Genomic DNA, 57,501 nt, shown 5'->3' on the forward strand with positions numbered 1-57,501 from the left:
GGTCTTAGAGCCTGACTGAAATACACTTCAATAGTGATGCTGTCTTTCTAGAGTGGCCATCCTCAGACAAGAAGCCTGAGCATCAGAGGGAGCTTATTAGACGTGCAAATTCAAGGACCCCTGGCCAGAACTACAGAGTGGAAACTCTGGAAGTAGAGCCTGGCATGGGTGCTCCAACAAGCCCCAGGGCTGATTTTGACACGCGGTTAAGGTTGTAAAGCACAGATATCAGTCCTTTGGAATATTTTTGGTTTTTAGTAACTGTGTTATTTGAATGCCCGGATCTAAAAGTGTTAGTGTGTGTGTTTTCACACAGGGTCTCGCTTTGTAGGGAGGCTGGCCTAGAACCTGTGATCCTCCAGCCTCAGCCTCTTAAGTGCTGGGATTACATGCTTTGCACCACCACGCCCACATTACAGTAATGTTGACAAGGTCTAATTAACCTCTCTTTTCTGATGCACGCTACAGGCAAAAAGTATTTCCATTTTAATTAACCTTGTGGTTTCCAGCCAAGGTTGCATTTTAATGAAATTTTGGGGGGTGGAGGGCAGCTCTGGGGTTTGAACTCAGGGCTTCACGCTTGCTAGGCAGGCGCCAAGGTTGCATTTTTGTTTTTTTTTTTTAAAGGAAAATAAAGCAATCCCCTACTTTCCCTCCAGCCTCCCTGTGCAGTGTAGCTGACTGAAGTTGTTCATTTCACCCGCAAAGCCCTGACACACACTGGCGGGAAATTCAACGCCCAGAGGTCGAGGCACGTCCAGGCCAATCAGAAGCCAAGCTCGAACCGCTAGCCCATCCTGGCGATGTGATTGGTTGACTTCCCGTGGGGACGGTGCCTCAGCGCGGCTGCGCCCTGCGCGAGCCAATCACGGCTACGCGCTGGAAGGGACGCAGCGGGGCGAGCTAACATGGCGGAGGCCGCTGGTTCTGCGACTCCCAGCCCGCGGGGGTGTGCGGACGGGAAGGATGAGGCTTCTTTACTAGAGCCGGAGACTGTGGCGACGGCGAGGGACGACCCGGAGCACTTTGACTGCCAGGAACTGCTGGCGTGCCAGGTGCAGTTGGGGGTCGCAGAGGAAGAGGAGGAGGACGCGGACCTGGTGGCAGAAGCCGAGGCGGTGGCGGCGGGGTGGATGCTCGACTTCCTCTGCCTCTCTCTTTGCCGGGCTTTCCGCGACGGCCGCTCGGAGGACTTCCACCGGGCCCGGGACAGCGCGGAAGGTGAGCGGGGCCTGGCTCCCGCGGGGTCCCTGGCCGGGCCGGGGTGCGGAGAGGTGGGACACGGACGCGGGCGGCCGAGCGCGCCGTCGGCGGGAGCCGCGCCCGTCCAGGGGACGTTGGCCACGGGCTCCGCCATCTCTTCACTCTTCCCGGCTACTTTAGCCTCTCTTGGGACTCTGGGGGCAGGCGGGGGGCGAACATCTCTGTGCCAAGGGACTGACTCTTTGCCTCCCTAGCGTTGACTCTTGCCTCAACTAGCAAGCCTCCTAAAAATGACTACTGACACAGGTGTGCATGGTTAAACAGCCCCAGTCACAGCTGTGTTCTGGTTGGCATCTCAGTCCAAGCGTCCCCAGAGGGGTTCCAGAGAAGACGTTATCACTGGCATCACTTGAGGGGAGCAGCCTGGTTCCCAGGTGATGATTACTCCTGCTACAGGGTGCAGCCTCATCATTTTAGGTACTTATCCTCATTTGGAGGGGTGGTCTGTCCTGCATGTCACATTGTTCCTTATGGGAAAGTTTAGTCCCTTGTCACAGAGATGTTATCAGTTCTGTCCTTTCTGGAGTCCAAAGTGACTGTAAAGAGAATGGCTTAGAACAGAGACAGATACAAAATGGAGGCAGGGATGCTAAGCTTCTCCTGTTTTTAAGTTAATTCGTGGGCCCGAGGTGGAGTCAGTGCTTTTCAGCAAAAGCAGTTTGAGCACCTCTTACGCCACCTAGTCTATTGTGCAAGTGTGTTTGTAGTACCGATGTGATAATTAATTACGGGAGCCTTAGCAGGCCGTGATCATGCACTGCATCTTTTGTACCATCTCGACATAACCTCAGTTTATACAGAAGTAGGTTATGTTAACAAGGCAATGATCTGGCCTATGAATAGCACAAGTAACTCTGGAGCCAGAGGTGATTAACATTAAGTAGAAATGAAATCTTGAGATGAGGGTCCTTCATAGTTAGAATTATCAAAAAGCTGTCTTTGGCAAGTAGACCAAAATTAGCTTTATGGTAACAGATTAGAGTTGGAGGTATCAGTATGAACTGTTTAGCCGCTACAGATACAGGTAGTGTGTTAGCTTTGTGTCACTGACAAATATCTGACATAATAAAGAAAAGGTTTATTTGGCACAGTTTTGGAGGTTTTAGTTGTTCCCTTGTTTTGGGGGCTTGTGGCAAGGCAGCACATCAAGGTGCAGAGGTCCTGACACAGCAAAATTGCTTACCGCAAGATCAGGACTTGAAAAAGACAGGAATGAGAGAGGAGTCCTCTTCAAGGGCCTGCTCTCAATGACCTAAAACTTCCCACCAGACCACCCCCCCACAATAAAATTCTATAACCTTCCAATAGTACTAAGCTGAGGACAAAAAAAAAACCTTTAACATGTGGGCTTTTGGGGGACATTCCAGATCCAAGCTATAGCAGAGGGATACAGAAAGAGTTATGTGTGTGTGTATAAATATGGGTTAGTATACATACGTACATTTCCTTGCTCTGGCAGATGAAAGGACACTTCCTCAAGAAGGTGGGACATAACTCCCACTTTTTAAATGTGGGGTGCACATAGTGACTTTCTTACAGAGTACAGAAAGTGTGGTACAGGGAGGGTTAGGGACAGGGAGTAACTTTACAGTAGAGTAACAGAACAAACACTGCCTCACCTAGGTGATCAAGGTCCACATCAATAGTGATAGTTTATAGTATGTACACTTAATATATTATAATGAAAATGGAACTTTAACTTTAGTCTAGTTATAAGAAGAACATCAGACAAATCCTGTGCATTATAGGATGTTTAGTAGCATCTCTGGCCTTGACTAACTAGATGCTAGTAGCACCAAACTCTCCTGAAAATGTGAAGTGTTTCTAGTCATTGCCAAATGGCCAGTGAGGAAAAATCACTCCCAACTGAAAACCACTGGTATAAAGAGCAGAGTGGTGCCTGGCCTGTACTAAGCATTCCCATATAGTTGTGATTATTTCTAGCCATTAGAACCTCCCTAATTTTTATTTCTTTTTTTTTTTTTGTGGTTCTGGGGTTTGAACTCAGGGCCTCACGCTTGCTAGGAAGGTACTCCACCACGTGGGCTATTCCACCAGCCCTTTTTGTTTTGGGCATTTTTGAGGTAGGGTCTTGCTTTCATTTTGCCTGGGCTGGCCTTGAACTATGATTCTCCTGACCTCTGCCTCCTGAGTAGTTAGAATTATAGGTGAGAGTCACTAGCACCCATTGGCACTGGCAGTTTTTGTTTGTTTTGTTTTTGGTTTTAGCAGTATGGAAATAAGACAGCCAGATTGGCCCAGGGTAGGTAGGTTTTTTTTGTTTTTGTTTTGTAAACAGCCTACCTAGCAGGTACAATGAACAGAATGACAAAGGAGTGTAAGGTATTTGTAATTATTACATAGTATATTTAGGGAAGTAAAGGTAGAAGGGTGTTACTTTCTTTCCAAAAAATAGGCCTTTTGTTTTTCTCCTATACTATACAGTCTTCCATCCTTTATTAGTATCTGCGGGGGCTTGGTTTCAAGTTCTTAATCTGTTCCTCTGTGTAGACCAAAAACTGAGGCTCAGGTGCCTTACATGAAATGGCCCAGTGTTTGCACATAGCATATGCAGTCCTTTTGTATACCTTATATTTAAATCACTTCTAGTTTATTTACAACACCTCAAACCATGTGAGTACTGTGTAAATAATTGTTATACTGTGTCATTTAAGGTATAACAAGGAAAAAAAGTCTACAGTTTAAGTACAGACCCAGTTTTTTTCAAATATTTTCCATCTGCAGTGACTGAATCTTTGGATATCCAAACCTGTGTATGCAGAGGGTGAACTGTACCTATCCTTTGTGGTATTATTAAAATTTTAGTCACTTGCATAACTTTTTGCTTAATTTGTCAACAAATTTCTTCTCAGACTAAAATCTTCATGAGGGTCAGGAACTAGCTATCTTATGAGTCAGCAGATCCTAACACAGTTTCGGTAAATATTTAATGACTTGTGTTTAAATATTTTATAAATTGTGTTCTCTGTAAATCTTATTTAATTCCATTAGGACTGTATTTAGTATAGATAATGTCTGTTACAATATAAGGTTATACCACTGTAGAGTTGAGGAAATATGGGGTAAGTGTACTGTTTCACCTGTTTAGTGACTTTAGGACTGTGTTTCCATTTGCTGGTTGTTCAAGCTTTTTATGTACATGAAGCAAGCCTTGGGTGAGGTATAATGCTAACAGTGGCACTTTCAATTCTTAGCTTAGAAATTAATTCCTTAGAAGAGCCTTTCCTGACAATCCTTTTCCCCAAAAGATACCTGAACACACTCTTTTCTTTGTTATGTGCTTCTGTAGCATTCTGTGCTTGTCTTTTTCCGTTTTCACAGTCTGTGTTCTGCTTAGTATTAGCTCACTGAGATCCAGGAGTATGGTTTATTCACCACTGTACATATTCACTGCAAACACAATATTTGGGTGTGGGCATTCAGATATTTGGGAGATAAATATAAAAAAATACATTTTTAAATATATAGCCTTACGAACTGAATAGACTCTCTTAACTGAAATCTTAACAAATAATATAAAATCTTTTCTCTAATACAAAGAATTTCATGGCATAAAATAAGTTTCAAACTAGTGATTCAACATATTTTATGTTTTAGTTATAAATCTTTGTTAGCATAGAGTGGTACTTGTAAATAATTTTGACTGTTCTTTATGTGAGTCAGGTTTTTTTTTTTTTTTTTTTTGCAAGAAGAGTGTTTAGTGCAAAACTATTCTTACTCTTTTTTGGTTCTGATTTTTTTTAAAAATCGACTAAATAATTAGAATCCACAGCTCTAAATTTAATGAGTTGTTTAACCCAATACCAAATAACACAATGATACTACTAGATTGTTTAATTTTTATTTCATTTTAATAAAATTCACTGTTTTCTTTTCCAGCTATTATTCATGGACTATCCAGTCTTACAGCTTATCAGTTGAGAACTATATATATTTGTCAGTTTTTGACAAGAATTGCAGCAGGAAAATCCCTTGGTAAATATCTGTTTTTTTATCTTATATTGGAAATTTTAATTAATTTTTAGTTAATGTCCAAATTAAGACAATATGAAGAAACAGATGAGAGTTGTCTCTCCTTTTTTTTAGATTTTGCCTGCATGTGTCTGGCATATGAGTGTGCATAATATGTTTATACATGTGCATGCATAAACTTACAAGCATATGTAAGCATGTAAAAGACATATAGTCTGTCTATTTAGAGCATTAGTTTCTCAGACTGTGACCTATTTTAGAATTACTTAAAAGTGGTTCTTAAAAAAGCAGAGTACTAGCCAGGCATGGTGGCTCGGGCCTATAATCTCAGCAATGGGGAGGCTGAGGCAAGAGGATCCAGAGTTGGAGGCCAGGCCTGAGTTACATATCATGACCCTGCTTCAAAAAAGCAAAACTAAACAAAAAACAGAATACTGAGTCCTTCTGCCCCAGCAGTTTCAGATTCTGGAGGATGGGTGTGCAACCCTGAGATTTACATTACTTTTTTTTACCCACCCTGGTCATACTGGGGCTTCATGCTTGCTAGGCAGTTGCTCTGCCACTTGAGCCACGCACCCAGCCCCCTGGGATTTACGTTATGTTAAGTTCCCAGGTGATTCTGTTGCTGCAATGGAGAACTACAGTTCCTGGACTCTTGGAGATTTCCCTTTAAATTTTATTATGTGATAAATTTTTGATGATGCCTATCGTATACTCTGTGTTTACTGGCAGCTTATTTGAAACCTTTTATTTAAACTTGATGTAAGCTGGTGGAATGGCTCAAGTGGTAGAGTGTCTGTGTAGCAAGCATGAGGCCTTGAGTTCAAAACCCAGCATTGCAAAAAAAAAAAAAAACCAAAAGGTAGATTACCAAAGTTCAGAGACTAAATTCGACATGCATGCACATTAAACTTGATGTAAGCTCTTATTTAAGGACATGTGGTTTATAGCTATAATCTCTCCCACGTTTCCATAGTTCATTTTATCAGTAATGGCTGATATTTGCAACATGGTCATTTACAGAGCTGTTTGGTGCAAATAATTGCATATTTATGTTGATTTTTACAACTTTCAAAATGCTGGTGGTGGGCAGTATTTACATGAAACTGCTTACTTATAAACATGTATTGCATAAAATCCAGAATGTCAGTACCACTCTCAAGGTGCTCACTAACTCACCTCTGGATCATGTAGCCTGCTTTGTTTGTGGACTGAGGTTAGGTTTAGAGTTAGTGCCAGCATATAAGTGGAAAGAACTAGAGGCAGATTAGATGCAGAAGGGAGGACTGCTGGTAGATCAGGGACTGTTGATAAAGAAGAAAACAGGCTGATGTGGACACAGTTGGAAATTCCATCCAGATCATGCAGACCATCACTTAACATCATTAACTGGGTGGCTTTTGTAAATTAAATGTGACAAAGTACTCTAAAGTGCCCAGCAGTACTTTTTACTTGTAGCAATTGTCAGTAATTTTCTTTCTAAAACAAGGGAGCCAGGTGCTGATGTCTCATGCCTATAATCCTAACTAATAAAAAACAAGGGAGGAAAAAAATCCAGATTTTGTGTGTGACCCCATAATAATAATTTTTTGGGGGGGTGAGTGGGACTTGGGTTTGAATTCAGGACTTCGTGTTTGCAAAGTAGGTGCTCTGCTGCTTGAGCCACACCTCCAGTCCATTTCACTTTGGTTATTTTGGTGATGGGGTCTTGTGAACTGTTTGCCAGGGCTGGCCTGGAACTGTCATCCTCCTAATCTCAGCCTCCCAAGTAGCTAAAATTATAGGCATGAGCATCAGACCTCTGGCTAATGTTTTGCTTCTTATCCCATCCTTTTTACTTGATTATCTTCTGTTTGTTCACTCTCACTCTGTTTCACTCACTGCTTTTTATGGTGTGGGTCTCATGTATCTGGGCATGTGTTCTGTCACTGAGCAACATCCCCAGGCCTGTTTTAGAAATATACTAGACTCTATTAGAGTGTTTAAACAGTCTCTGGGTGATAAACCTAGGCATCTCCCCCATGTACCCTCCCAAATGCTAATGGGTTTTTGAAGAAAATACACTACAAGTCATAAAGAGATAGGAAATTTCTTCATCTTTCAGCTGGAGTAAGGAAGGCATTCAAGGAGGTACCATGCATGAAATGGTTTCTATAATTTGTCAAGAAGAATATAAACGTGGTATTCCAGGCAAAACAAAAACATTAGCATTATTTGGAAAATATATTATAGTTTACTTAAGTAATAGATCTCATTTCCATTCTCAGCTTCCTAAACTTACTCCTCACACAGGCTTGTTATGTTAGTATTTACCACCACCATTTATCTATCTGTTAGCTAGGACCTGAGAGTACCCTATTCTTTTCATATTCCATATCTAGTCCGTTAGCATGTCTTCATTCAAAACAAATTTCAAGTTGGACAGTTACTTCTTCATGTTATCTTTCTGATGCCTTGCATCCAGTTTGCCCACTCTTCTAGCAAATTGACCTTCCTACTCTTGCTCAGGGTATTTGCATTTGCCATACTTTCTGGAATGTTTTTCTATTTCCTCTTTCTCAGGGTTTTACTAAGTGTTCCATGCTGGCCTGGAGCCTTCTGTGTAGCCCAGGCTGCCTTTAACTCCCTGTTTTCCTGCCTCAGCCTTGAGATTATGGGCATTCACCACATACCCAGCTTCTGGAATGTTTTTCATTGGGATCTTGTGTGACTTTTGTGGTTGTCTCAGCTTCATTGTCACTTCCTCAGAGAGGCCTTCCCTAAGTATCCTGCCTAAAAGCTTTCCTTTCATCTACCATTCTTAATTGCTGGTGCCATTTTTCTTGTATATAGTTCTTATTATTTTGTAATTTAATTATTTGCTGATGTATTACTTGTCTCTACCATCAGATTTGTAAGCCATCATAAGAATAGGTACTTTGTCTTATTCCTTGAGATTCTCACTTTTTAGGTGAGTGCCTATACATGGTGGTCAGTAAGTATTTATTAACTAAATTGTGGATTATAGATATAAGATGGAAGACATACATAGTGAAGTTTGTTTGGGTTTTTTGCGGGGGGAGAAAAGAAGGGGCAGGACTGGGGTTTGAACTCAGGGCTTCATGCTTGCAAAAGCAAGTACTATACTGCTTGAGCCACACCTCCAGTACATTTTGCTCTGATTATTTTGGAGATGGGGGTTTCGTGAACTATTTGCCCTGGCTGACCTTGAACCACAATCCTCCCTATCTCAGCCTCCCAAGTAGCTAGCTAGGATTATACAGATGTAAGCCACCTGTAGTGAAGATTTTTTTTTTTTTTTGGTGGTGGTGGTACTAGGGTTTGAACTCTGGACCTTGCACTTGATAGGCAGGCACTCTGCCACTTGAGCCACTCCACTAGCCCTATCATGAAGATTCTTGACTGTCAGATTTTGTGTAATTTGCTAATTAGTTATAAGCTATTATGAGTCTTTGCCATGGATAATCTGATCAAAACTCAGGAAAATTCAGTAGTGCAAGTACTATTAAATATTTATATTTAATAATGAGAAAGTATTGTCACAAGTTTTTAGGTGAGGCTTTATCTTGCGTTTATTATAATGTACTTAAATTTACATGAACCATTTGAGAATTTGTCACTGTCATACCTTATATAAAATATAGTTTATTTTAGCCCTTAAAAAAAAAATCAGTATTTCAGGCTAGGGATATAGTTCAGTGGTGGACTCCTTGTCTAGCATGTGAAGCCTTGGATTTGATCCCTAGCACAACCAAACAACAAAACCAATCAGTATTTTAGTTTAAAAAAAAAAAAAAAGCTCAAGCCAGTCATGGTGACAGCTGTAATCTTATAATTTGAGAGGCTGAGACAGGAGGACTGTGAGTTCAAGACTAGTTTGGACTATACAAAGAGACACTGTCTCAAACTCTCCGCCACCCCCAGATCCCCCAAAAAGAGAAACTCAGTTTCAAATGTTTTGTAATCTCATCAGATTGTTTTCCTTTTTAAAAATTGATCTTACTGAGTAAATTAACTTAGAAAATTAGTTTCCTAAGCTGGTATATATGAGAACAGTGCCTGGCACATGGTATACTCAGTAAATATGTGAAGGAGTGCATTTAAAAAAAACTGACAAAGAGAGGTTCTGTTTTCTAAGTTATTTTTTGTTCTGTTTTTAAAAGATGCTCAGTTTGAAAGTGATGAACGTATTACACCCTTGGAATCAGCCCTGACAATTTGGGCTTCAATTGAAAAGGAACATGACAAACTTCATGAAGAAATACAAAACTTAATTAAAATTCAGGTATGATTATTATTTTGTGCTTATAGTTATTTTACTAGAAAATGTAAACGTCTAACATCCAAAAGAAATTAAGAGGAACCTAACGGAAATTAGTAAGCCCACGTAAAAATTGCTAAAATCTTTTTGTTTCGAAATTTGACTTTTGGTTTATAATCTTTTTCTTGTTTTTTGTGGGATTGGGGTTGAACTCAGGGTTTCATACTTGCAAAGTGCTCTACTACTTGAGCCACACCTCCAGTCCATTTTGCTCTGGTTTCTTTGAAGATGGGGGTCTCACCAACTGTTTGCCCAGGCTGACCTTGAACCTCGATCCTCCCAATCTCAGCCTTCCAAGCAGCCAGGATTATAGGCATCTCACTTGGTTTGTAGTCTTAATATGAGTACCAGGGCTTAGAACTTAATGTTCCCTCCTTAGATATATGTTACCCTCATGTTGGAGAAAATACACTGCCTGTATTTAAAGATTACCAACCAGTCCAACATCTAGGAATCTGTGCTCTCTCAATTTCTATTTAAGGACTATGAATCTGAAAAAAAAAAAAATTTTTTTTAATTTTCTTTGCTTGTTTTTTGTGTGGTTTTGGTGCTGGGGATTGAACCCATGGCCTCATGCATTCCAAGCAGTGCTCTACACTGAACTATACTCCTAGTCCAATTTTTAATTAATAATAAGTTTTGGACTGGGTGCCAATGGCTCATGCCTGTAGTCCTAGCTACTCAGAAGGCAGAGATAGGAGGAACATGGTTTGAAGCCAGTCCAGGCAAATAGTTCATGAGACCCCATTTTGAAAATACCCAACGCAAAACAGGGCTGGCTGGTAGAGTGGCTCAAGGTGCAGATGCTGAGTTCAAACCCCAGTACCACAAAATAATAATAATAAATTATGGGTTCTGTGAGTAAGAGTATATAAAGTTTTAACCATGTTGAGAGAATTTTAGTATTTAGTAGGATGTTTGAGAGAAGCCAAAATCATTCAGAGATCTAATATCAGAGAGAATACATTTTGCTATGAGTCAGACACATATTAGGGACTTTCAATTGAATAAAATTTTTCTTAGTTTTTTAGAATTCTAAAAAGTTGTTTATGAGTTAGACAGAAGAGAAAAACCACCTTCCCAAGAATTAATGTGGCGACTCTCAAGTAGATTTAAGACATGAAGAGTCAAGAATGGGCAGAAAGATAACTGCTTCTTTTAAGAATTAGTCTCAGGACAAAGAGATTTTTTCATGTTACGCCAGTCTTTTGGGGGCCTAATGGAATCTGACCTTTGTTACCATCGTTCTATAAAGTGGAGTATGGCAGAGTGTAGCAAAATATAATATATCATTTACTATTTGTTGATCACTTTAACATACAACTTTAATCCTCTGAACAGTTCTGTAAAGTTGGTGTACTATTATTTCTATCATTTTACATGGAAGGGAAACAGAAGATTAAGTGGCCTGCCAAGTTAACATATCTACCCAGATGATAATAGTGGTCCCATATCTTACTCCTTGTGTTATCAGGAAGGCCATTGTGTATAATGCCATTCACAGTTATTAGACTTGGCTATGTTTCTAATAACGATTTTCCAAGGATACATACTAGCAAATTTTATGTATCCTAATCATTACAAACATTGTCTACCTACTCTCATTTCCCTTTTCTTCAAAATAATATCTAGGTAGGTCCTAAATGTGCATCATTTAGCTTCTAATTTATTAATGACTACTTTTAATTCGACCCAAATTAGAGATAGAATGCTGAACATGTATTAGTAAATGTGCACAGGATCAGTGAAAAATTTTCATAGTCTTTGTCGTTCTTTTAATTTGGCTTTTCAAGCCAGTTATTTCATTTTTGAAAAACTAGTTTTATCATTTATTAAATTTATTAAGTGGCATAAAAATGTTTGAAGTATTTCAGACTTAACCTGAGTTGTGCCAATAGTTAAACAATTAGTGGATACTTTAAAAAGCAGCCTAAGGTATGTATTTGTCCTCTTTTCTAGGCTGTAGCTGTTTGTATGGAAAATGGCAGTTTTAAGGAAGCAGAAGAAGTATTTGAAAGAGTATTTGGTGATCCAGATGCTCACACGGTAATTGTTTAAATTAAAATCATAGTAGTTTAGAACCGTTTGTGTGGAATGAGGAAAACTGAAAGAAACTCAGGAGAACTAAATGCTTTATCTAACCCACTTTGTCAAAAAACATCATTGTAACATTTAATCAATACAAAAATCACGCTTTTTTTTTTCTTGTATCACGTCTTAGAAATTTGGTGTGTATTTTATACTTACAATGTGTCTTAACTTCAGACTAGCCAAGAGCTCAGCTGACATGTATGTAATGCTATTATATTAGGCAGCATAGGTATAGAGAAGGTACTATAATTTCTTAAAGGTTTTACCATGTAACCCAGGGCTGGCCTGCAATTCATAATCCTCCTTCCCCCCTGCCTCCTGAGTGCTGGGATTATAGGTATGTCCCTTGATACCTGGCCACTTTCTAGACTTTGTGATGTGATAGTAGAGTGTGTGTGTGTGTGTGTAACATTAAGGTCAATAGGCCTTTTTATTTAAACATTAAAAACTTGTAGTGAATTAAGCATATTCAAAGAAAGAGAAGATGATTTTATATGGTTTTTAGGGAATGTTTGTTGAACATGGCAAACTTCTAAAAGAGAACCTGTGTCATAAGTGTGTGAGTAGGTGTGTTTTCACAAGAGGAACACCTTTGTGTGTGGAGCCGCCACACTAGTACACTACAGTCATTTCCCAAAGATTAGTTTTACTTGTTTCTGACATTTTTTTTTCTCTCTCTTTTTTTTGGGGTGGGACTTGCATTTGAACCCAGGGCTTTAAACTTGCAAAGCAGGCACTCTACCACTTGAGCCACACCTCCAGTCCATTTTTGATCTGGTTATTTTAGAGTTGGAGGTCTCACAAACTGTTTGCCTGGGCTGACCTCAAACCTCAATCCTCCCGATCTCAGCCTCTCAAGTAGTTAAGATTACAAGCATGAGCCACCCCAACTGACACACCTTCAGTTTTAGTAGGTATTGCCCAACAGTTTTCCAAGTAGTTGCTGCAGTTTCTCCAGTAGTGTAGGAGAGTTCAGTTGCTCTGTAGACCTGACCTATGGTGTCATTTTAGTTATCCTAGCAGATATATAGTACTATTACAATTGGTTTTAATTTTTTTGGTCTGGTGAATAGTAATTAAGGTAGAAGCTTTTTTTTGGTAGTACTGGTGTTTAACTTGGAGCTTTGTGTTTCCTATTCAGGCACTCTACTACTTGAGCCATTCTGTCAGCCCTTTTTCTGTGGGTTTTGTTTTGTTTTGTTTTTTTAATTTTATTTTTTTGGTGGAACTGAGGTTTGAACTCAGGGTTTCACATTTGCAAAGCAAGCGTTCTACCACTTTAACCACACTTCCAGTCCATTTTGCTCTGGTTATTTTGGAGATGGGGTTCTCAAAAACTATTTACCGAGAATCTGAGATCCTCCAGATCTGAGTCTCCCAAACAGCTAGGACTAAAAGATGTGAGCCACTGGTTATTTTTGACATAGCATCTCATTTTATGCCCAGGCTACCTGGACCGTGATCCTCCTACTTGTGCTTCCTGGCAGAGCTGGAATGATAGGCTTGTCCCACTGTACACAGTCATTGATTGAGGTAGAGTCTCGCAAACTTTTTTCTAGGCTGACATTGAACCTTGATCCTCCAGATCTCTGCCTCCCAGGTAGCTAGGATTACAAACTTGAGCCAATACACCTGCCTGAATCAATTTTAATATGCTAGTAGATAGAGTTGTGTATTGGAGGAGTAATTAGCTTAATTAATAACTGACTTAGTCTAATTAAGAATAAGTTGTGGTTTGCATAAGGCTTTGGCTATCTCTAATTTGAACCTGCTGTTAGGATATAATCCTCCAGAAATTTCAGCTGATACCCTGATGTGTTTATTGGGTTCTCTGCCCCTCTGTTTTTTTTTCCTTAGCATTATAAGACTACTAAAAATTCCACTTTGCATGTATCTCATATAAGAGGAAAATTTATGGCCAGTAAACATTAAGCAGTTAAGAGAAAGTGTTTAACTTCACTGATATTAGTCCTCAGAACAATACCAACTAACATTAAAATACCATTTCCCATCCTTCTGTCTGCCAATAATTAAAATGTCTTAGAACACCAACAGTTTCTCAAAAGGTAGAGAAATGATTAGACTGCCTACTTTAGCTTTCTCTGTCGAGTGCATGTTGGAAATTGGTTATTTTAAATTTGGAGAACATTTTAGCAAAATCTGTAATTCCACTTTTAGATGAATATCCAAGGATACCTATTTTCACTTTTACTGTACATGAGCTTTAAAGACAAAAACAAAACCCAGCCCTCATTGTAACAATTGGTCTGGGATCAAGCCTACAATTTTTTTTAAGTTGTATAGTTTTAAAGTTGTGCAGCCAGCATTGAAAGAACTCTCCAAGAAAAATTTGCACTACATACAAGAAGATATATAGAAAAATGTTTAAGAGTATTTTAGTAATAGCAAATAGCCAAATTCTTCAATAGCCTGGAAGAACGGGAAACAGATGATATGTTTGGACAGTATAGTACTATGCAGTAGTGAAAATAAATAGTTCTACAAATATCACATTAACAAAGTAACTGTCATAAAAATAAGAGTATAGGAAAATAAAGCAAAGTTTAGAAAAATACACACAGTATGATACTATTTGTATAAAGTTAAAACCATGCTAAATACTACATATTATTTATAAATACATACAAGTTCAGTGCAAGTATAAAAGAATTAATTTTATTAATTAATTAATTTATTTGTTTATTTATTTTTGCAGTGCTGGAGATGGGAGCCAGAGCATTGTTTATTTATGATAGGCAAGTGCTCTACACTTGAGCTATGTCTTCAGCCCAGATGAATTTATGAGAATGCAAATATTAAATTCAGGGTAATGGCTAAGGGTAAGGAGAGAGTAGGATGTATTGAGAATATGGCAGTAAACAGGGCTTTAACCATATTGATAATGTTTTATTTAAATTGATAATGAACAATCAGATTTATAATCTTTGTATTCCTACATGTGTGTGAAATATCAAGTATTCAGTAATTAGGGGGGCACTACAAAGGAAAAAAATTGATAAGTCATTTAAGACAGGGTTTTAAAATTCTTAATTGTGTCTCTTAGTGTTTATAGAGTGATTGTTTTCAGTTAAATACTATATAAAAATTTCTTACTTGAAATTTTATTTTCTATATTAATATATCTTTGTTTCTTTAGCCTTTAGGAAGGAAATTGCTTATGATAATCTCTCAGAAAGCTACATTCCACTCCTTTTTGCAACATTTCAGCTACAACCACATGATGGAGAAAATAAAGAGTTACGTGAATTACATTCTAAATGAAAAATCATCAACTTTTTTAATGAAGGTATGGATGTTATTTCAAAGAGAGTCTAACAATAAACTTGAGAAGTTATTGTAATAAAGAATACTTGAAAGTATAAATTGAAAGGAAAACAAAATGACAAGAAATAAGTGAAAACAAGTTTTAAGTAATTTTTTTTTTTTTTTTTTTTTTTTTTTACTATCTGGAGCTTTTATGTATTTTTTAAAGTAATCTTTTATCTTTAATTGCCTGGAGAGCATTGTGTCTGTTAAATATATTTGCAAAGGAAAACCCCCTCCATAATGCCTATAGACCAACCAGGTAGCTAAAGTAACTGTCAGCATTTTCATAACTATTTGTAAAAATAACAACATGGTATCCTTTATCAGCCTGTGAACAGATACTTTGGCTGACTATCAAAGTATCAGAAGAGTAAATTAATACTATTTGTCTAAAATGGCTGAATGAATTCTTTGTTTAAAATGGTTTCATGCATTCTTTCCTCTCCCTCCCCCACCCACCCTTTTTAAAGGCAGCAGTAAAAGTAGTAGAAAGTGAAAAAGCAAGAAAAGCAAGAACAGTAAGTTCTCCAGATAAATCTAATGGCAATAATGTTGAAATGGAAACTGAAGTTAATTCAGATAAAGGAGAAAGGTTTGTAAACTCATTAATTTTTTGTTGTTGTTTATGAATGTTCTTTAAGTAAGTGATGCTGGTGAGCCATTATTAAAAGTAATTATTGAGCCTGCAACCAATGGTTCATGCCTGTAATCCTAGCTAATAGGGAGATAGATATCAGGAAGATCGTGGTTTGAGGCCAGCCTGAGCAAATAGTTTCAGAGACCTCATCCCCAAAATACCCAACACAAAAAAGAACTGACAGAGTGGCTCAAGTGGTAGAGAGCCTGCCTAGCAAGTGTGAGGCTCTGAGTTCAAACTCCAGTACCACCAAAAAAAAAAAAAAAACAAAAGGTTTACCAAGTACCAGGTGTGTTAACTGATGACTAACATTTGGATATAGAGTTATTTCATGTCTTACACAAATTATATATTCTAAGCAAAAAGCAGGAAGTGAGAAAATATTACAGCTTAAGTAATGTGGATAATTTCATTTACTATTCTCAGCAAAAATGTGCTTAAGAAACAAGATTGAAATTGGAAACCTGAATCATTTGTGCCTCTTGTATTCAGATCCCACAGGCCTTTATTTTGTGACCCATTATGTACGTTAGTACATATGAATATAATGAGTATTGTATAATATTGTTCATATATATATATATATATATATGAGGGGAAGCTGACGGCCTCTTTTTGTGTTCAACTGAAGAAATAGTAATTTGCTCCAATGTGGAGGAAAACAGGTTATGTTAGTCGTACATATTAAGAGATAATAGTTCGGTCTTCAGAATTATTTTTTTCTTTAGAGATTTTCAAGGTTGTTATTAGTGAGTTCTTACTGTTTTTCCTTTTTGCAATACTGCTTGTATTTTGCATGTGAGCCAAGCATACTACCTGTAAGCTACATCCTATCCCAAGGGTGATTTTTACGTTTTGCTTCATAAGCTAACCCTGTTAAAGAAGATATAGCTCTGCAATTTAAAAAATCTTCTTTTCTATTAAATCCATAACCTGTTCCCTCTGCTCTGTCACTCTTAATCCAATGCCAAATAGTCAAATTCCTGTGGGCTCTGGATGGATATATATGGCAGTGTACACAATATTTTTGTTTCTTTTTGGAACCAGTGCTAGAGTGCTGCAGACACCCTCTCTTAACTACTTATTTAGAGATGGGGATTTGTGTCCAATTTGGATATAAAGGTATTCAGCTTGGATATATGCTGCAATTGTAGTAATGTCTTAGGAGTGAGGCTCATTCTTCCTTTTTTTTTTTTTTTTTCTTTTTTTCTTTTTTCTTGTGGTATTGGGGCTTGAACTCAGGGCCTTCTGCTTGCTAGGCAGATAGGTGCTCCACTGCTTGAGCCACTCCACCAGCCTGCTAGGCTTAGTCTTTTTTACAGTATTCCAGTATTCCCTCTTACTGTTCTGCCTGAGAGAGCATGACCTGCTCCTTACTGGTCCATCTCCCTGAGGCTTGTACTGGACTCTTAATGAGTTTTTTCTAAGATCCATTTTGAGAAGTAGAGATTTGTTCTTTTTTTTTTTTTTCTGGTGAGACTGGGGCTTGAACTTGAACTCAGAGCTTTGCCCTCGCAAAGCAGGCACTCTACTACTTGAACCATGCCTCCAGTCCACTTTTGCTCTGGTTATTTTGGAGATGGGGTCTTCCAAACTATTTGCCTGTGCTGGTCTCAAACCTCAATCCTCCCAATCTTAGCCTCCCAAGTAGCTAGGATTAGAGATGTGAGCCATTGAGCCTGGCTGAGATTTCATTTTATTGGGTCCATTGCTCCATTTTGTTTAAAAAAATAAAGTTTAATGATGCTAAGACCCCATACATTCTCATAGCCAAGGCTTCTTGTAACTCTTTTAGAATACAATTAAAACTATACCATGGTTCTTGCAGATGAGTATATTTCCTTATATAGCCATTTGTTTCCTAAGTTCTAGACAGACACAATGCAACGTGTGTAAAACAGAGCTCTTCATGTTCCCATCCACTTCTCTGCACCTTTACTCTGCCATCCATCGCAAAACTTCTCTAATTCATTTTTTCTCAGAATTTTATACATGACTCTGTACCACACAAATGCATTCTTGACATAACTTAGCAATAGCTTCTGTAAACTCCATTTCCCAGCTTAAAAAGCTTTTCTCCTCTTCCCTACTAGTTAAGTCAAAATTTATTGGCATGGCTTACATAGTAACCTTTTATTTATTTCAATATTTCCCCCTTATCCACAGTTTCATTTACCAGCCATCACCATGGCCCAAAGAATATTAAATGGAAATTTCTATGAATAAATAATTCATGTCTTAAATTGTCGCCATCTCTCCCTTCCTTTCCTTCTCTCTCCTTTCTTTCTTTCCTTCCTTCCTTTTTGTCTTTTCTTTTTCCTCCCTTCTCTCTCTGCTTTCATCCAGGGACTGGCACATGCTAGGCAAGCCCTCAACAACTGAGCTACATTTCCAGCCCAGTTGGGTGCTGTTCTGAGTGATGACTGAGATCTCATGCCTTCCTATTGCACCCTCTTGCCCTTTTCAGGCAAGATGTGAATCATACCTTTGACCAGAGTGTCCAGGCTGCATTTGCCATCTTCTCTGTAGTCGTTTGGCAGCCATTTCAGTTGTCAGTTGACATTTGTAATGACATTTACAGTGCTTGGTATTGAAGTAACCCTTGTTTTACATAATGATGATCCCCAAACACAAAAGTACTAATGTTGGCAGTTGGGATATGCCACAGAGAAGCTGTACCATACTTTCTTTAACTGAAAAAAATGGAAGCTCTTGACCTACTAAGGAAAGAAAAACATCTGTGTTGAGCTTACTGAGCTCTACTATAAGGACAGACCTTCTATATGAAATTCTGGAGAAAGAAGAAGACATTTCTAAGCTGGGTGTGGTGGGGCATGCCTGTAATCTCAGCACTCAACAGGCTGAAGTGGGAGGATCTTCAAGTTTGATGCCAGCCTAGGCTGCATAACAAGACTCTGTCTCAAAGAAAAATGAAAGAGAGGGAAGGAAGGAGGGAAATTTCTCACCCCAAACTGTGGAAGATACTGCCACAGTACGTCCCATGTGCCTAGTTACAGAATTCAGCTCTACATATTTGCAGGCATCCACTGGAGGCCTTGGAATGTGGTCCATGTGAATAATGGACTGCTAATTCTGCAGTGCTCTGGGTGCAATATGTTGCCTTCAAACAGAATGTGTTTTCTGTTCATGCATTCCACCAACAAATTCATGTCTTTTCCATGTTAACTAAGGGCCTATTATGCACTGTAGCAATTACTTTTCCAGCTGGAGGTATGCTAGGAAAACTAACATGAATTTCTTATTCTTCACAGTTTCATAGATACATTTGTCTTTATGGTAGAGCTTAGTAGCATTGGCATGTATTTTTCTTCTTAGGTCTATAGTTTTCACCTTTTCACTTAAAGGAAGCCATTTTGGCTTCTCTTTAGCATGTGTGAAGTGTCACCATAACTTCATAACTTAACTACTTTTGCACTTTGGAGCCATTAATAAGTAAAAGGGTTACTTGAGCACAAGCACTGATAACTAAGAGAGCTAAAGATAGGTAGGATATACAGCGTGAACATGCTGCACAAAGGGCTATTTCATCTCCCTACTCATCTTAATGAATAATTTATTTCTGCATTATCCCATTTAGTATTTTAGAACTGTTTGCTCTCTGGCATCCACTGGGGCCTTAGAACATAGTATCTGTGGAGAAATAAAAGGAGGACTATCATACAATCTCATCCTTAAGCATTAATTCTCCTTGTCCATATGCATGGTACTTTATAGCAACACACAACTCACTAATCTTAAAATATTATCCTTTAGTCTTGTTTAGTTCCTTCTATTTTGGATTCGCTTCTTTTTTATTTCCTGTTGAGTTCTTATTTGTCATTCAGGGTCTATCTCAAAGATTAACTGTGTAGTCTAGCTGACTCTAATTAAAGTTGTTACTTTGAATTCTCACAGTACCAAGTTACACGTCCACTACATTAAATAGTAACTTACCTGTTTACATGTCTGTATCTCTCACTAAACTGGGAAGTCTTTGAAAGGATTTTTGGGGTTTGTTTTTGTGGTGCTAAGGTTCTAGCCTGGGGCCTCACACTAGCTTAAGCAAGCGCTCTACCACTGAGTTATACCCCCGACACCTTGAAGGTTCTTAATTAGCTTTGAAGCATCTTAATTGGCTTGGCAATCTTCGTACCTAATTTAGAAACTAATAATGTAGTCACAGGGAACAAAACCAAAACTAGAGACAGGATGAAGGTCAGTATTCAAGCAAATTTCGAAACCTGGAAGCTGCACCAAGGCAAATCAAGCATCAAATTTCCAGTAGCAGGCAGCAATCAATAGGTGATACCATCAGAAGTATGATTGTAAGATCAGACAAATTGAAGCTGGTGTTACTAAGACTTGATGAAATATTTTGCTCTGATAAAGTTTATAATCGTTTGAGAGGGTAAGAATTATAAGCAGAAACAAACTAACACATAATCCATATTTGTTGCTATATTAGAATTTAATGCTGAAGGAGTTAAGATAGCTTCACAGAGGTGTTAGTCTTGAGCAGGACGCTCAACGATGGCTAAGATTTTTATAGGTAGATGCAAGAGGAAATGTTATTTTAGGAAAGAGGAATACAAGAAGCATTGAACACTTGGAGGTAGAAATGGTCATGTTGTGTTTTAGAAGCTATTTTAATTACAATGCAGGAGCATCTGTTGGAAAAAAAAGAAAATGAAAGAAAGAAAAGTTCAATTGGAAGCCAAACAGGTGGTGCATGCCTTTTATTCCAGCACTTGGAACGCTGAGGTGGGAGTATCTTGATTTTGAGGCCAGCCAGGCTGTGTAGCAATATAGCAAGACTGTCTCCAAGAAAAAAAATAAATAAAGGTTCAACTGAGACTAGTGAGGAAGACAAGAAATTAACTTGTGTAATTAAAAACACATGCACTATTTTTAATATATTAATTATGCCTCAGTAAAGCTGCTAAAAAAAACTTGAATTTATGCTGGAGACGTGGTTCAAGTGATAAGAATGCTTGCTTTGCAAGCCTGAAGCTCAGAGTTCAAATCCATTCCTTACCAAAAAGAAAAGGAAAAAAGCTGGTGACTCATGCCTGTAATCCTAGCAACTTGGGAAGCTGAGATCAAGAGGATTGCAGTTGAAAGCTAGCCTAGGCAAATAGTTTGAAAGACCCCATCTCCAAAATAACCAGAGAAAAATGGACTGGAGGTGTGGCTCAAATGGCAGAGCACCTGCTTTGTAAGCACAAAGCCCTGAGTTCAAACCTCAGTTCCACCAAAAAAACTTGAATTTACAGAACTAAGATCCATGGAAGAGTTTTTAAAAGCCATATTGGCTATATTGTAATAGACTACAGGCTTTCTTTCCAAAGAATGTTTTTTGGTGGTACTAGGAGGATTTGAACTCAAGTCTTCATATTTGCCAGGCAGACACTCGACCCATTGAACCACACCTCCAGTCCTCCAAAGATATTTTTTCTAAATTGAAATATGACTTGAATATGTGGAAAGTATTATCTAAAATTTCTTTTGTTTAGCTTCTTACACATTGTTCTTCTTTTAAAGTGTTAGTGACAAACATTCTGCGGTACATGAATCCTCAGAGGGTACAGTGTCCTTATTGAGGTGAAGTAAATTGATGTTTCTCTTTGTCTTTAAAATCTTTGACTGAAGCAATTCATGCAGACTCAAGATATGTTGTTATAACTGCCATTAAATGGTATGATTAAAAAATATTTCAGGCTCCTACTTAGTCAAACAGACATTCAAGATCCTGACATGTCTGAAAATTTCAAACTGTAGAGACCTCCATCTGAGATCCTGGGTTGTTTCAAATTGTTTCTATAAAAGCCATTATCGGAATAACATGTAGGGAGTACTTGAGCTTAAAGCACGTGTTAAATAAACTTGTATTCTGTCATAGAAATAAAGATACATGCTGTGGCATGAAGGGTGTAGGAGTTAAATTTCTGAGAATGTCCTAAATTGTAATTTTATGAAATTACTTGAACAGCTGTTTTTAGTCTACTAAAAGTGCTGTGGCAGACAATATAACATATTAAGAAAGTCTGCATGAATTATTTCAGAAATAGAACAGTTGGGTTGCTAATTGGAAGCATGGGAAAGGTTGCTAATTTGGTATGGAGGAGATTGTTGGCGATGACACTGAGAAACTGGGATGATGTTGTTTATTCATTAAAACACTGAAGTAATTCATAATGGCAGCCCTTAGTTGTAAGAAAGATCTCTGAGTCATGGGAAGTGCTTGGAAGGATAGTAAACAGCTATAAAGAATGCTAGAAGGTGATGGATCTCAGCAAAATGTTTCCTCAAGGGCTGGGGTTTCTGTGGAAGCGGGATCCTGAAAGTGATATTCATTAGGAAATGAAATCTGTTGGGGTGGGGATATAGCTCAGTGGTAGAGCTCTTGCCTAGCATGTATAAGACCCTGTGTTTGATCATCAGCAGTACAAAAATAAAGAAACAACAGCTATAAAAACTGATCTCTGGGGTCTTGTGGCTTATAGAGGATGGAAGATAAAGCCAGTTACTACTTGAGAAGGTCACAAACAAGAGAAATATGATCCCAAGGAGAGAGCTAGATTTTAGACAAGGCAGAGAGGTAGTGGAACTAGTAAAGAAGTTGAGAATGGCATTCTAGAGAGACCAATAGAAGGATTTGGGCTAGAGAACAGGAGGGAAAGGATAATGTGGTTGCATGGAGTATTTATAGGAATGAAAGTATAGGTAAGCAGAGCCTACTTTTTTTTTGCAGTACTGAGGTTTGAACTCAGGGCCTACACCTTGACCCATTACACTAGCCTATTTTTGTGAAGGGTTTGTTCAAGATATGGGCTCATGAACTATTTGCCCAGAGTGGCTTCGAGCTGCAATCCTCCTGATCTCTGCCTCCTAAGTAACTAGAATTACAGGCATGAGCCACCACTGCCCAGCTAGCCTACATTTTAGTTGAAGATGATGAAACTGTCTAAGCTCAGGCAAAGTACTATTTGAGCCCTAATTTGTTCCTTTATGAAACATTGTAGGGTTGTTAAAAATTATACCACATCCTAAATTTGCAAACAAATTTACTTTTTTTAAAAAGCCCTTTTTTGGAGGAAGCTAAATTGGTAATCAAGTGATAGCTGCCATCATGAAAAGAAATTTTGAAATTTCTCTTTAGGGAGATAAGTTTGGAAGCTATAGGAGAGAGTGAAAGTTAATGCTTTGTAATTTGAGGATTTTTTTTTTTTGACTTTGATCTAACTGGAAAGCCAGTACCTGACTAGATGAGATCAAGAAAAGATATGAATGAGCCTGACAACAGAAATCTTAAGAGACTTAACAATAAACATGGAGTACAAAGCAAGGAGAACACACAGAAAGAAGGCCATAGTAGAAGAGCCCTGAACAGAGATAAAGATAAATCATCTGCCTTTTTTCCGTACTGTACTACCCTTTTTAGAATCAGTCACAAGCTTCTGTGTTTCATTTAGGTCTCACAAGAATCTCTTCTTATCTAAGTTGAAACACGGAAGCAGGCAACAAGACTTTAGTAAGAAAGAAGAGAGAGTGGGAGCTCTTCCAAGTGAGTACTCTTACTGCAGTTTTAGAAATGGAGAGATGATTTGTCCTCAAAAATTATCCCACCCTTTACCTCATGACTACAACACAAAAGAATACTTCAGGAAATCAAAACATAGTGGTTCAGTGTTTTGAGAAGAGAGACTTAAATTAGAAAGTTAGCCGTTCTGACTGCCTAACTTAGACTCCTTTTGCTGTAATAGTAACACTGCTTTTCTTCTGCTTTTTGCAGTACTGGGGATCTGAACTTAGGGCCTTAAGCTTGATAGAACATTCTACCACTTGAGCTATGTCCCCAGCCTGCAACACTGCTTTTTTTTTTTTTTTTTTTTCACTTCATCACTTGTTTCCTTTTTTTTTTTTATTTCATTTTTCAATTTTTATTGTTTATTCTTCACATGTGCATACAATGCTTGGGTCATTTCTCGCCCCTGCCCCCACCCCCTCCCTTACAACCCACTCCGCTACCTCCCTCTCCCCCTCACCCCCTCCATACCCGGCAGAAACTATTTTGCCCTTATCTCTAATTTTGTTGAAGAGAGAGTATAAGCAATAATAGGAAGGAACAAGGGTTTTTGCTAGTTGAGATAAGGATAGCTATATAGGGAGTTGACTCACATTAATTTCCTGTGCATGTGTGTTACCTTCTAAGTTAATTCTTTTTGATCTAACCTTTACTCTAGTTCCTGGTCCCCTTCTCCTATTGGCTTCAGTTGCTTTTAAGGTAGCTGCTTTAGTTTCTCTGCGTTAAGGGCAACAAATGCTAGCTAATTTTTTAGGTGTCTTACCTATCCTCACACCTCCCTTGTGTGCTCTCACTTTTATCATGTGCTCAAAGTCCAATCCCCTTATTGTGTTTGCCCTTGATCTAATGTCCGCATATGAGGGAGAACATACAATTTTTGGTCTTTTGGGCCAGGCTAACCTCACTCAAAATGATGTTCTCCAATTCTATCCATTTACCAGCGAATGATAACATTTCATTCTTCTTCATGGCTGAGTAAAATTCCATTGTGTATAGATACCACATTTTCTTAATCCATTCGTCAGTAGTGGAGCATCTTGGCTGTTTCCCTAACTTGGCTATTGTGAATAGTGCCGCAATAAACATGGGGGTGCGGGTGCCTCTGGAGTAACTTTTATTACAGTCTTTTGGGTATATCCCCAAGAATGGTATTGCTGGATCAAATAGTAGATCAATGTTTAGCTTTTTAAGTAGCCTCCAAATTTTTTTCCAGACTGGTTGTACTAGTTTACATTCCCACCAACAGTGTAAGAGGGTTCCTTTTTCCCCACATCCTCACCAACACCTGTTGTTGGTGGTGTTGCTAATGATGGCTATTCTAACAGGAGTGAGGTGGAATCTTAGTGTGGTTTTAATTTGCATTTCCTTTATTGCTAGGGATGGTGAACATTTTTTCATGTGTTTTTTTGGCCATTTGAATTTCTTCTTTTGAGAAAGTTCTGTTTAGTTCACTTGCCCATTTCTTTATTAGTTCATTAGTTTTAGGAGAATTTAGTTTTTTATGTTCCCTATATATTCAGGTTATCAGTCCTTTGTCTGATGTGTAGCTGGCAAATATTTTCTCCCACTCTGTGGGTGTTCTCTTCAGTTTAGAGACCATTTCTTTTGATGAACAGAGCTTTTTAGTTTTATGAAGTCCCATTTATCTATGCTATCTCTTAGTTGCTGTGCTGCTGGGGTCCCATTTAGAAAATTCTTACCTATATCTACTAACTTCAGAGTATTTCCTACATCAGCTTTAGAGTTTGTGGTCTGATATTAAGATCCTTGATCCATTTTGAGTTAATATTGGTATAGGGTGATAACATGGATCTAGTTTCAGTTTTTTGCAGACTGCCAACTAGTTTTCCCAGTAGTTTTTGTTGAAGAGGCTGCTTTTTCTCCATTGTATAATTTTAGCGCCTTTGTCAAAGACAAGTTGGTTATAGTTGTGTGGCTTCATATTAGGTCCTCTATTCTGTTCCACCGGTCTTCATGTCTGTTTTTGCGCCAGTACCATGCTGTTTTTATTGTTATTGCTTGGTATTATAGTTTGAAGTCAGGTATTGTGATACCACCAGCATTGTTCTTTTGACTGAGTATTGCCTTGGCTATTCGTGGCCTCTTGTGTATCCATATAAATTTAACGGTAGATTTTCAATATCTTTAATGAATGCCATTGGAATTTTGATGGGAATTGCATTAAACATGTAGATTACTTTTGGGAGTATCGACATTTTTACTATGTTGATTCTACCAATCCATGAGCATGGGAGATCTCTCCACTTTCTATAGTCTTCCTCAATCTCTTTCTTCAGAAGTTTATAGTTTTCCTTGTAGAGGTCTTTTACATCTTTTGTTAGGTTTACACCTAGGTATTTGATTTTTTTTTGAGGCTATTATAATGGAATTGTTTTCATACATTCTTTTTCAGTTTGTTCATTATTAGTGTATAGAAATGCTAATGATTTTTCTATGTTGATTTTATATCCTGCTATCTTGCTGTAGCTATTGATGGTATCTAGAAGCTTCTGAGTAGAGTTTTTTGGGTCTTTAAGGTATAGGATCATGTCATCTGCAAATAGGGATATTTTGACAGTTTCTTTACCTATTTGTATTCCTTTTATTCCTTCTTCTTGCCTAATTGTTCTGGCTAGGAATTCCAGTACTATGTTGAATAGGAGTGGAGATAGTGGGCATCCTTGTCTGGTTCCTGATTTTAGAGGGAATGGTTTCAGTTTTTCTCTGTTAAGTATAATGCTGGCTGTAGGTTTGTCATATATAGCTTTTATAATGTTGAGGTACTTTCCTTCTATTCCTAGTTTTCTTAGAGCTTTTATCATGAAATGGTGTTGGATCTTATCAAAGGCTTTTTCTGCATCTATTGAGATGATCAAGTGGTTTTTGTCTTTGCTTCTGTTAATGTGGTTTATTACATTTTATTGATTTTTGTATGTTGAACCACCCCTGCATTCCTGGGATGAAGCCTACTTGGTCATGGTGAATAATCTCTTTGATGTGTTGTTGAATTCGGTTTGCCATTATTTTGTTGAGGATTTTGTATCAGTGTTCATTAAGGAGATTGGCCTATAGTTCTCCTTTTTGGAGGTGTCTTTGCCTGGTTTTGGTATAAGTGTAACACTGGCTTCATAAAATGTGTTTGGCAGTTTTCCTTCCCTTTCTGTTTTGTGGAACAGTTTAAGGAGGGTTGGTATCAGTTCTTCTTTAAAGGTCTGATAGAATTCAGCAGAGAATCCATCAGGTCCTGGACTTTTCTTTTTGGGAAGACTCTTGATTGCTCTTCAATTTCACTTTGTGTTACAGATCTATTCAGGTGATTAATTTACTCTTGGTTCAGTTTTGGATGATCATATGTATCTAGAAATCAGTCCATTTCTTTTAAGATTTTCAAATTTATTTGAATATAGGTTCTCGAAGTAGTTTCTGATGATTTCCTGGACTTCCATGGTGTTTGTTGTGATCTCCCCTTTTGCATTCCTGATTCTACTAATTTGGGTTTTTTCTCCTCATTTTAGTCAGGTTTGCCAGGGGTCTGTAGATCTTGTTTATTTTTTCAAAGAACCAACTTTTTGTTTCATTAATTCTTTGTATGGTTTTTTTGGTTTCTATTTCATTGATTTCAGCTCTCATTTTTATTATTTCTCTCTTTCTATTTGTTTTGGGCTTTGCTTGTTCTTGTTTTTCTAGGAGTTTGAGATGTATCATTAGGTCATTGATTTGGGATCTTTCAGTCTTTTTAATATATGCACTCATGGCTATAAACTTTCCTCTCAGGACTGCCTTTGCTGTGTCCCATAGGTTCTGGTAGGTTGTGTTTTCATTCTCATTGACTTCCAGGAACTTTTTAATTTCCTCTTTTATTTCATCAATGATCCATTGTTCATTAAGTAATGAGTTATTTACTTTCCAGCTGTTTGCATGTTTTTTGTCTTTACTTTTGTTGTTGAGTTCTGGTTTTATTGCATTATTACCAGATAGTATGCACGGTATAATTTCTATTTTCTTATATTTGCTGAGGCTTGCTTTGTGTCCTAGGATATGATCTATTTTGGAGAAGGTTCCCTGGGCTGCTGAGAAGAATGTGTATTGTGTAGAAGTTGGATGAAATGTTCCATAGACATCAACTAGGTCCATTTGAACTATGGTATGTTTTAGATCTAGGATTTCTTTATTGATTTTTTGTTTGGATGACCTATCTATTGATGATAGTGAGGTGTTAAAGTCTCCCATGACCACTGAGTTGGAGGTAATATATGCTTTTAGGTCCTTCAGGGTATGTTTGATGAAACTGGGTGTGTTGACATTGGGTGCACATAGGTTGATAATTGTTATTTCCTTTTGGTCTATTTCCCCTTTCATTAGTATGGAATGTCCTCCTTTATCTCATTTGATCAATGTAGGTTTGAAGTCTACTCCTGCCTGTTTTCGGGGGCCATTGGCTTGGTAAATCTTCCAGCCTTTCATCCTAAGCTTATGCTTATTTCTGTCAGTGAGATGGGTCTCCAGTAGGCAACAAATTGTTAGATCTTCCTTTTTAATCCAGTTTGTCAAAAGGTGCCTTTTGATGGGTGAATTAAGTCCGTTAACATTAAGTGTTAGTACTGATAGGTATGTGGTTATTCCTGTATTTAGTTGTCTTAGTTGTTTGAAGGTTTGATTGTGTGTACCTAAGTTGAGGTTACTCTCTACTTTCTTGCTTTTTCTTTTCCTATAGTTTGGTGCTGCCTATCCTTTCATGGTTATGTTGGGGTTCACTTTCTATGTGCAGAATCCCTTGAAGAATCTTTTGTAGTGGTGGCTTTGTGGTCACATATTGTTTTAGTTTCTGCTTATCATGGAAGACTTTTATTGCTCCATCTATTTTGAATGATAGTTTTGCTGGGTAGAGTATCCTTGGATTGAAGTTATTTTCATTCAGTGCTCGGAAGATCTCACCCCACTCTCTTCTTGCTTTTAATGTTTCTGTTGAGAAGTCTGCTGTGATTTTGATGGGTTTATCTTTGTATGTTACTTGTTTTTTCTCTCTTACAGCCTTCAATATTCTTTCCCTAGTTTCTGTACTTGTTATTTTAATGATGATATGTCGTGGGTAGTTCTATTTTGATCTGGTCTGTTTGGTGTCCTGGAGGCCTCTTGCATCTGTATAGGAATATCTTTCTCTAGATTTGGTAAATTGTCTGTTATTATTTTGTTAAATATATTACACATTCCCTTTGCTTGCACCTCTTCTCCTTCTTCAATGCCCATGATTCTCAGGTTTGGTCTTTTGATGGAGTCGGTGAGTTCTTGTATTTTCTTTTCACAGGTCTTGAGTTGTTTAATTAATAGTTCTTCAGTTTTTCCTTTAATTACCATTTCATCTTCGAGTTCTGAGATTCTGTCTTATGTTCGTTCTATTCTGCTGGATTGGCCTTCGGTTTTGTTTTGCAATTTTGTTTCGTTCTTCTTTCTGAGGTTTTCCATATCCTGGGTGGTTTCCTCTTTAATGTTGTCTGTTTTTGTCCTGAGTTCATTTATCTGTTTATTAATCGTGTTCTCTCTTTCACTTTGGTGTTTATACAGTGCTTCTATGGTTTCCTTTATTTCTTCTTTTGCTTTTTCAAATTCTTTATTTTTGTCATCTTGGAATTTCTTGAGTGTCTCCTGTACATTTTGGTTGACCATATCCAGTATCATCTCTATGAAATTCTCATTGAGTACCTGTAGTATGTCTTCTTTTAAATTATTCTTGTGGGCTTCATTGGGTTCTTTGGCATAGTTTATCTTCATTTTTTTGGAGTCTGGATCTGAGTATCTGTTTTCTTCATTTCCCTCTGGTTCCTGTACTAATTTTTTGCTGTGGGGAAACTGGTTTCCCTGTTTTTTCTGTCTTCCCATCATTGCCCTTGATATTGTTATTGTCCCTGTACTTTGTGCAATTAAGTATTTTCAGGCTTGTAATAGTAGCATTAGTGATATTTAGAATGGAAGGGTGAGAGAGGGGATGGATTCAACAAAGTTAAAGGAAAAGGGAAAAACAATCAAGTAGAAAAGAAACAAAACAAAGAAACAAAAAAAGCTCAAAGATATAAACAGGGAGAGACAGTATACTAATCAACTGTAAGCTGAAAAGGCATAAGAGAGACAGGGAGAGGATTGAAAATAAAAAATAAAAAGAGTAAAGATACGAATAAAAATTTAAAAATGAAAGAAAAAAATATATATATATAAAATAAAAAATAAAAACCTCCAAGTTCAAATGCAATGAAATTTCAGTCTTAATAATTTTGATGTTCGTCCCTCAGCCTCCAATCCTGGAGATGGTGCATCAGATTTTGTTCTGTAGTTGTATCATCAAAGGGGAGACATAAAGTAGAACAAAACTGCACAAAAAAAAAAAAAAAGCCTACAAAGTGTCCCAAGTTCAAATGCAATACAGTTTCAGTAAGTTTTTCAGCATGCAGGTGTAGTTCAGTTGTTTTCTCATCAAAGGTAGGGAGAGAAAAAAAAAGAGTCTGGAGACAGTTCTGAGAATGGTATCTGCGGCTATGGCTTGCCTGCCTGCTGCTGTCAGCCTGCTGTTGCTGGTGGCATTATTTATGCAGATCTCTGGGGTGAACTTGGCACTCCCCTAGCCCCACAGGCTTTGTTTACTCAGAGTTCTCCTGTGCAGGAGCTGCTGCTACAAGCTTTCCCCTTTCCAAGCACACTGGGGGAGGTGACACTGCATCCGCTTTCTCAGGCCTGCATGTTTATTTACAGTTCATGTGGGAAGTGGGTCTTCCCCCCACTCCTGTGGAGTTTTCCTCCCTCCGCCACTCTCACAAGCTTTCCTGCTCCTGGTTGCAGGGTGCGCACCCCTTCTCCCACCAGAGCCTCTCTGGCCAGGCCCGGCTTGTTTATTTATAGTTCCGGGATGGATTCCCCTCCCCCCACTCTTCGGAGCTCAGGGCGCCCCACCCTCTTTGCTATGTATCTTTATTGTTCTTATTGCTTATTACTCAGTTTCTCCTTTTTTCCCTGGGTGGGGATTGGTCTGTCCAGGGCCTGTGCTGATCTGGCCCAGGATTGTCTGTTGTACCACGTGCCACTTAGCTGTGCTGATCTGGCCCAGGATTGTCCGTTGTACCGCGTGCCACTTAGCTCACCTTGTCCACGTCTTCCCAAGCCATCTGGGCACAGGCCTCTGGCGGCCCAGGGGCCCTCCTCGTTTCTCTGTTTAATGTGAAGTGGAGATTCTCTGTGCAGGCTGGAGGTGTGGAGGGGTCAAAGTTTTGCCTCTTCTCAGTGGCCTTGCCTGCAAAGTATGTCTCCATCATTTCTCCAACATTTCACTGTAGGAGGCACGCTTTCTGATTCCTCCCTCTAGCCGCCATCTTTACTGCTTTTCTACACTATGTTCAGCAACTTTACATACTTACTTTTAGAGACATTAAAAAAAATTGAATCTCATTCATAAACACGCATCTGTAAAGTGTCTGAGAGCATTGAATAGTGAATATTGCATCATTACTTCTACAGAAAATACAGTTAGATTCCTTTGAGCTTTTGGTCACAGCATTTTTCTCAATTGATCCATATGTAACCTTGTTTTATGTGTTTCTTTTTAAGGAAACTTTGCATTCATCATTAACATTGAGTCACTGCTAACAGTACTATAACACATGCCTGAGTAAAACTGACGCAGCACACATATTTTCCTCATAAGGTTTATTACAATCTTGTCCTGAAGAACACTACAGACAACACTTCAGTTCTATCAGTGAAATCATAAAAAGACACTTGTTTAACTAGTATAAGGGCTAAAACAATAAGGTGTTACCTTGTTTGACCTCAGCTGTGGATATGCACATCAATGACTCAAACTTCTGCTGCCTTGTGCATGTCCACCAATGGCCTTGAAAAATGCCATGTGAGTTGATTTTGGAGTTTTACAGATTTTTAATGAATAGGTACATTTACAAATAGAATCTGTGAGTAATAAAGAATTATTTCATTTAGAATCTGTATGCCCTGATTGCATTTAAAATTTATGAGACATTGCTGGATTTTAAAAACAAAGGACCGTGTATAAAAAAAAGAAAAATGGAAAGGTTTCTTAGGGCAGGGGATGTATGTAGCTCAGTGGTAGAGCAATTGTTTAGCATGTATCAGGCCCTTGGTTCAATCAGAGGCACGGAGGGAGGGAGGGAGGGAGAGAGAGGGAGCACTTCATAAAAGCAGTTCATAATTATTTTCTATTTTTTAATCAGCTTATATTAAATTGTACACAGAAGGGGTTTCATCAGGTTATTTCCATTCATGCATATCATCAACAGTATCTTTGCAGTTTTGATTTTCATTTCTCTGATGGTTAGGATTCTTGAACATTTTTTCATACATTTATTGGCCATTTGTATTTTTTTCATTTGAAAAGTATTCAGTTCATGTCATGTGCTCAGTTACTGATTAGATTTTTTCCTTTGGTGTTTAATTTTGAGCTCTAAATATTCTGGTCATTAATCCTCTGGTGAATTAGTATCTGGCAAAGATTTTTCTCCCTTTAGGTAGGCTGTCTCTTGTAACTGTTATTTCTTTTGTTTTTGTTGTACAGAAGCTTTTTGTGGTGCTGGTGGTGTTTTGGGTTCTTTTTTATGGGGGGGAGGTGGTTTGACTCAGGACTTCACTCTTGCAAAGCATATGCTCTACCTCTTGAGCCACACCTCCAGTCCATTTTGGTCTAGTTACCTTTTGGAGGTGAGTTCTCATGAACTATTTACCTGGGCTATCCTTGAACAGTGATCCTCCCAATCTCATCCTCCCAAGTAGCTAGAATTGTGGGTGTGAGCCACCACCTGGCTTTCCATATGAATTTTAGGATTCTTTTTTCTATTTCTGTGAAGAATGTCTTTGGAATTTTGATGGGGCTTGCATTGAATTTGTGTATTACCTTTGATAGTATGCCCATTTTAACATGGGAGGGCTTTTCCATCTTCTAAAGTCTTCTGCAGTTTCTTTCTTCATTGCTTTGTAGTTTTCATTGTAGTGGTCTTTAACATCCTTGGTTAAGTTTATACCTAGGCTCTTCTTTTTTTTTTGTGATACCAGGGTTTGAACTCAGGGCCTCATGCTTGCTCAGCAGGTGCTCTACCACTTGAGCCACTCCACCAGCCCTATTTTGTGTTGGGTATTTTCGAGATAGGGTCTCAGGAACTATTTGCCTAAGCTGACTTTGAACCACAATTCTCCTAATCTCTGCCTCTGAGTAGCTAGGATTATAGGCATGAACCACTGGCACCCAGATTTTTTTTGTTTGGCTAATCTTTTCATTTTTATTAGCATATATTCATTTTACAGGTAGGATTCATTGTGTTAATTCCAAATAGCCGTACATTGTACATTGATTAGATTGCCCCCCATCGTCTCCCCACTTCCAGGAACCTCCTGCCCACCCCACCTATAACAATTGCAGAGGTTTCATTATTCTGTTTCATATATTGTTTATGAAGCTATTAACTATATTCCCTCATCTTCATCTCCTCCATTCACCCTCTCACCTCCAACAACCCTTTCAAAGCTATTTTGAAAGTTTGTTTGGAGGTTCTAGCAGGGGAGCTACTCATATACCCTTGACTGAAGAACAGTCTTCCTCTATCAGGGGTGATTGTCCTCTTCAACCACGTGCACATATGGAGAGACACACATGGAGCAATGAGGGAGGAAAGGGACACCCACCTAACCAGCCAGATCAGCCGAATCAACGCTGGCGATCAATGGGGTGACAGATGTCATAGCCAGATTGACCCACATCCTTAAGGCTATTTTGAATGGGATTGCTTTCCTAACTTCTTTTTCAGTGAGTTTGTTGTTGGTGTATAGAAAAGCTACTGTTTTTTATATGTTGACTTTGAATCCTGCTATTTTGCTAAAAGTGGATATCAGATCTAGGAGTCTTCTAGTGGAGTCTTTTAAGTATAGGAGTATATCATCTGCAAAAGAGATAGTCTGATAGCTAACTTTCTCGTTTATATCCCTTTTATTTCTTTCTGCTGCCTTATTGCTCAGGTTAAGAATTCAAGCACTCTTTTGAACAAGAGTGGTGATAATGAACCACCCTTGTTTCAATCCTGGTTTTCAAGGAAATGCTGTCAGTTTTTCCCCAGTTTGTGTAATGTTGGCTATGGATCTGTCATATCTATCCTTTATTATGTTGAGGTGTGAATCTTTTATTCCTAGTTTCTTCAGGAATTTTTATCATGAAGTGATGTTGGATTTTGTCAAAGTCCTTTTCTGCATCTATTGAAGATTGGTGAAATGATTAGGGAAATTTTCTGCTATTATGTTATTGAATATGTTTTCTGTGCCTCTATTTCTTTTATGTCCATGATTCAGCCTTGATATTCTGTCTTCTACTTGGTCCTATTGGTAAAGTTTTTAGCTGAGTTTTCAAATTTGATTTGAGACTTTCATTTCCAGAATTTCAGTTAGATTTTTTTTTCAGGACTTCTATATCTTTATTAAATTCCTCTTTAATATCCTGCATCATTTCCTTACTTCATTCTGCTGTTTATTAGTATTTCTTAATTCATTCAGGTGTCTCTTCCTGTCCTTTGATATTATTGATCATTCTTATAATCATTCTTTCAAATTCTTTGAAATTTCATCCACTCCATTGTCATTAAGAGCCCATTAATTTGGAATTGTTGACTTTGAAGGAGTTGTGTTGCCTTGGTTTTTTAGGGGTTTTTTTCCTAATTTTTGTGTTTCTTTATGGGATTTGGGCATCAGAGGTTTTAATCTCTTATATTCTTTCAGTTGTATTATCTCAGTGTTCAGGCAGGAGTGGGTAGTGGCAGGGTTGAGATGCAGTCGCTTACACTGGACTGGGGTTGTAGTTCAGTAGCCAGATATTCACTGACATACTTAGGACACCAGGTTAAATCCCTACTACAACTCAGAAAAAAACCTAGCTGGAGTCTGTTGTAGTTGTTTAGGTTAGCGCTGTATCAGGTTGAGTGCTGAGCTCGTCAAGGCAACATTGTTCACTTTAGGGATGCCTTCACTTCAGACGCTTCCCTTCTTTGTGTCCTGGGAACTGCTGCTTCCCACAAGGAGCTTTGTATGCTGTGGACCAGGCAGGACTCTGCTTGCTTCAAAATATCCAAACATGGGTATTACTGACTAAAATAAAAATAAGAGATAAAGTGAAATTAAGTTAATTTCTCCATGCTCATAAGGTACTTATTGATGCCAGTCACATAGTGAATAGGCTTGCAGTAAATATTATTTAATGAATTTATTCATAACTAATGGCTGATGGCATGGCCACTGTCAGCTAATATTTGTAATTATAGCTCTAAAACATTTACATTCATAGATATAGTTATCATTCATTTTAAAGATGAAAAAACCGAAACTCAGTGCAGTTAATTGCCTACCATTGGTAGATTCTCAGGTGGTTTTCTACATCTGTTACTGCAAAATGGCTAGGAATTATAATTCCAAACTAAAATAATGTGAATATTTTCTTGGAACATAAAACAGAGACTTGTTGATACTTTATATATCTAATGAAGACTACGAAGACTATGCCTAACCTCATGGCAGAGAGTAGGTCTATTCATGAAAGTCTTGTGAGTTTTAGCATTTTCTTCACTTTTTGGTAGATGTCAATAATATATACATTTTGAATGAGGCCCTTAGCTCCATCTTCAGCACTGCAAGAAAAAAAAAAAAAATTCAGCTTATTGCCAGGTGTGGTGGCACATACTTACAGTCCTAGCATTTGGTAGACTGAGGCAGGATGATTTCTAGTTCCAAGCCAGCCTGGGCTAGGTAGCAAGACTCAATCTCAAAAAAAAAAAAAAAAAGAGTCCAGTTTACTAAAATAGTACCCACGTATCATTCTCTCTTCCTAATTAGAGGATATTAGTTAGTTTTGTTTGTGCTAAACCTTTCTTCTTTTTTTTTTTTTTATTCCAACAACAAATTTTGGGTGCCAACAATCACACGTGCTGAGGAATAGAATCATTTTTACTGATTTCTTGTTCTTTGCTGGACATTCACCTGAGAAGAATATGTATTCTGCTATTATTGAGTGGAGTATTTTAAACTGTCACTTAACATTAAGTTGTTAATAATGCCGTGCTGGTGTTCCTTATTCTTTCTCATTTCCTACTTGTATGTTCTAAGGCTTATTGAGAGAGAAGTGTTAAAATCTCCAACTGTAATTTTGAATTTTCTATTAATGTGTTTATATATGTTTGTTTCCTTTTTGCTTTCTTTTAATCTTCTAATACCTATTAAATAATTCTTTCAGTATTAAAATTTCTGTTCATAGACAATTTGGTCTCCATTTTTTCTAATGAGAGCCTAACCAATATACATTGGTCCATTCCTGCAATACCGTATTGTCTCGATTACTGTAGCTTGTAGATAAATATGTGGTAACACAGTCTTACTATTCCTCAAGAGAATCTTGCTGTTCTTAGTGTTTTGCTCTTCCCTATTGTTGGGGGCGTGGGGCAGGAAGAGGGGAAACCTACCCACAGGTTATAAGCAGTAAACCTGCTACCATTCCATGGATGTCAAAGATAATAAGACTTACGAGGTAGAGTGAGATGGCATTAGTGTAGTTGTACTGGTTCCTCTACTCCAAGTCACATGGGCAGTGCAGTGGACCTAGAGGGATGCTATGAACATAGCAAGTTTTATTTCCTCAAGGAACTCAGAACCAGGGGCCTAGCACTTTTTAAGCAAGCCCCAGAACATTGTAGCAAATAGCAAACAAACCAGTGCTAACCAGGAAAGAGCAGGTGCTTGGCCATGCTGTGGTTTCCTTGACCTACTGAGTTGCCTACCTTACTAGCTATCCACACAGTATCAGGAGATGAATAAGCCTTGTTTATTCAAGGACTGCAGGGGTGCTTCGGGCCTATGGTAGGCTACCTCTCCCAACACATGTAATTTTAGAAGAATCTTACTAAGTTATACAAAGAACTCCGCTGTAATTTTTCTTTGAAATTATGTTGTAATAACTAATCATTTGAATGAGAACTGATAATTAGGCTTCCTGTACATAAACAAAGTATATTTCTTTAACATGTTTATATATATGTAGTGAAAATTTTCAGTTTACTACATACAAATCTTGCATCACTTTGCAAATTATTCCTTAGAATGTTCCTATTGTTGCTGATGTAAATAGTCTTTCAATGGTTTTATTTCAATATTTTAGGCATTTGCTATTAGTATATCAAAATACTATTTGTTTGTTTTAGACAGTGACTTGCTATATAGCCTAGTCTGGCTTCTGACCTGATCTCCTGCCTCAGACTCCTGATTGCTAGGATTACAGGTGCATGCCACCATGTCCAGCTTTTTATATATTAATCATATATCCAAACATCTTGCTAGCCCCTTTTGTATATTCTTAGATTCTTTTATATTTTCTATCTAAAACAATTATATTTCAATAATTACAGTTGTTTCTTTTCCATTGTGTAGACATTATTTTGTTGTCTCACTAAATTGACTATGAGTAAGAAAGAAGGAAAGAGGAAAGTGTTACACTTCTTATATTTAACACTATCATAAGGAAACTTCAGTGATCCTATGATTAGTATGTTTCCATTTTTTAAACAGATGATGAAAAAACTGGTTAGGGAGGTGAGATGATTTGTTTAAAGGCATACAAGAATCAAGACTGAAAATACTTTCCTTCTGATTTGCAACTCTGATCCTCGAATTGTATTGTGCTGCTAACAGATTTGAAGGAACAAATTAAACACAGAGTTCTTTTCCTTAGAATAGCTAAAAATAACTAGGAACATCATGATAACCTTTGAAAGTATAATTCTTTATTTTCCTTTAGCATGAAACAATATTTGATGACCATGTTTCTGTTTTTAGGTGGAAAAAAGAAAAACAAAAACCAAAGAGACACTGTAAGCAAGAGATTATATGTTTCAGAAAATCAACCAGAAACTCATGAAAAACAGCGACCTAGGAAAAAACAGGTGTTTTTCTTTTTTTGTTATTGTTATGTTTAATAATACTTATAACATTAAAGTTATAAAAATAAAGTCAGATATTTTTGCATGCAAGGTGAGGCTTATATCCACATTATAAGCTTTTATGTTCAAGTCTTTGTAGGTCCAATTTAAATAAGATTCTTCTGCATTTGATCAGAAAACTATTATTAAGGCTGTTCAATTTTAGAGCTTAATTTGTTCCCTCATTCAGTGAGTGTACTCCTGTGCTATCTGTCCAGTATCTGAATTTAGTCCTTGTTTTTGTGTTGTGTCTGGAACTTTTCTTAACTGTAAATAATGTGGGGTTTTTTTCTTGACAACATTTGCAAATGGTTTGTAATAAGGCATGACAGCTAGCCTCAAGTTGCACACTGCATGCCTCGGGCTATTTTCTGTGACTGAAGGTTATTTTGGCCTTTATTCCTACCCTAGTGAACATAACACGCAGCTCCTGCTATTGATTCCTGCACATACTGTCTGTGATTTCCTCTTTTCTTTCAGTGTTGGGCTCAAACTCAGGGCCTTGTGCATGCCGAGTGCTTTCTGTCTTACACATGTGTTGTCTCTACCTTTTGGGGTGACATAGGTTGAGGGGGGCGCCTGCGGTTGCAGAACAGGGATTTAGGATGTGTACCTGGGTGTGTTTCCTTACTTTGGAAAGTGTATACCTTAGGCTTTCTGAGATCTGAAGGCAAAGTGACTGTGCCTTCCTTCCACACATACCCTGTTTCAGTGCACACTGTACCTCTTCCATCTATATTATGGTCCAGGTTGTAGATGTCCCCTATTTTTTTCAGAGTTTGAGATTTTTTTTTGTTTCTTGTTGCTTTTGAATAAATTTCCACAGAAGGGAGAAATACCAGACTTAGGCCATCACGTGTAATTTTTGTTCTTAAATTATTTGCTTTGAATATGATATGAATAAATGTAGATTTTTTTTCTTTTTTTTTTTGCTGTTTATCCTACTTGTTCTGAACTTTGTGGATCTGCAGTTTGTTGTCTGTCATTATTTGAAAATTGTCAGCCATTTTTACTTCAAATCTGTTTTCCATTCTCTCTTCTTTTGGTGTTACCATTACACATGTGTTACATATTTTTTAATTTCTCCAGAGTTCTTGGATATTTTTCCCTGTTTTCATTTTTTTCAATTAACTTATTTTCAAGCTCTCTGATTCCTCAGCCATGTCCAGTCTACTGGTAAATTCTGAAAAGGCATTGTTCATTTCTGTTACTGTGTTGCTGACTTCTAGCATTTCTCTTTGATTTCTTCTTAGATTTTTCCATCTCTCTGCTTACATTCACCCTTCTGTTCTTCTGTTACCAACTTTTTCCATTAGAGCATTTGGCATATTAATCATAGCCATTTTAAACTTCAAGTCTATTTCTGTCATATCTGCCATGAGTATGGTTCTGATGCACAGTTTGTCTCTTTAGAGTGTTTTTTTGCCTTTTAGTGTGCTTGTGCTTTTTTGTCGATACTTGGATAGTCTATACCAAAGTAAAAGAAACTAAGATATTTGGGCAGGTTTTTTTCCAGATAGGGTTCTCACGAACTATTTATTAGCCCGGGACCGACTTCGAACCACAGTCTTCTGATCTCTCTCCTGAGTAGGTAGGCCTACAGACATGAGCCACCAACACCCAGCCTATTTTACTTGAGAAGCCTCCATATTTTCCATAGTGGTTGTACTGATTTACATTCCCACCAGCAGTGTATGAGGGTTCCTTTTTCCCCACATCCTTGCCAACATTTGTTGTTTGCGTTCTTGATGATAGTCATTCTAACAGGAGTGAAGTGGAATCTTAACGTGGTTTTGATTTGCATTTCCTTTATGGCCAGGGATGGTGAGCATTTTTTTCATGTATTTTTTAGCCATTTGGACTTCTTCCTTCAAAAAACCTCTGTTCAATTCATTTGCCTATTTCTTTATTGGGTCATTGAGTTTTGGGGAGTTTATTTTTTTTTCAGCTCCTATATATTCTGGTTATTAATCCCTTGTCAGATATGTAGCTAGTAAATGATTTTCTTTCATTCTCTGGGCTGCCTCTTCAACCTGGTGACCATTTCTTTTGCTGTAAAGAAGCTTTTTAGCTTCATAATGTCCCATTTGTCAGTCCTTTTTCTTAGTTGCTAAGCCATTTGAATTCTATTTAGGAAGTCATTGCCTATGCCTATTAGTTCCAGTGTATTTTCTGCCTTTCCTGCACTAGCTTCAAAGTTTCAGGTCTTCTATTAAGGTCCTTAATCCACTTTGACTTGACACTGGTACAAGATGAAAGACATGGATCTAGTTTCAGTTTTCTGCATAAAGATATCCAGTTTTCCCAACAATATTTGTTAAAGAGGCTGTCTTTTTTTCCATCACATGTTTTAGATGTGATGTAAAGTGAGTGTAACTCACTCAAGTAAGTGTAACTGCATGAATTCATATCAGGGTCTTCTGTTTTGTTCCACTGGTCTTCGTGTCTGTTTTTGTACTAGTACCATTCTGTTTTTATTACTGTGACACTATAGTATAGGTTGAAGTCGGGTATTGTGACTCCTCCATCCTTGCTCAGTATTGCCTTGGCTAATCGCAGTCTTTGGGCTTCTAAATGAACTTTAGGGTTGACTTTTCAATCTCTATTATGAATATCACTGGAATTTTGATAGGGATTGCACTGAACATGTAGATTGCTTTTGGTAATATAGCCATTATCACAATATTGATTCTGCTAATCCATAAGCATGGAAGATCTTTCCATTTTCTATAGTCTTCTTCGATTTCTTTCTTAGGTGGTTTAATTTTCAGTGTAGAAGTCTCACTTCCTATATTATATTTATTCCTAGGTATTTTGCTTGTTTTTTTGAGGCTATTTTTGTTTGTTTGTTTGTTTTGCAGCACTGAGATTTGTATTCAGGACCTCACACTGGCAGACGTTCTACTGCTTGAGCCACTCTGCCAGCCTTTTTTTTGTGATGGATTTTTTTTTCGAGTTAGGGTCTTGAAAACCTATTTGCCCCAGCTGGCTTCAAACCACGATTCTCCTCATTTCTGCCTCCTGAGTGTCTAGAATTACAGGTGTGAGCCACTGGTGCATGGCTGAGGCTATTGTAAATAGAATTGTTTTCCTATATTTTTTTCTCCATTCATTGTTGGTATATAGAAAGGCTACTGATTTTTGTAAATTGATTTTGTATCCTGCTATTGTGCTGAAGGTGTTTATGATGTCTAGGAGTTTTTTGGTGGTCTTTTGGGTCTTTTAGGTATAAAATCGTGTCATCTGCAAATAGGGATAGTTTGACTTCTTTCCTATTTGAATTCCTTTTATTTCTTCTTCCTGTTTTATTGCTCTAGTTAGGAATTCTAAGACTATGTTAAATAAGAATGGATAGAGTAGACAATCTTGTCTCCTTCCTGACTTCAGAGGAAATGGTTTCAGTTTTTCCCCATTTGGTGTGATGTTGGCTTGTCATATATAGCCTTTACTATGTTAAGGTACAGTCCTTCTATTCCTAGTTTCATCAGAACCTTTATCATGAAATGGTGTTGAATTTTGTTGAAGGCTTTTTGTATCTCTATTGAGATGAACATGTGGTTTTTGTCTTTGCTTCTGTTAATATGCTGTATTACATTTAGTGATTTGCATATGTTGAACCATCTGAATCACTGGGATGAAACCAACTTGATCCTGGTGTATGATCTTTTTGATATGTATGATATTTTGATATGCTGTTGAATGCAGTTTGCAAGTATTTTTTTTTTTTTAGAATTTTTGTATCTAAGTTCATTAAAGAGATTGGCCTATAATTCTTTTTTTTTTCTTGTGTCCTTGTCTGATTTGGGGAGGAATATAATACTAGTTTCATAGAATGAGTTTAGCAGTGTTCCTTCCCTTTCTATCTATGGAAAAATTTGAAGAGTATTGATATTTATTCTTCTTTAATGGTCTGGTAGAATTCAGCAGTGAATCCATCAGGTCCTGGACTTTTATTTTTTGGGAGACTCTTCATTGCTGCTTCAATTTCCTTGCTTGTTAAATATCTATTTTGGTTAAAAATTTGTTTGGTTTAATTTTGGATGGTCGTATGTGTCTAGAAATTTGTCCATTTCTTCTAGATTTTCCAACTCAATTTGAATATAGGTTTTCAAAGTAATCTGTAATGATTCCCTGAATTTCCTTGGTGTTTGTTGTAATCTCCTATTTTGTATTTCTAATTTTATTAATTTGGGACTTTACCCTCTTCATTTTAGTGAGATTTGCTATGGGTTTATCAATCTTTTTTATCATTTCAAAGAACCAGCTTTTTGTTTTGTTGATCCTTTGTGGGGGTTTTTTGGTTTTTTTGGTCTCTGTTTTGTTGGGTTTGGCCCAATTTTTTTCTCTGTTTTGTTGGTTTTGGCCCAATTTATTTCTCTCCTTCTGCTAGTTTTGGGTTTAGCATGTTCTTATTTTTGTAGGTGTTTGAGATGAAACAGTAGATCATTTATTTAAGAGCCTGCTGTGTTTTTTAATATATGTATTCATATATATAATGTTCCCCTTAGTATTGCCTTTGCTGTGTCCCATAGGTTCTGATAGGTTGTGCTTTCATTTTCATTGATTTCTAGGATCTTTTTGATTTCCTCCCTTGTTTCTTCTGTGACCCACTGATCAAGGAGCAACATGTTACTCAGTCTTCAGGTGTTTGAGTATTTTCTATTGTTGTCGAGTTCTAGAAACTGGAAACCTCATATATATGATTGAGCTTTCCCTTAATATCCTGTAAAAACACTTTTTCTTTTTCCTTTTTTTTTTTGGTGATACTGGGGTTCCAACTCGGGGCCTCACACATGCTAGGCAGGTGCTCTACGTTGAGCGACTCCAACAGCCCTTTTTTTTGTGTTCAGTATTTTCAAGATAGTATCTTGTGAACTCTTTGCCCAGGCTAGCTTCTAACTGCAATCCTCCTGATCTCTGCCTCCTGAGTAGCTGGAATTAGAGGCAAGATCCACTGGCACCCAACTTTTATCTTTTTTTCTATATTCTAAACAAAGCATATGATATCAGCCATGTAATCTGTGGATTATGTATGTGATAGCATCTGTCACTGAAATCAGTGCCAGAAAAGAGTCCTCTGGATTCTGTTTTTCAGCTGTCCATTGTTGATGTTTTGATGGGTAACTTGTTTCAGAAGATGGCTAAAAGACTTACTTTTAGTTTGTATTGATGTTTTCAGTGCTTTAAAAAAAAACTGTAGTAGTCCATGCCTAATTGGACAGTTTTTTTTTTCTTACTGCATCTCTGTTAAACAAAAACTTCTTCCCACCTCATCACAATTTGAAGAGTCTTCCTTTTACAAATTTCTTCCATTCAGAAAGAAATGTTAATGCCTTCAAAAATGTGAGCAGTGGGAACTACTAAAACAATATTTATTCTCTTTTATCATAAATGTTATTATTTTGAAGGTACCAGAAAGCATTTTTTCTTCAGAGTCATTATGCATAATATGTAATGTTTAGCTATGTGTAATGTTTAGTAATGTGTAAGCTAACCTTAGGAAGTAAAAGATTATAGTAGCATTTTAATTTGTTCTATGCTACATATCTTTTTAGGCCAACATGGCTAGGGTGATTATGCCTTTTTATCTAATTTTCAATTTTTCAAAAGAAAACCAAAGGATAATAGTAGAACAAAGCACGTGGGTTTTACTTAATGTCCTGAAAAGTGTATCATCTTAAATGCTTTTTTAACTGTGTTTCATTATGAGTGAAATCAAGTACAACATGATGAAATGAGAAAATTTTTCTTTGTTGTGGTGCTTGGGATCGAAGCCTGGGCCCCATGCGTGCTAGGCAAGTGGTCTACCACTGAGCTAAGAGATACACTCCAGGACTGTTAAATGACTTTAAAAATGAAAAAAGTAATGACTCTCAGCTCTCAGGCTATAGAAACATAGCCTTGGGCTAGATTTTGGCTAGTTACTGATCCCTGCTTATCCACTGACAAACACTGGTAAAACTTCCTGCATCTAGGAACCAGCATAGAATTCAAATGGAGAAATTAGTTGTTTCTTGAGAGAAAAAGCACCGTATCTTGGGTTCATTGCAGACAAAGAGCAAAAGCAGAGTCCCACTTATGGCAGCTCACATACAGCTTTTACAAGGGATTTGGCCGTGGTTAGTGTTTAGTGGTGGTGATAGTTTTCACTGCATGTTTGTCTTCTTCAGGCTGCCTTGAGTGTATTCTAATACATCAACAACTGAATCTGATTTCTTTCTCTTTTTTTTTTTTTTTTTGTGGGACTGGGGTTTGAACCCAGGGCTTCACACTTGCAAAGCAGGTGCTCTACCACTTGAGCCACAACTCCAGTCCATTTTGCTCTGGTTGGAGATGAGGTCTCATGAACTATTTGCCTGCACTGGCCTCACAGGTATTAGGATTACAAGCTGATCCACCTGTGCCTGATAAGTTTTTTTCTTTAGTTGTAGCAAAATACGCTTACAAAAACTGTTCTGTTCTGTTGCATTTAACACATTCATATTGTCCTATCAACTATCCAAAGAACTCTTCATCTTGCAGAACAAACTCTGGACCCATTAAGTAATAACTATATTGCCTCCCTTTCCTCCATGCCTGGTAGAATCAGAGTGCTTGTCTTTAGGTATCAACATTGTTTCGCCTAGCACAGTGTCCTCATTGTGTCAGACTTTTCTTCTTTTTTAAAGAATGAATAATAATCCATTTTATCTGTATGCCACATATTGCTCTTTAATCCCCCACTGAGGACACTTGAGTTATTTCTACATTTTACTGTTGGGAGTAATGTCTCTGAACATTAGTATATAATATTTCTTTGAGCCCCTTTCTGAGTATATACCCAAAAGTAGAATTGCTGGATCATGGTAATTCCGTTTTTGAGGAACTGTTACACTGTTTTTCATAACATGGGTTTCACTTTCTCCTCAAACACTTTTGTTTTGGGGTATTTTTATAGTAGCCATGCAAATGAGCATGAGGGGATAAAATAGATTTTCTTTTAAAATATGGAAGTCTTGCTGGGGCATTTCTTGAAGATGAGGCATAGTGAGTAATCACTAAGTTGGTTCTCTGCTGTAACATGCCAAATGCAAATGTCAGTACTTTTCTGTGTATTGTATTAAATTCTGAAATTTATTCATCTTTCCCATCATAAATTGTGTATTTTAAATTTATAGTGGTTGTATTTTTGAGCAGTAATAATAATTATCCTTAAAATGTAATGATAAAGATATGGTCTTACTAAAAACTATATAGAAAAATTTATCTTTAAGAGGCTAAACATCGTTTTCATTTTTAAAAAGTTGCATTTATAACCAGGTGCTGGTGGCTCACACCTGTGATCCTAGCTATTCAGGAGGCAGAGATCAGGAGGATCTCCATTTGAAGCCAGCCTGAGGCAAATAGTTCACGAGACCCTATCTCGAAAAAACCTATCACAGAACAGGGCTGGTGGAGTGGCTCAAGGTGTAGATCCTGAGTTCAAACCTTAGTACTGCAAAAAAAAAGATTGTATTTATAATAGGTACATTCTTTTTAGAGAATTGTTCCTGTGAGTAACTGTTCTACTTTTTTAATCAACAGGCGTGGCTTTGGGAAGAAGACAAGAATCTGAAGTCTGGTGTTAGGAAATATGGAGAAGGAAATTGGACTAAAATACTGTTCCATTATAAATTCAATAACCGAACCAGTGTCATGTTAAAAGACAGGTGGAGAACTATGAAAAAACTGAAACTGATTTGCTCAGACAGTGAAGACTAAATGCATTTGTGCGCACTTCCTAAGAGGATCATTAAGTACTTTGGTCACTACATTTTGAGACTTGCTGGTCGTTGATGTTCCTTATATTTTTTGTTTAAAGCATTATTTTTTCTGTGACAGTTTAATTAATGAGGATTTGTGCCATAAAGTGAAATTATATGCCATTATTCTATTCTTCAAGAATCTTTATTTTAAAAATGTAAATAGTTGAAACCTGCCATATCCTATTCTAATAAAATATGATGAGAGAGAAAGTATTTCTAAGAAAGTATTTCTGTTTTCTTATTCTGTGTCTGCAGGTTAACCTCAACCTCATAACACACCACATAAAAATGAATTATCTAAATAACTGGATAATGACAGTCCTTTGACATAATGACTTCATTTATGAACTAGATGTACTACTTAATTCTAAGTTGTTTGTTAATAGAATGATAAATGTATAAAGTAATCTATGAGTTTTAACATATTTAAGTTTTCTTCTCAGCAGTTTCATATAAAGGAAAAAAGTATTAAAAACTTAAAATTTATACGATTAGCAAGAAAACTTTAATAAAGCTTCTTTAAACCTGATACTCGGTTTTCTGTACTTTTGATGTAATGTCTCAGTATTGGGCATGTTTTATAAATGCTTAAATTTGTATTAACCATCACCTTGATGCCTATTATAACTATGCATTATTAGGGTCGGATAGCACTTCCTAGACACTGAGTTCTCACCAATAATTTATTCTTCGGAAGATTTAATCAAAGACCAATAGAATTGTTTAGCTTTCTGAGTTTATGTTCTGTACATAGAGAATATTGAAGTAGTTACGTAAAAAGTCACGGTAGTATTTTACAATCTCTTTAATTTCCTATTAAGCTTTTTTTAATTTTTTTTATTTTTTGAAGATGGTTTTCTGGGATTTGAACTCAGGACCTTGCACTTGTTAGGTAAGCGCTTTTCCATTTGAGCCATGCCTCCAGCCCTTTTTGCTTTAGTTGTTTTTCAGACATGGTCTTGTGCTTTCTGCACAAGCTGGCTTTGGCCACAGTCCTCCTACCTATGCCTGAGATTTACATTTGTCCTCCACCATACCCTGCTTATTTGTTGATACGGGGTCTTGCTAACTTTGCCGGTGCTGACCTCAAAGTGTAGTATTCCTAGGGCTGGTGGAACAGCTCAAGTGGTAGGTAGTATTTATCAAAAACACTGATGATTAGTTCCAAATTTGGCATCTTGAGTCAAAATAGACTTGTAAGTCAACCTCTTCATTCTGAATATGTACAATAAATCATCAAACCTAAGTTGCTATTAATTGTAAGATGCTCTATTATTTCATATACTTCTTTAATAAAGGTACTATCAATCATAGTATGGTGCTTTATTAGAAATGTATTTTACTTATTAAAAGCTATTTTAGAGGGTTTTGTTTTTTTGGTAGAATTGGGCTTTGAACTCAGCTTCATACTTGCAAAGCAGGTACTCTACCATTTAAGCCAAATCTGCCAGTCCAGATTGCTCTGGTTATTTTGGAGTTGGAGTCTTGTGAACTGTTTGCCCAGGCTGACCTCAAGCTGAAATCCTCCCAGTCTCAACCTTCCACACATCTAGGATTACAAATTTGAGCCACCGGTGCCTAGCCTATTTTAGGTTTGGTTAAATGTAACTTTTATGTAACTTCTGGATGCATGAAATGAAAATCATAATAAATTGAACAGTATGTTCTTAAAATATTTCCAGTCTAAATTACTTTTTTTTTTGGTTTTTATTGTTAACTGTAAATTCACATCCCTTGCACACTTGACCCAGTTTCCACCCTATTAATACTTTGTAAAACTGCAGCATGTCACCACCAAGAAATTGGTATTGGTATAATCCATTTTATTCAGATTTCCCCAGTTTTGTACTCTGTATTAATTGTGAACAATTGATTATATCATTCGTGTCTGTCTACCTTCCAGAGGCAAGCTCTTGAACAGCTCTGATACCATAAGAATCCACACAGCTGCTCTTTTATAAAGCCATACTCTCTTCCTTCCCACATCCTTCCTCCAACCCCTAGGCAACCACTAACCTGTCCTCTGTTTCTAAGATGTAGAGTGATGTCACCAAAAATGGCAGCACAGGGCATCTGGTCCACTGAAAAAAAACATTAAGCTGACAAAAATGGTTCAAGTCAACTTTTTGGAACGCTGGTATAGCTAGTAAAAATTTAGAACAACCAGGAAAGGGAAGTGCTTCATAAAGGAAGTAATAAATTGTGATGGAAGAGTGCATCTTCTGTTTTATTCTTTTGGACTTGTGCATTTAAGGAAGTTAAGTGAAATGCTGTTAAGGATTTCTGTCTTTCAACAAGTTTGTACAATCTGAACTGTATGTAAAGATAGCTTATTTTCACCTCAACATCTGAATCCATTTTGCATTTATGTCACCTTGTGCTGCTGATGAACATTTGAGCTATGAAAATAAAACCATCCAAAATGAGCACAAACAGGCTATTCAGAGCCTACAGGCCCCATCACTTGAGTTTGGCAGGCACAGGTTTATAGTGGAACAGCTCCACAGTGAAGGAAAAAAAGGGAAGCTTCAAGCATGCTGTAGTTGGAAGCCCTTTGCATGAGAAAGCCTGGAGGCTAGCCAACTAGCAGCAGGCCTTTTATGTGGTTGCCTTCGGGGAAATATTTGGCCTTCTCTGGTTGGACCCCAACTGGAAATAGCAAAATATTGGAACATTGGCAGTCATTGACCAAGTCCTGATCATTCTGAGTGAATCAGTGCAGAAGCTGAGGTTTGGCCTCTAGGCCTGGTTGTAGAGGTTGTGGGTCAGAGTTCTGTTGGCCTACAGACTCTTCCCATCTTTTATGTAGTCAGTCTCATAGAGTTGTTTCCAGTTTCTGCTGCTAGGCTTTTGCATTTCATGTGAAATAAAATGTTAAGAATTAAATCTCAAGTCATGACAATTAGGGATCAATATTATAATCCCTAGAGCAACCATTAAAAGAATACATAGATAATCGATATTAAAATGCAATATTAACAATAATCCAAAACAAAAGGGAGGAATACAAAAACAGGCAAACTAGGAAAAGGGCACACCTCAATTCAACCCCATCAATAATTATAATTAACCATTAATGATCTAAGCTCCCTAGGGGAAGTTGTCAGCAAACATTTTCTATAAGGACCAGATAGTAAATATTTTTGCTTTTGTGGGCTAGCTGGTGTCCTCTACTCAGAATTAATCATATAGACCATACATAAATAAATGAATTTGGCTTCGTTCCCATGAAACCATTTATAAAAACAAGCAGCAGGCTAGATTCAGCCTTCAGGCTGTAGTTTTCTGCCCCTTGTTGGGTTCTAAATTTGTTTTCTCCCTTTAAAATTTGTTGGACTTTGTTCTAGCCAGGAGTTACTTCTGGATTTGAGAATTTTTACCTGTTTGAGTGGGGTGGGGTGGGGGGGATAGTATTGACAAAGCCTCACCAAATACCCTAGGTTAGTCTTGAACTTGGAATCCTGCCTCAGTCTCCAAAAATGCTGGGATCACAGATAAAGGGCCACCATGCCCAACTGAGAACTTTTTTTTAAAATTCATTTATTCAGATGTGCATACATTCTTTGGTTCATTTCTCCCCCCTGCCCTCCACCCCTACTCTCCCCTCCCCACCTCCCTCCTCACTTCCAGGCAGAATGTGTTCTGCCCTGTCTCTAATTTTGTTGAAGAGAAGACATAAGCATAATAAAAAAGACAAAGTGTTTTTGCTAGCTGAGATAAGAATAGCTGTACAGAAAGATTCCTAGCATTTCTTCCATGCACAAATGTGTTACAACCCAAGTTGATTCATCTCTAACTGATCTTTACACTGGTTCCTGATCCCCTTCTCGTGTTGACCTCTGTCGCTTTAACGTTTCTGTATTAGCTCCTCTGGAGTGGGGACATCCAACTCTTTCATGTTTTGGGTTTACTACCTATTCCTATATCTCCTGTATGTGCTCTTCCCTTAGCATGTGACCCAATCCAACAACATTGCTGCCTTTGCACTAGATCTTAAGTCCACATATGAGGGAGAACATACAATTTTTGGTCTTCTGAGCCTGGCTAATCTCGCTCAGAATGATGTTCTCCAATTCCATCCATTTACCAGTGAATGATAACATTTTGTTCTTCTTCATGGCTGAGTAAAATTCCATTGTGTATAAAGACCACATTTTCTTGATCCATTCATCAATAGTGGGGCATCTTGGCTGTTTCCATAACTTGGCTATTGTGAATAGTGCGCAATAAACATGGGTGTGTAGGTGCCTCTGGAGTAACCTGTGTCACATTCCTTTGGATATATCCCCAAGAGTGGGATTGCTGGATCAAATGACAGATCTATGTTTAGATGTTTAAGAAGCCTCCAAATTTTTTTCCAGAGTGGTTGCACTAGCTTGCATTCCCACCAGCAGTGTAAAAGGGTTCCTTTTTCCCCACATCCTTGCCAACACCTGTTGTTAGTGGTGTTGCTAATGATGGCTATTCTAACAGGGGTCAGGTAGAATCTTAGGGTGGTTTTGATTTGCATTTCCTTTATGGCTAGAGATGGTGAGCATTTTTTCATGTGTTTCTGGCCATTTGAATTTCCTCTTTTGAGAAAGTTCTGTTTAGTTCAGTTGCCCATTTCTTCAATTGGTTCATTGATTTTGGGAGAGTTTAGTTTCTTAAGTTCCCTGTATATTCTGGTTATCAGTCCCTTTGTCTGATGTGTAGCTGGCAAATATTTTCTCCCACTCTGTGGGTGGTCTCTTAAGTTTAGAGACCATTTCTGTTGTGCAGAAGCTTTTCAATTTTATGAAGTCCCATTTGTCCATCCTTTCTCTTAGTTGCTGGGCTGCTAGGGTTCTATTGAGGAAGTCCTTGCCTGTATCTATTACTTCCAGAGTGCTTCCTGCTCCTTCCTGTACTAACTTCAGAGTTGCGGGTCTGATATTAAGATCCTTGATACATTTTGAGTTGATGCTAGTACAGGGTGATAGACATGGATCTAGTTTCAGTTTCTTGCAGACAGATAACCACTTTTCCCAGCAACATTTGTTGAAGAGGCTGTCTTTTCTCCATTGTATATTTTTGGCATCTTTGTCAAAAATAAGGTGAGTATAGTTGTGTGGATTCATATCCAAGTCCTCTGTTCTGTTCCACTGGTCTTCCTGTTTTTGTCCAGTACCATGATGTTTTTATTGTTATTGCTTTGTAATATAGTTTGAAATCAGGTATTGTGATACCTCCAGCATTGTTCTTTTTACTGAATATTGCCTTGGGTATTTGCGGTCTCTTATGTTTCCAAATAAATTTAATGGTTGATTTTTCAATCTCTGTGGTGAATGTCATTGGTATTTTGGCGGGAATTTCATTAAACATGTAGATTGCTTTTGGTAGTATAGACATTTTTACTATGTTGATTCTACCAATCATGAGCATAGGAGATCTTTCCAACTTCTGTAGTCTTCCTCAGTCTCTTTCCTCAGGGGTTTGTAGTTCTTCTTGTAGAGGTCATTTACATCCTCTGTTAAGTTTACTCCTAGGTATTTGATTTTTTTTTTTTTTGAGACTATTGTGAATGGAATTGTTTCCATATATTCCTTCTCAGTTTGTTCGTTGTTGGTGTATAGAAAAGCTAATGAATTTTGTAAGTTGATTTTGTATCCTGCCACCTTGCTATAGCTATTTATGGTGTCTAGTTTTTGGGTAGAGGTTTTTGGGTCTTTAAGGTATAGGAACATTTTGTCTGCAAATAGGGATATTTTGACATTTTCTTTACCTATTTGTATTCCTTTTATTTCTTCTTCTTGCCTAATTGCTCTGGCTAGGAATTCCAGGACTATGCTGAATAGGAGTGGGGATGGTGGGCACCCTTGTCTAGTTCCTGATTTTAGGGGAAATGGTTTCAGTTTTTCACCATTAAGTATGATGTTGGCTGTAGGTTTGTCATATATAGCCTTTACAATATTGAGGTACATTCTTTCTATTTCTAGTTTTCTTAGAGCTTTTATTATGAAGTGGTGTTGGATCCTGTCGAAGGCTTTTTCTGCATCTATTGAGATGATCAAGTGGTTTTGGTCTTTGCTTCTGTTAATGCTCTGTATTACATTTATAGATTTGCATATGTTGAACCACCCCTGCATCCCTGGGATGAAGCCAACTTGGTCGTGGTGGATGATCTTTCTGATGTGATGTTGGATTCAGTTTGCCATTATTTTATTGAGAATTTTTGCATTGATGTTCATTCAGGAGTTTGGCCTATAGTTCTCCTTTTTGGAGGTGTCTTTGTCTGGTTTTGAGATGAGAGTAATCTTGGCTTCATAAAACCAGTTAGGCAGTGTTCCTTCCCTTTCTATTTCATGGAACAGTTTAAGGAGGGTTGGTATTAGTTCTTTAAACGTCTGATAGAATTCAGCAGTGAATCCATCAGGTCCTGGACTTTTCTTTTTTTGGGAGACTATTGCTGCTTCAATTTCATTTTGTGTTATAGATTTGTTTAGGTGATTAATATCCTCTTGGTTCAGTTTTGGATGGTCATGAGTATCTAGAAATCTGTCCATTTATTCAAGATCTTCAAATTTATTAGGATATAGATTCTCAAAGTAGTCTCTGATGATTTCTGGATTTCCATGGTATTTGTTATTATCTCTCCTTTTGCATTTCTGATTTTACCGATTTGGGTTTTTTTCTCTCTTCATTTTATTCAGGTTTGCCAGAGGTCTGTCAATCCTATTTATTTTTTCAAAGAACAAGCTTTTTGTTTCATTAATTTTTTTTTGTTTCTATTTCATTGATTTCAGCCCTTATTTTTATTAGTTCTCTCCTTCTGCTTGTTTTGGGATTTGCTTGTTCTTGTTTTTCTAGAAGTTTGAGATGTAGCATTTGGTCATTGATTTGAGATCTTTCTGACCTTTTAATATACTCACTCATTGCTATAAACATTCCTCTTAGGACTGCCTTTGCTGTGTCCCATAGGTTCTGGTAGGTCATGTTTTCATTTTCGTTAACTTCCAGGAATCTTTTAGTTTCTTCTTTTATTTCATCAATGACCCATTGATCATTGAGCAATGTGTTGTTCAACTTCCAATTGTTTGCATGTTTTTTACTGTTGTTTTTGTTTTGATTTCTAATTTTAATGCAAAAATGATCAGATAGAATGCATGGGATTATTTCTATTTTCTTATATTTGCTGAGGCTTGCTTTGTGCCTTAAGATATGATCAATTTTGGAAAAGCTTCCATGAGCTGCTGAGAATAATGTATATTGTGTAGAAGTTGGATGAAATATTCTGTAGACATCAGCTAGGTCCATTTGATCTATGGTGTGATCTAGTTCTAGAATTTCTTTATTGATTTTTTGTTTGGATGACCTATCTATTGGTGATAGGGCAGGTATTAAAGTCTCCCATTACCACTGTGTTGGAGTCTATATATGTTTTCAGGTCCATCAGAGTATGTTTGATGAAATTGGGTGCATTGATGTTGGGTGCATATAGTTTGATAATTGTTATTTTCTTTTGGTGTATTTCCCCTTTTATTAGTATGGAGTGCCCTTCTTTATCTCATTTGATCAATGTAAGTTTGAAGTCTATTTTGTCCAAGATAAATATTGCTACCCCTGCCTGTTTTCAGGGGCCACTGACTTGGTAAGTCTTTTTCCAGCCTTTCACCCTCAGCCAGTGCTTATTTCTCTCAATGACATGGGTCTCCTATAGGCAGCAGATTGTTGGATCTTCCTTTTTCATCCAGTTTACCAAACAGTGTCTTTTGATGGGGGAACTAAGTCCTTTAATGTTTAGTGTTAGTATTGATAGGTATGTGGTGATTCCTGTCATTCAGTTGTCTTTCTTGTTTAAGGGTTTGATTGTGTATAGCTGAATCAATGTTGCTCTACTTTCTTGCCTTTTCTTCTCCTGTGGTTTGGTACTGCTTGCCCTTTTATGGTTTTGTTTGCTTCATTTTCTGTGTGCAGAATTCCTTGAAGAATCTTTTGTAGTGGTGGCTTGGTGGTCATATATTATTTTAGTTTCTGTTTATCATGGAAGAGTTTTATTGCTCCATCTATTTTGAATGTTAGTTTTGCTGGGTAGAGTATCCTAGGGTTGAAGTTATTTTCATTCAGTGCCTGGAAGACCTCATTCCATGCTCTTCTTGCTTTTAAGATTTCCGTTGAGAAATCTGTGATTTTGATGGGTTTACTTTTGTATGTTATTTGTTTTTTTCTAACAGCCTTCAATATTTTTTCTCTATTCTCTGTGCTTCTTGTTTTAATGATAATATGTCATAGGGTAGTTCTGTTTTGGTCAAGTCTGTTTGGTGTCCTGGAGGCTTCCTATACCTGATGGCCATAGTTTTCTCTAGATTTGGGAAGTTTTCTTTTATTATTTTGTTGGATATATTATGAATTCCTTTTGCTTGCACCTCTTCTCCTTCTTCAATGCCCATGATTCTCAGGTTTGGTCTTTTGATGGAGTCGGTGAGTTCTTGCATATTCCTTTCACAGGTCTTGAGTTGTCTGACTAATAGTTCTTCAGTTTTTCCTTTAATTACCATTTCATCTTTGAGTTCTGAGATTCTGTCTTCTGTTTGTTCTAGTCTGCTGGATGGTCTTCCATTTTGTTTTGTATTTTTGTTTCATTCTTTTTTCTGAGGTTTTCAATATCCTGGGTCACTTCCTCTTTAATATTGTCAATTTTCATCCTTAATTCATTTATCTCTCTATTTATAGTGTTCTCTGTTTCACTTTGGTGTTTATTTAGGCTCCTATGATTTCATTTATTTGTTTTTGTGTTTTCTCATATTCTTTATTTTTGTTGTCTAGGAATTTCTTGAGTGTCTCCTGTATGTTTTGGTTGACCATGTCTAGTAACTTCTCTATGAAATTCTCATTGATTACTTGCAGGATTTCTTCTTTCAGAGTGTTCTTGTGGGCTTTGTTGGATTTCTTGGTATAGTTTATCATTGTTTTGTTGGAGTCTGGATCTGGGTATCTGTTTTCTTCATTTCCCTCTGGATCTTGAACTAATTTATTTTTTGGATGGAGAATGATTTCCATCCCTTTTTTGTCTTCCCATCATTCCACTTGGTACTGTTTCTGTCCCTGGTCTATGTGTAATTTAGTGTTAGCTAACTTACAATAGTAAAACTAACAAAACCAAGAAAGAAGAAGAAAAAAGAAAAAGAAAGAGAAAAAAAATGGAGAACCAAAGAAATCAACAGGGAGAAATGGTGGACAACCAAACAACAAACAAGACAAACAAACACTTAAAGAAAAGAAAAAAGAAAAAAAAATCCCTGGTTCAACAACAGTAGAATTTCAGTCTTACTAGTTCTAGTTTTACTCCTTTAGCATCCAGTCCTGTTTGTCTGCATCTCCTAGCAGGTTTGGAGCTAGCATCTGGTGGTGCTGGAGCCCTCTTGTGGTGGGCTGTGGCCAGTATGCCAGTGGGCCAAGGGATGGGCAGCAGTGGTGTGGGGGTGGCGGCCCAAGGGATGGGCAGCAGTGGTGTGGGGGTGGTGGCCCACCTGTTCTTTCAGTGTATCGTGATGGAAGAACCCTTCCATGGGCTTGGGGTTTCAGCTCTCCCTTGTGCTTTATCTCAGCCAAGCATGTCTCCAGTGTCTCAGCAAGGTCCCTGATTCCCAGAGCTCACACAGTCTGCGTCTGTGTCCCAGTCGCTATTTTGGATCCTTCTCCATAACTACTTTTAACTGTCATTTTTTTTCTTTTCCAGATTTGGATGTTTCTTTGTTCAGAACTACTTTTTGGGGGTCTGGGCAAAGGTGCTGGGGATGGAACCGAGGGCCTTGCTCATACTAAGCACACACTGTACCAGTCAGCTACACTTCCAAGACAAAACCACTTTTAAATTAACAGGTTAGGTTTCCAAGATCAGCCTGGAGCTGAGAATTTGGGCTGCAGAGCACAAGACAGCTGACTAGCCACAACCTCTTAAGTCTAATGCTCCCCAGTTCCTTGAGGAGAAGGGAGGCTTTTGGACTTACTTTCTGTTTAATATTCCCTTAGAGATACAGTCTGTTGGTATAGCTGCTTAATTATTGCCACCTCAGTCTGGCATTGGGCTTTGACTTATGGTCCTCTTCCTGATGAAGACAGGACAACAAATGAACCACTGAGAGCCAGAGAGCCTAAAATTCAGACCTTTTTAAAGAGGATATACCCAATGCTAGAACTCAGCCCTCTGGTGGCAAGGAAGTCAGCTGGAGGGCAGAGTGGACAGGGCACAGATAGACACCATCCTCATAGCTCCCATCCTGAAACAGTTATGGGATCAGGAGATATTTACAGAGTCCAGCCCCAGTGTCCAGCTGTCACAAAGGAGGCAAAGAAGGGTAGACTTGGAGTTGAAAGCCAGTCAGTTGATAACTGCTATATAAAGTGCTTTCATTTCTCCCACACACATGTTCCCATGACAAAATACTTTTATATTAAAGTAAGTGTTCATTTAAGTCCAAAATAGCAAAAATAGAAGACAATTTGACACAAGAAACATGATGGTTTATATGACTTACAACTCTCAAAGAAAAGAATATTCTAGTGTTTTTCTGTTGTTTACAAGAGATACTTGAGGAAGTGATTACTTTTCCTTTCTCCTAGAATTGAGGAGCTCACATCTGTCTTAGGCTTTACAAATTTGCATAATGCTTCAAATTGCAAGGATTATCTCACTTAATTCTTGCAAAATCCTGATGCATAAGCAGGACAGTCTTAACCACTGCATGTTATAGATGAGGAATCAAGTTTCAGTTTGACTTGCTCAAAATCACACAGAACTTTTGTTTAATTGCTGATATTCCACAATGAATACTAGGTGATTCAGACAGAATTCTCTGCTTATTCCATTCCTGTTGGTGTCCAATTGTAAAAAAAAAAAAAAGTCCAGATCTCAATCAATATCAGTAAAGCACTGCAGTAGTAACAGATGGTAGAACATTTGGGAATTCCTCCAAATGCACCTGTGATTGAAGTGTGTTCTTCATGACTGTATATTTTCATTATTCATGATGCTTTATCCTTGTGAGTCATCAGTTGGCAGTGACATTAAACAGATTCATGTTTCTAAATCCCAAGCCTTTCTACCACTACAAGTAGTGAAAACAACTCCAACTACTTTGATGAGCTGTTATTCACAGAAATGCTATGATGAATAATTTTGGGGAGAAATATGTCTGATATAAATTTGGGATTTTGAATAAGAAGTAAGTTAACTTCTTAATCCCAGGGGGCTGAATTCTGCTAGAATGGTGCACATTAATTGCTTTATGTGTACAAAGGGCATTGAAGCAAATATGCTTTGGTCAGCTTCTCTTGAGCCTTTTTTTTTTTTTTTGGCAGTACTGGGATTTGAATTCAAGGCTTTGTACTTTCTAGACAGGTACACCACTTGAGTCACTCCACCAGCCCTTTTTATGTTGGTTATTTTTGAGATAGGGTCTCCCTTTATGCCCAGGCCACCCAGGACTGCAATCCTCCTATTTATGCTTCCTGTCATAGCTGGGATGATGGAGGCATACTGCTACTCAACCATTGGTGGAGGTGGGGTCTTGAGAAGTTTTTGCCTAGATTTTTCCCTAAACCACTGTTCTGCAGGTCTCTGCTCACCATGCCTTGCCTCTTTGAGCCTCTTTTTATCTTTCCAGTTCATTCTTCATATGGTAATTTTTTAAAGAAGGATACAAAATGGCATTAAATGAAAGAATTCTCCTCCCAGTCCTCCTTTTCAGAGGTTATCACCCTCTGTGGCTCTTAGTCACCTGCTCTGGGGTGCCCCTTCATCCCCATTCTGAATAATATTCTTAACTTTTCCTTCCTTGATTATTTCAGTTGGCTGAAACTTTGACCACAACTGTCTGGTTTGAAAGGATGGCATTTAACTCCCCACAGGACCCCCGGCTCAATTCCCTGCACTCCTCCAGAGTGTTAATTCAATTTCATTCTTCATTTGCTTAAGCTTCTCTTTCTTATGTCACCAACTTTAGGCTCAATTCCTTGGCTCTGCTGCATAGGGTGAAGAAATTAGGACCTCTGCTCCCCTTAACATCCCCCATCCCAGCTTCTCTACTTTAGTCAGCTATTTTTTTTTTTATATATAGTCAAGGGGTTGGTTAGTTGGTTTGGTTTTGGTTCTGCCATTCATATTCTGTCCATTAGTTGTAATTAAATATTTTGTGCTTTACATATGGATTGATTCAAAAAAACTCAGAAACCAACAAACCTATATTATGACCATATAGTATTCACAGTAGATCCTAGTATTAGGATCATAAAAATGTAACTCATAAAAATCTAATATGGCATCACAAAATTCATACAACTCAAAAAAGTGTTGTTATGGTTTGCTTATGAAATATCCCCAACACAATGTCCTGTGTTGAGTACTTAGTTTCCAGCTGGTGGTGCTATTTGGGGAGGAAATGGAAATTTTAGGAGGTGGAGGTGGCTGGGGGAAGTAGGTCACAAGGGGAGTGGCTTTGAAGATTATAAATGGTCCCTGGCTCCCTCCT

The 57,501-nt window shown here is 37.6% G+C and overlaps 1 protein-coding gene across 10 annotated transcripts; it reads left to right on the top strand.

Moving 5' to 3' along the window:
* Positions 1-875: 875 nt before the first annotated feature.
* Terf1 (telomeric repeat binding factor 1) lies at positions 876-46,688 on the top strand. Of its 10 annotated transcripts, XM_074068704.1 has the most exons (11): positions 876-1,221; positions 5,164-5,259; positions 9,420-9,541; positions 11,537-11,623; positions 13,115-13,201; positions 14,826-14,975; positions 15,466-15,587; positions 21,174-21,233; positions 23,105-23,196; positions 37,087-37,193; positions 44,793-46,688. In XM_074068704.1, the coding sequence occupies exons 1-11, from the start codon at positions 909-911 to the stop codon at positions 44,967-44,969; spliced, it is 1,413 nt and encodes a 470-aa protein (XP_073924805.1). In that variant the 5' UTR covers positions 876-908; the 3' UTR covers positions 44,970-46,688. The 10 variants fall into 10 exon arrangements, with proteins under 10 accessions (XP_073924805.1, XP_073924811.1, XP_073924806.1 ...); XM_074068710.1 differs by lacking the exon at positions 37,087-37,193; XM_074068705.1 differs by lacking the exon at positions 21,174-21,233.
* Positions 46,689-57,501: the final 10,813 nt, after the last annotated feature.

Source organism: Castor canadensis, chromosome 3 (genome assembly GCF_047511655.1).
Source record: "Castor canadensis chromosome 3, mCasCan1.hap1v2, whole genome shotgun sequence".
NCBI lineage: Eukaryota > Metazoa > Chordata > Mammalia > Rodentia > Castoridae > Castor > Castor canadensis.

Coding starts and splice junctions, on each gene's coding strand:
- Terf1 (XM_074068704.1), top strand. CDS start 909: ATGGCGGAGGCCGCTGGTTCTGCGACTCCCAGCCCGCGGGGGTGTGCG. Junction 1,222..5,163: donor GGCCCGGGACAGCGCGGAAG/GTGAGCGGGGCC, acceptor TTTCTTTTCCAG/CTATTATTCATGGACTATCC. Junction 14,976..15,465: donor CATCAACTTTTTTAATGAAG/GTATGGATGTTA, acceptor CCCTTTTTAAAG/GCAGCAGTAAAAGTAGTAGA.